We start from the raw sequence: 72,089 nt of genomic DNA on the forward strand, positions 1-72,089 counted from the left end.
TAGATGTGGTCGACTACACACCGATAAGAAGGACTCTACTAGACACGGCGCCGAGACATCCTAGGACACTTTAAAACCTTAGGCTCTGATACCAAGTTTGTCACGCCCCAAAATCCGAGAAGCGCGACCAGCGCTCAACCGAGTAAACCCGACTGAGCAAGCCTGTTAGGTTTCATTCTACCCAAACTAATTCATGAATAAATAAGAGATGGACTCCATTAATCATACTTAGTAAGTATTTCATTAACACCTTCTATTTCATTTCCATTAGCAGCTTAAATCATAATTATCAAAATATTACAAGTTTTATAAATCTTTGCCAAACATCAATATTTCTACTTTAATTCCAATACCCGACACTACCCACAACTTGTCTACACAGCCTCTAAACATAACGGAAGAGTAATGTAATATGGAAATGCCGGTAACAAGGCTCCAGCTATACCTCAAATACAAAGTACATGATAAACAAATGAAACAGGATCCCGAAACGAAGTGGGGCTCACCAAATCAGCTAAAAGGATGATGCGACACTAGCTGCAACCAACACTGCCTACTATAGAAACACCTACATCCAATTAAAGACGTAGCGCCCCCGACAAAAGGGATGTTAGTGCCATCGAATAGCACTAGTATGTATAACTAAACACCATCTAGTTAGAAAGAACTTTCATACAATAATAAGGAAATCACAAGTACAACTCAAACACTTTAAATGATCACAACGTTATCAAATAAAAGAATCATGTAATTTTCACATCATTTTACCATAGCTTTTAGTTTGGGGCATTTCATACTGTTCAACATTGTTCACAATACCACCGCTATCTTGAGCGGAGTCCGATCTCGACCCGATCGGCTAGGTTGCCTCATTTGAGACATATACTTCAATCACAATCTCATTTTCCATTTTTCCGGAATTCATTCACAATACCACCGCTACCTTGAGCGGAGTCCGATCTGGGCCCGATCGGCTAGGCTGCCTTTCCAAGGCATTGTTCCCATCGCATTAATCACTTCGTTTCACATATATCATTTCATAGGCACTTAGGGCCACAACTTATCACATTATCCTTGGCACTAGGCCACATTTTTACATCGTTCCCATATTCAACATTAGATTTGCCACTTAGGACAGTAGGTCACACAAGAGCAGTGTAAATCATAGGCATAGATAAGACTTCACGTCGATGGCACAACAATGCAACTTCAATCTAAATTTAAGGCCTAAGCATTTCAATACATGATTCATATTCCATAATTCACGTTTCACATTGTTCCTATTTTCAACATTTACTTTGCCAGTTAAGATCATAGGCACATACGAAGGCAATTTAAATCATAAGAATAGAGTGGAATTCGTCAAGTTTGGCATATTAGTCCCAAAGTAACCTTGGCATGACATTTAAGCATTAGCACATAGACCCTGTTCTCCACACATCCTCCATATACAAAGAATAACACGTTAAACACATGAAGAAGTACCTAGCACATACATTTTCACAATAATAATCAACTTAACATAACAAGTACTGTATCAATCACGTTTCGAACTTACAACATTTACACGGGCACCATGGAAGCTCAATTTCTAAGAGACGGGGTTTTAGCCATACATACCTTGTTTAAGCTTTCCTTAAGTTACTATAACATTCCAAAAATTCTAGCAATCCCAATCTACTTTGAGACATAACAAAATTGAACACAAATTAGAAAGGTATTCATGGTTTCAGCTCAGTTGAGCAATTTATCAAATACTAGTTGAGCATCTTGATTTCTCATCTCTTTTACAAGGTTTCCTTCATTCCCCAACCCAATCTTTACTTATTTATGTTCAATAATCTTCCCATAAACCTAATTTGTACATGCATGTATACATAATACTAATACAACCAAGAGTCATACCTCAATAACCCATCTTATATCCCAAACTCGAAATTAAAGTCTAATGTATAGAAACTTACCTCTTAGATGAAGAACATGTGATTGGGTTCTTTGATTCTTGAAGACTTGAGCAAGATTTGGATGATTATGAAGCTAGGACTCTCCTTCATCTCTCTATATGCTCTCATCTCTCTCTAAAATCAGTAAGAAATGACCCCAAAATGAACCCCAAAGCCTATATATTGAAATGGGGTCGGGTTATAAAAATAGGAAGATTAACCCTCCGAAGTCGGGTCTGCGATCGCATAATGGACCACAGAATGGGTATGCTAGCCGCAAACGTGTCGTAAAACTCGGTGTCCAAAACTGGGCTACACTGGTCCAGTTTGCGACCAGATTTGCGATCGCATATGGAGTATGCGGACCACATAATGGGTTTTGCAATCGCATATCTGACACAAGATCGTATTTTTCCAGTCTTTGGTAATTTGATCATAACTTTGTGTAGGAATGTCCAAATGATGAACGGTTTGAAGCGTTGGAAACTAGACTCGAATAACTTTCATATGATAGGTTGTTTATCACATAAAAGCTTATACATATTTAGATATTCTCGTTCAAAGTGGGGACTTGTGCGAACTCATTTGAAATCTTAGCCTATCATGAAGTTTTCCAATGTGACTTAGGCTTAGGCCTTTCCTTGGGCCCCAAATTACTTACCATAATACTTGTATAATTATTTACCAAATCTAATTGATGTCCACCATATTAATAGAACATAAAATATTATAATTAGCCTACGTGGCACCACGAAATCCTAGTTTACTTAGCGAATTTTTTTTCTGGGGCCTTACAAAGATATTATAAATGTGGTAATAATTCTCCTTGTGAGACATCCAGATGGTGCACTTTAAAATAGTACATCTAGATATGAGTACTACAAACATAGGCACTGGAAGTCTAGAATGGATAAATATTACCTTAGTATGGCTCCCGTCCCTAGTAAGGAGAGAATTTTAGGCAACCCAAAGAGCCCGGGGATGGAGCAAGGGGAGCTAAAATGCAAAAGAATGTCTTGTCGAAGTTTTCGGAATAAATTGATTTGACGAAAATGTTAGCAAGAAATAAGAAGAGAATTAATGGAGCATTATGAGTAAGATGTGATACATGGATAACAACGGTAGATAAAAAAAATGACAATTTTATAGAGTCTATAGTCAAGTGAAGGGAAATACGAGAGGTGACAGGCCTTGAGAAAACAAAAGAGTATAGGCCATGAAGTCATATCCTCATTTCAAGAAATAAGCTCGTGATTCCAATACAACTACTAGAAGAAAAAGTTAGACCCCAGAGTATTAGAACCAGTATGGATTGGTGAACAAGATAAACTAAACATGAATTGGGGACTGAGTGATTGATAATGGTCGACATCATGAGAATTTCAAATTACGTTCCAGCGATAATAGAATGAACAACAAAAGAAGATTCATGAGAAATTCAGAGAATGGTCATTCAGGAAGACTCTCCCCTAAAGCAAGCGATGCAAGCAAAGTTAAGCTTAAGGGACTGTATGTGCTAGTTACACTAAGTGTCACCCTCGTGAGTAAGGAATTTTGTCATCCTCGGTGCAGAAGGATTATCGCAAGGCGAGTAAGTATCATCAATGATGTGAAAAGATGATAAAGATTAAGAGATAAAACATCTATAGGTATATCGTCGTAGCGCTAAATCTCACTATTCCCCTAAAGGGGGGAATATGGAGTGATGTGGCATTAAGTCAGAATTAAGTAGTTCTAGTAATTATGGAATGGTAAAGAGGAATGCGATAAAAATGAGAAAGGAATGTGATTGCACTTATTCAAACCCTACAGATATGCTATGAGTTATGCAAGAACAAAACCAAGAAAAGGAAGTAAGGGTTCCTGCCCGGGATATTTTTAATAAATAAGGAGCTAGTGCGAGAGGTAAGTTAAGACAAAGGAAATAACCCAAGAAAGATTATGCGGAATATGGATATGAGAATTGGCCAACGAGTAGTTAGTAGTTGATTCAAGAAGAGCCTAGTCATGAATGGACAAGAGGTTACATGCAAATCAACAAATCATGCAAGATAAATATAGTAAACCCCAACATGGAGAATTCAGCCTCGCAGTAATTTCATTATAATATTGGAGATATATTCAAATAAGAGTCGGGGTAGTTAAAGGTACCGTATGAGTGTTACGAAAATAAAAGAGGATGCCACTGGGAAGACAATCAAAATATTAGTTCAGAAGCAACCCTACAAGCACAGAGGCATGGAGGTAGGTAACTAAAGATAATTATAGGCAAGGAAGGACATTAAAAAATATTCTATCGGATACGATATAGTAAGCTCGCATCTTTACGAGAGTCAAGAGTTCTCCCTAAGTACTATAACGAAAGACTAGCTGAGGAAATAAGGAAGAAGGCTTCAACCTAAGCACAATGACTTAAAAAGGAAATGGTCGTGTAACAACAGTCTTACAACAACATTGTAAGCACTTCGAAGGAAAGTGGCACCTACCGTGGCTCATGAATGAGAAGTAAAATTAAAAGTAATATTTGAGATCATATGAGTTACACAAAAACTCTGGCATGTGTGGGCACTAAGATAAGCTAAGTATGGATGCAACAAGGGGGCAGAAAGACCAGGAAAAGTAATAGCTTACATTAAAAGAAAGCTAAGATGGAACGAAAGAAATTATTCGATCAATGATCCAGAGTTGGTTACGTATGAACGCACTTAAGGGTTCAGAGTTTTATACATGTAGCATATACAGCCGTAGAAGATTCTGATATATGTTAAAACAAAGAATTGAGCCTAGGTCATAAACAAAGGATTAAATTGTTAAAGGATTGTATCAGGCATATTCCTCAGCGCCCATGAAAGACTAAACAAAATAACTAATACCATGAACCACAGATCGAGAGATAACTTAAGCTGACATAAAGGCCGATCCGAAGAAGGAGGAAACTAAAAAGTTACATCAACAAAGTAAATCAGGAATCCGATTATTGGACCCAAAAGTTATAGGAATCATAATTGAGAACATAGCAGAATCACTCTACATATTAGAAGTGCAAGAGAGATAGCACAACAACCATATTCTATAACGGCCCTATGATAAAGCAGTTAGAAAAATACCAGCCTCATAAGAATTCAGTATGGAGCTCCTACCGGATTGTACAGGTACCATAGGTGCAAGTATTATAATAGAGCTTCAAATGGTGGATGTGATTTAACGTGTGTGGGAGGGAGGTTATGAAAGAGAGATAGAAGAATGAGAGGCGATATTTTAAAGTAAGTAAGGTAAAGGTGAACAACGTATAAAATACTCAAGTATAGAAGGATGAAAGTGGTCCATACTTCAGGTAAAAGACTAAAAGCGCTGGGATTTAGTATCCAGGAATCATAGTAGCATCGTTAGTGGCATACCTCTCAGCCTATGGTTTCTAAGTACCGAAAGGTCTAATTGGAGAGTAAAAGAAGAGTTAGAGACGATGCAATGTCTCGCTTGATATTCCAGAAAAGTATAAGGGAATTGATCGCAAGCTAAAGTATGATAGAGTGACAAAGTTTTAGAAAGACAAGAGTAAGGATAAGAAGAAGGCAAGTGAGAAGGTGACAAAATGGATAAGTCCTCGGGACTAAGCCCGTGAAAACAAAGGAGCTGATAGTTCCTCTAAGTTATAGAAAGCTCAATATAGCCTAAATGAACTCAAAAGAGTCTAAGACTAGTAGCATTTGGAGGAGAGGGGATGCTGCCCTGGTAGTAGAATGAGGGTGTGGTTGTGATAGATAAAGGATAACGTTTGGGCCTTCGATTGAGTAATTACTAGAAGATGATTTCATGAATTGTAAGGGACTAAAATACCCATATAAGGTGAGTCACATTGGGATGATATAATGTAGGGTTATGGAAGTATAGTATCACCCCTAGGTGGATCAATCTAATTATTCCAGATGTCCCCGATGAGATGCGAGCCCTAACGGTGGTGTTACATAAAAGATTAAGTTATCAACGGTAGATGATGAATCAACATTAAGGAAAATCAACAATAGATGGATAAAAGTTCAACGGTATGAGATGAGATTAGACCATCAACTTAAGGATAAGCAACAAGAGTAACCTGGAGTTGGTTGTAAACCTCAATAACTATAAATCAAGTAAGAATTATGGTATAATATGACCTACCTAGATGCAGTAAAGTCATACGAATGGATAATCAGGTCTATAAAGAAAGATATAGCCATATTCACAAGTTCTACAAAGTACCGAGCGAAGAACTTTAGTACACCTACAGATGCCCAGAGAGGCATCCTATTAAGACTTGTATATGTTTACAAAGTAAGGCCTAGAGATTGGCTAAAAGCTGGAGGAAAAGGAGAGAAGAGTCGCATAGGCACACTTACTAGGTCAGTATTGTAGAGGTTGCATAATAGAAGGTAGCAACAATTACGAGATTGGAAGGAATTCGATCTCAAGTCATAGCGTGGGAAAGAGGCCTAAAGGGGGAAATGCCTGACCTTTGGATTTATTCCCAGAACAACTGCCTAAATGGCAAGGAGAGTATTAAGTTATTCACAAGAGCTATAAGTTATGAAAATGATAAGAGCATTAGTTAACATTCGAGGACGAATGTTCCAAAGGGGGGAATGATGTTAGCCCCACAATATTATGTCGATATTACGTCCCACAGTATTATATTACGATGATATTACGTCCTGCAGTATTATATTACGATGATGTTATGCCTTGCAGTATTATATTACGATGATGTTACGCTTCGCAGTATTAAATTACGACAATGTTGCACCTTGTGGTATTGTACGTTGAATTTGTCGTACGATAATTGACATCAGTCCAAGGAAAAGATTATTTGGAGACTATAAGGATTATGCTATTTTTAAACAAGTGATGAGTAGATTCGTGAAGGTGAGAGGGGAAGCAAGTAAAAAAAAATTCGTCCAAGTTTGGCATGTTGGGATAAAATACGGCCCAAACTAAAATACTCGATATTTATGTACTAGTGCCATACAAGGTGCCACATGACCATGATAGTAAGGTATATAAGGTATGTTAAAAGTGAGTAGTATTTTAAGTAATTTAAAATAGTTCTTAGTTATGTGGGTGATTGATTAATTATTGAATAATGGAATGTTACCCAATTAATTAAGAATTATGTTGGATAAGGATTAAAGGGGCATGAGATGGCAGCCCCCCATTCAAATTACATGACTCAAGACATAAAATGATGGGTGGACAACTAAAGTAAGACTTATTACAAGTCTACTTACGTGTAATAGTCATGAGTCTACTTACATGTAAGACATTTAAGTTGGTATCATTTCATTTTGGATATAGAATAATAAAGTAAAAAAATCATATACCTTTCTCCTACTTCAAACCATTTCAAGAACAGAAGTTAAATCTCAACCCATCAAGAACGATTCCAACAATTATGTTGGCTTCAACGAAAATTAATCTTGAAACAAAACAATTCCAACGAGATTTCTTAGCACCGTAGCAACGTAAGATTTTGCTATTCTAAAGGAGTACGGTGCAACCTTTTTCAAGAATATCATACAAGGTTTTCCCTACTCCAAGTATGTTAAGGCTACCCCTTCTTTCTTCTGGCATGATCTATACGACACAAACAAAACGAGCAAATGCACAATTTTCATAAATGACTCTATTCATAGAAATGCTAGAGATGCTTATGTTCTTGATTCTCCATGTGTCATATTATTCAATCATCTATTCATGGGTTTCAGAAATACATAAGTTGAAAAAGTTTACTTCATGATATTATTCAAAGACATAATGGTCTTATGACACTCCAAGAGGTTTTATTGACGTGCATTACATTCATGTACATTAACCCATGACCAGATGGCGTTATACACACACATACACACACACACACACACACATATATATATATATATATATATATATGTGTGTATGTGTGTGTGTGTGTGTGTGTGTGTGTATGGGATACGGGAAAAGGTGACGGCGTTATATACGCACCACCACCTGATCAGCTGGTATACGTTGATGATCTGCCCATAGTGGCCGAGATGATATAATGGGATTCCTCGGAGGCTTGATGATGTTATGCATACATATACCCATGCATGGTATGACATTTATATGCATATGCATGACATTATAAAAATGAAATGATTCACAGAGCGATGCAAACGTACATGTCGAATATTTTACTCCATGCTTCTCTCATTTCAATTATTTACTGATTTTCATTCCTTACATACTCGGTATTATTTGTACTGATGTCCTTTTTACCTGGGGATGCTGCATTTTATACCCGCAGGTCCCGATAGACAGGTTGAGAGCCCTCGAAGTAGGCTATCAACTCAACGGAAGATGTTGGTGCGCTCCATTTACTTCGGAGTTGCGTGTTTGGTTAGTATGATTTAGATGTTTATTGTTTGGTATGGCGGGACTCTGTCTCGACCGTTATGAAAATTATGTATTCTTAGAGACTTGTAGACATATGTCATGTACGTAAAAGATTGTATGGCCTTGTCGGCCTATGTTCAGTGTACGAGTGATTATTTTGGCCTTATATGCCCATATGTCTTATGTATAAGTTGGTATCACATGTTTTATAACGTCCCACAATATTATATTACAATGATCTTATGTCTTGAAGTATTATATTACGATGATGTTATGCCTTGCAGTATTAGATTACGATGATGTTATGCTTCGCAGTATTAAATTACGACGATGTTGCACCCTTTAGTATTGTACGTTGAATTTGTCGTAAGGTAATTGACATCAGTCCAAGAAAAAGATTATTTGGAGACTATAAGGATTATGCTTTTTCAAACAAGTGATGAGTAAATTCGTGAAGGCGAGAGGGGAAGCAAGTAAAAAAAATTCGTCCAAGTTGGCATGTTGGGATAAAATACAGTCTGAGCTAAAGTACTCAGTGTTTATGGATTAGTGCCATAAAAGGTACCACATGACCATGATAGTAAGGTGTATAAGGTATGTTAAAAGTGAGTAGTATTTTAAATAATTTGAGATAATTTTTAATTATGTGGGTGATTGATAAATTATTGGATAATGGGATATTACCCAATTAATTAAGAAATTATGTTGGATAAGGATTAAAGGGGCATGAGGTGGAATCCCCCTATTCAAATTACATGACTCATGACATAAAATGATAGGTGGCCAACTAAAGTAAGACTTATTACAAGTCTACTTACGTGTAATAGTCATGAGTCTACTTATATGTAAGACATTTAAGTTGGTTTCATTTCATTTTGGATACAGAATAATAAAATAAGAAAATCATATACCTTTCTCCTACTTCAAACCACTTCTAGAACAGAAGTTAAATCTCAACCCATAAAGAACAATTCCAACAATTATGTTGGCTTCAACGGAAATTAATCTTGAAACAAAACAATTCCAACGAGATTTCTTAGCACCGTAGAACGTGAGATTTTGCGATTTTAAAGGAGTACGGTACAAGCTTTTTCAAGAATATTATAAGGATTTTTTCCTACTCAAGGTATGTTAAGGCTATCCCTTCTTTCTTTTTGCATGATCTATACGACACAAACGAAACGAGCGAATGCGCAATTTTCATAAATGACTCTATTCATAGAAATCTTAGAGATGCTTATGTTCTTGATTCTCCATGTGTCATATTAATCTATTATCTGTTCATGGGTCTCAGAAAAATACATAAGTTGAAAAAGTTTACTTCATGTTTGTCACACCTCCTTTTTACCACCCGAGGGTAATATATAAGGGAGTTTTTTCAATTAAAGTAACATTAATCAAAATGAGATTATTAGTGTTTCAGAGTCGCCACTTGGAATAGTTTATTTGGTGTCCCAAGTCATCGGTTTATTTTAAAATCCCAGATCGAGGAAATTTCGACTTTATTTTAAAAGTTTGCAAACCAGAAATTCTAAGTAAGGAATTCTGTTAACCTGGGAGAAGGTGTTAGGCATTCTTAGGTTCCGTGGTTCGAGCACGATCACTTAAACTATTAATAATTGGTCTATTATCTAATTTACTACACGTTTTAAACCTATTGAGCATTTTTAGCTTTTATAACCACTTTTATTTACTTTATGGAATTATTCTGGAACAACTTAGGATTGTCGACACTTGTTTGTTTGATACTGTCATGACCCTAAACCAAGACCTAGTCGTGATGGCGCCTCTCGTGAAGACAAGGCCAGCCGACACAACACCAATTTTTTTTTAAGTAATTAAAATAACACAATTTAAGTCTTTAACATGATTAAATCCCAAATAAATAGTGAAACAATATAATTTGCGGAATAGACATAGCCCAACATCGGAGTGTCACTAATCATGAGCATCTAACATAAGTCTAGGAATACAGAAAAGGGACTACACAGGCTATTACAAAATCTAGTACAAGGGAAAGAAAAATGATAAGAGGGAGAAACACTGGGTTGCGAACGCCGAGCAACTACCTAGTGGACTCCGAAAATCTACTGGAAGCTATCAACCCTCGCTAGAAGGACCTGAAGTGCCTGAATCTGCACACAGGGTGCAGGGAGTAAAGTAAGTACTCCAAATCAATGAGTTATAATAATAAATGAAGACTGAGCGGTAAGAAATCACATAAAAACACAACAACATGCTATAAAGAAGCAGAGTAAAACCAAATAAACGCCATAAAATAGTGAAATCTTATAAGACACCTTGGTTTAAAATAAGCTTCTTAAAAACACTTTTTTAACAGTTAAACAAGCAAATGAAAAGTAGCTAGAAAAGATAAACACATAAAATTCGCCTCTCGGGTACAATGTCAACAGAACCAGTCTATCGGGAAATAACATGGAACAACACCAGCCCCTCGGGCTATATCTCATATCACAATGGGTACCCACGCTCACTAGGGGTGTACAGACTCCAGGAGGGCCCCCTTACGACCCAAGTGCAATATCAATCCATCTCGTGGCATAATCAATAGGCTCTCGGCCTCATATCAACGAGCCACCTCGTGGCGTACAATATCAGGCCCTCGACCTCATAATCATAAATCAATGTATTACTGCTGCGGCGTGCAGCCTAACCTAAAAGTATCCTCACAACACAGGCCCTCGGCCTTACTCAGTCAGAAATCTCTAAAAGCCACTCAGGTACAGTAAAATATGATGCTCAGCCCAAAATATCATTTAAAGTATTAAACCAGAGTAAACATGGCTGAGTTATGAAATAATATAGCATGACTGAGTACAGATATAAAATCAAATCAGTGAGGAAATAGCAGTAAAAATCCCCTAAGGGTTCAGATAGTTGGCACGAAGTCCAAATGTGGCATTCAGCCCAAAACATGATGATAACAAATAGTTTTCAATCAAATACGCGGTAAAATAGTCATTCGGGATGGACTAAGTCACAATCTCCAATGGTGCACGACCCCATGCTCATCATCTAGCGTGTGTGTCACCTTAATATAGCACAACGATGTGAAATCCGGGGTATCGTACCCTCAAGACAACATTTACAATCATTACTCACCTCAATCCGGTCCAAACTCTAGCCCGCAATGCCTTTGACCCTTGAATCGGCCTCAACTCGCGTCAAATCTATCCAAAATCAGAATCACGACGTCAAAATATGCTAAGGGAACGAAGCCCATGCAAAAATAATCAATTTTACAACATAAATCCCGAAATTAACCAAAACCCGGCCCCCAAGCCCACATCTCGGAATTTGATAAAATTTACATCAATAGATTTCTTATCTCCCCACGAGTTCATAGATATCAAAAGTCCCAAAATCCGACCACAAATGGGCCCTCAAATCCCCAAGTCAAGGTCTTTAATACCAAGCCCTAATTCCCAATTTTTAACCCTTAATTTCCATTAATCTTAGGCCAAATCAGTGAAATAATGCCTTAGGATCGATTATTATGTTCATACATCTTACCTCCAGATGATAACCCTTGAATCCCTCTTCAAAATCTCCCAAAAAGCTCCAAAACCGACTTGAAAGGTGAAGAACAACTCAAAAATTGTGAAGTAATTCTTTTATACCTTCTGGCCCAGGCTTCTCGCACCTGTGGTCCAAACCCCGCTCCTGTGGTCTAGAGGACCGCACCTGCGGTTTTCACTTAAGTCCTCAATTTCCGCATCTGCGATGCCCAATTCGCACCTGTGCCATCGCAGGTGCAGTTCCTGCCATCCTTGGCTCCTTCCGATTCTGCGACTGGTCTTCCGCATATACGGGGGTCGCAGCTACGGCCTCCCAACCACAGATGCAGTTATGACAGCAGTCCTACAACTTCAGCTGCTATTTTCAAATTCCTATCTTTCCAACAACCATCCGAAATCACCCCGAGGCCCCCGGGACCTCAACCAAAAGCACAAACAAGTCCTCCACCATCCAAACTTATACCAATCTTCAAAACACCTCAAACAATATCGAATCAACCAAAACACATCAGATTTAAGCCTAAGGTTCCAAAATCTTGTGAATTACGCTTTTGATCAAAAGTCTACCAAACCACGTCCAAATGACCTGAAATTTTGCACACACATCCCCAATGACACAATAGACCTACTGCAACTCCCAGAATTCCATTCCGACCCATGTATCAAAATCTTACCTATCAACAGGAAAATGCCAAAATTCTAATTTTACCAATTCAAGCCTTAATCTACTCCGGACCTCCAAATCACATTCCGATCATGCTCCTAAGTCCCAAATCATCTCCCGAAGCTATCCGAACCATCGAAATTCACATCCGAGCCCTCAAACACATAAGTCAACATCCGGTTGACTTTTCCAACTTAAGCTTCCTCAAAAGAGATTAAGTGTCGTTACACAACCCGATCACACATAGCACCGATAAACAAAGCAATAAGAAGCAAAAATAGGGGAAATAGAGCGGTAACTCATGAAACGACCAGCCGGGTCATTACATCCTCCCCCTCTTAAACAAATGTTCATCCTCAAACGTGTCAAGAAACATACTTGAAGCCTCAAACAGGTGAGCATATCTGCTTCGCATATCCCGCTCGGTCTCCCAGGTAGCCTCCTCCACGGGCCAACCTCTCCACTACACTTTCACTGAAGCTATATCCTTTGATCTCAACTTTCGATCCTGACGCTCTAAAATAGCTACTGGCTCAACATCATAAGTCAAATCACCATCTAACTGAACCGTGCTGAAATCCAAAACATGAGACGGATCCCCAATATACTTCCGGAGCATAGAAACATGAAATATCGAATGTACACTCGACAAGCTGGGTGGCAAAACAAGCTCATAAGCCTCCTCCCCAATCCTCCGAAGCACCTCAAAAGGCCTAATGAACCGAGGAGTCAATTTACCCTTCTTCCCAAATCTCATAACACCCTTCATGGGTGAAACCATCAATAGAACCTTCTTACCAACCATGTAGGACACATTCCGAACCTTTGTGTCAGCATACCTCTTTTGTCTTGACTGTGCTGTACGAAGCCTCTCCTGAATTACCTTCACCTTTTCTAAAGCATCCTGCACCAAGTCTGTCCCTAATAGCCTAGCCTTACCCGGCTCAAACCAACCAACTGGATAGCTACACCGCCTCTCATACAAAGCCTCATTTGGAACCATCTGAATACTCGACTGGTAGCCGTTGTTATAAGCAAACTCTGCGAGCGGTAGAAACTGATCCCATGACCCTCCGAAATCAATGACACAAGCACGCAACATGTCCTCCAAGATCTGAATAGTGCGCTCGGACTTTCCGTCTGTCTGAGGGTGAAAAGCTGTGCTCAACTCAACCTGAGTACCCAACTTTCGCTGCACAGACCTCCAAAGCTGCGAAGTAAATTGAGTGCCCCTATCTAAAATTATGGAAACTAGGACTCCATGCAAATGAACAATCTCCCGAACATAGATCTCTGCTAACCGCTCTGAAGAATAGGTAGTACACACAGGAATGAACTGCGCGGACTTGGTCAGCCGATCCACAATCATCCAAATAGCATTGAGCTTCTTCAAAGTCTGTGGGAGCCCAACTACAAGGTCCATGGTAATCCGCTCCCACTTCCACTCTGGAATATCTATCTGCTGAAGCAAGCCACCCGATCTCTGATGCTCATATTTTACCTGCTGACAATTGAGACACCGAGCTACAAATCCTACAATGTCCTTCTTCATTCTTCTCCACTAATAATGCTGTCTTAGATCCTGATATGTCTTCGTGGCACCCGAATGAATGGAATACTGCGAGCTATGGGCCTCCTCTAAAATCAACTTCCGAAGCCCATCTACATTGGGCACACATATCCGGCCTTGCATCCTTAACACCCCATCATCACTAATGGTCACGTCCATGGCATCATCGTGCTGAACTCTGTCCTTAAGGACAAGCAAATGAGGATCATCATACTGGCACTCTCTGATGCGATCATATAAGGAAGACCGACACCTTTCTAGGTCAATGGGACTGCAATGGATGAAAACCCCTCCATGAACCGGCGGTAATAACCCGCCAAACCGAGGAATCTCCGAATCTCTATAGATGCACTAGGTCTAGGTCAGTTCTGAACTGCCTCAATCTCCTTAGGATCCACTTTAATTCCCCCAGCCGATATACCATGCCCCAAAAAGGCAACCAAGTCTAACCAAAACTCACACTTTGCAAACTTGGTATATAATTAACTATCTCTTAGTGTCTGAAGTACAACCCAAAGATGTTGCTCATGCTCCTCTCAACTGCGGGAGTAGATTAAAATATCATCAATGAATACGATCACAAAAGAATCTAAATAGGGCTTAAATACCTGATTCATCAAATTCATAAATGTTGTTGGGGCATTTGGCAAGCCAAATGACATCACTAGAAACTCATAATGCCTATATCGAGTCCAAAAATCTATATTAGGGACATCTAACACCCTAATCTTCAATTGATGGCAGCCAGATCTCAAGTCAATCTTTGAGAACACTTTGGAACACTGAAGCTGATCAAATAATTCATCAATCCTCGGCAACGGATACTCGTTCTGGATAATGACTTTGTACAACTGCCGATAATCAATACGCATCCTCATCGTACCATCCTTCTTCTTCACAAACAACACCAGTACACCCTAAGGCGAGCCACTAGGTCTAATGAATCCTTCATCAAGCAAACCTTGCAAATGCTCCTTCAATTCCTTCAACTCAGGCGGGGCCTTATGGTATAGTGGAATAAAAATAGGCTGAGTGCCCAGATCTAAGTCAATACAGAAGTGTTGATATCTCTGTTGGGTGGCATCCTAGACAGATTTGCTGGAAACACCTCTAGAAACTCACGCACAATTGGTACTGAATCCATGGAGGAAACCTCCGCACTAGAATCCCGGATATATGCCAAATAAGCTAGACATCTCTTCTCGACCATACGCCTACCCTTCACATAAGAAATAACCCTGTTGGTAGAATGGCCAGGAGTCCATATTCACTCGAATCAAGGCAACCCCGGCATGGCTAAGGTCACCGTCTTGGTGTGACAATCCAATATAGCATTGAATCCATGCCCAAAATAACATCAAAGTCCACCATATCCAGAAGTAGGAGATCTACACTAGTCTTAAGACACCCAATAGTAATCACACACGAGCGATAAACATGATCTACAATAATAGAATCTCCCACAAGCATGGACACATATACAGGAGCACTCAAAGATTCACAAGGCATAACCAGATATGAAGCAAAATAGGATGACACGTAAGAATAAGTAGATCCCAGATAAAATAGAACTGAAGCATCTCTATGTAAACTGGAGCAATACCCATGATGATGGCGTCAGATGGATCAGCCTCAAGTCTAGCTAGGAATGCATAAAAACGAGGCTGGGCCTCACCACTCTGACCTCCGCATCTTGGACAGCCTCTAGCAGGTTGGACTCCACCTCTAATGGCCTGACCTCCACCTCTAATGGCCTGACCTCTACCTTTTGCAGCCCGATACCTGCCCCAAGCTGGCTGATTAGGCGGTGAAGAAACCAATGCCGGAACCATGGCACGAGAACTCTGTTGTGGCAGCCTCCCTATGATCTAGGATAAATCTCGAAAGGTGCCTCGGGTCTCCACAAGTTTAACAATCCCTCGGTTGTTGTGCTTGCTGACCCTGGAGCTGGCCTTGTTGACCTGGATAACCACTCTGATAACTTTGGATCGGAGGTGCACTAATAGGAGCTCATGGTGCACTGTAGGCTAGCTGCTCAAGATGAGATACATAAGGACCACGACTACCCGATGCACTGTGGGATAACTGAAGCACTGGCTGAAATAGCCTGGGAGGATGGCCCCTACTAAAAGTACCCCTGCCTCTAGATGAGACACCACTAAAACCTCCTAAATGACGAGGCGTCTTATCAGATACCACTCCCCCTCTTTAGACCATGAACCATCTCGATCCATCTAGCAATCTCTACAGCCCTCTAGAAAGAAATATCATCTCTGGTTTCCTTGGCCATCTGTAGGCTAATACTGAATATAAGTCCATCAATGAATCTCCTCACTCTCTCCCTCTTAGAAGGGAGTAAGATAACTGCATGGCGAACTAGGTCCACAAATCGAGTCTCATACTAGGCAACGGTCATGCTACTTTGTTAAAGGCGCCCAAACTACTTGTGATACTCCCCTCTCAGAGTGAAAGGAATGAACTTCTCTAGAAATTGCTGTGAAAACTGATTCCAAGTAAGTTAAAGTGAACTAGCTAGTTTGGTCAACACATAATCTCTCTACCATCTCTTGGCATAACCGGTCATCTTAAACGCTACAAAGTCGACCCTATAGGTCTCAACCATACCCATGTTGTGAAACACCTCGTGGCAATGGTCCAAGTAATCCTGTGGGTCCTTAGAAGGTGCACCACTAAAGTGAATAGGGAAGAGCTTTGTAAACTTTTCCAATCTCATCAACCCTCAGTAGACATCGTGAGCCTCTTACCAGCCTGTGCACCAGCAACCGGCTGAACTACTCTAACTAGCTAGATTGTTGGTGTCTAATATAAGGAAGACATATGCTCCGGAGTGTGATTAGTGGGAGTTCATGCTCCTCCCCCAGCCTAAGAGATGACTAGTGCCACAAGAAATGCACCGGTATGGACCATACTCTCCATAAGGCCCACTAAACAGACTAGAGTGTCCTAAAGCTCGGGAGTAGCTATAATTGCCTTCGGAACCTGAGCGGTCCGACTAGTGCAGTGTCAGCTGGAATCTCCTCCTCATGATCAATCTTAGGCTCCATTGTGGGTGCTCCAGCTCGAGCTCTACCTCTACCTCAACCTCTGGCTTGACCTCGGCCTCGGCCTCTACCCTTGGTAGTGACTGCAACAGGGGGCATAGACTCCTGCCCGGCTGCAGATGTTGTGCGTGTTCTCACCATCTACGCAAAAACAAGAATGGAATGATTCAAACATCAATGATAGAATAAAATAGCATGTTAGTGAAAGAAAGAAATGAAATTATTCCAAAAACTTCGTAGCCTCTAGAAGATAGGTACAAACATCTTTATACCGATCCTCCAGACTCTACTAAGCTTGCTCATGACTCGTGAGATCTAATCAACCTAGTGCTCTGATACCAACTTATCATGACTCGGAATCCCAACCTCGGGTTCGTGATAGCGCCTAACATCCACTTGCTAGGCAAGCTAACGTGAGATAGATAATTAACCAATTTTAACAGTTAAAAAACATAATAATGATATTCAATGAAAAATAAAAGCCAAGTCTAACATATGCTAATATATACCATGTGATAATATCTACTCCCAGAAATACTGGAGTCACGAGTACACAAGTAACTACAAGTCTACAAACAAATTCTGAAATAAATACAATAGTTCGATAGAGATAAACAGTAAAAATGGGAAAGGGAAGGGGACTTCAAGGTCTGCGGATGCCACCAGATCTACCTCGAGTCTTTGTATGTAATGATCCGAGATGACGTACCTCAAGCACCGCTGGGACCAATACAAGTATCTACACAAGAAGTATAGTATGAGTACAACCAATTCAATGTACTCTGTAAGTGTCGAGCCTAACCTCGACGAGGTAGTGACGAGGCTATGACAAGACACCTACTTAAATAAACTTATACAAGTATATATAAAGCAACCAAATAACATAAAGAATGATAAAATACTAACTATGAGCGGACATGCGAGAAGGGGAAGGTATAGTAAATACTTATGAAATCACGAAATAACCGAGGAAATCACCAAAACTGGAAATAATCAATCAATTATACAAAAATGGCAAGGAATCACCCTTTGTGCTTTTACTCTCATCCTCGCCATGCAATATAATGAATATAATGGCACGACATCACCCTTCGTGCTTTTAATCTCTTCACACAATAATATGAATGAAATGGACCGGCATCACCCTTCGTGCTTTTACTTTCATTCTCACCATGTAATAATATGAATGAAATGACACAGCATCACCCTTTGTGCATTACTCTCGGCCTCACCATGCAATAATATAAATCTGAACAATAAACATTGTGGGGTATTATTTACTTCAAATATGATTCCAAAATATTTAGAAATAAGCAATTAATACGAAAAATGAATAATTAAGAAAGTAATAATCTAATCTAAGCATGGATAACATAACTAACAAAACAATAAAATACAAAATAACAGGTTTCACCTGCATGCTTTAACCTGATGACAATGCATATATACTCCTCACCTCATATATATGTTGTCCCGATACATAAAACACGTAGCAAATAGACTAACAAGTCCTAATACCTCAAGTCAAGGTTAACCACGACACTTACCTCGCTCTGCTATCAAAGAAATCAATCAACCACGGCTTTGCCTTTTAAACAAGCCTCCAAACCAACCAAATCTATCAAATTATCGATCGAACGGTTCAAAATAAGCTTTAGAAACTACTCATCAATAAAAAAGGTCCAATATTGATCATTTTTTTAAAAAGTCAACAAAAGTCAATCCCGGGCTTGCTTGATCAAAATTCGAGGTTAGGACCAAAATGTGATTACCCATTCACCCCTGATCCCTGTTATGTGATTAGTTTCAAAATCTGACCTTAATTTGAGGTTTAAATCCCAATTTTACAAAATCTCCAATTTCAACCCAAATCCCTAATTTCTTCCAAGAAAATCCTAAATTTGATGTTGAAATCTCATGAAAAATAATAGGTAATTGAAAGAAAATAGATTAAAGTCACTTACCAATGAATTTGGGAAGAAAAGTCTCTTGAAAAATCGTCTCTAGAGTGTTTAGGGTTGAGAAATGGTGTAAAACAAGCTAAGTCTCATTTTTTCCCTCTTTTACCCAACTGCAGATGTCACAATTGCGATGTCTTGTTCGTAATTGCGAACATCGCAAATACGAGACAAGGATCATAAATGCAAACCATGCCTCAGAGCCGCAGTAGTCGCAAATGCGAAGATCCCACTTTCGTAAATGCGACCAACATCTTTGCAAATGTGAAGATTTCCCCTCAGAGAACTGAGTGGAAAATGAGACTCTGAGATCGCAATTGCGATATCTGACTATTCGCAAATGCGAGATCACACAGCCCAGGACCTTGCTCGAAAATGCAATATCTTGATCGAAAAGCGAGGCTATCATTTGGGAGCCAGAGGCGAATTCTAAAGAAAAAGCGGTGTTTGAGGCTTGAGTTAGCCGTGGAAGTTTAAGGTAAGTGTTTTGCCTAACCTTAGCTTGAGGGATAAGGAGTTGTGTTTTAATTGCTATGTATTTATTGTGGAGTATGACGTATAGGTATGGTGACGAGTATCTATATGTCGGTGTCAAGCATGCTCGTGAGTCTAGTATTGTAATTGTTATGACTCCATAGAGATTTATTCATACCTAATATGACGACTATCATTGTTGGTTCCCTTACCGGGATGTTATTATTTATGTTATTGTCTCCCTTGCTGGGGTGTTAATGTTTATGATATTGTTTCCCTTGCGGGGATGTTGTTGTTATACTCTTTTTCTCTTGTCGGGATTCTTTTTATGACTAATGTTGAATTGTATATGGGAGCAGGTGGCACGCTGCCACGGTAATGTATGAGAGCGGGTAGCACGCCACCACGGTAACATATGAAATGGTAGCGGGTGGTACGCCGCCACAGTAATATATGAAATGGGAGCGGGTGGCACACCGCCACAGTAATATATGAAATGGGAGCGGGTGGCACACCGCCATGGTAATAAATGAAATGGGATCGGGTTGCACGCCTGCAACAAGAAAGAAATGAAAGTGATTATTGTGTGTGTTTTCCCTGTTCTCGTTGGTAATTGAATTATGGTTTTCCTTACATTCATCTATTTGAATTCTGTAGTTATCTGATACTTTTTGCAGCACGCTTTCCCCCTCCCATCTTTACTAAGAATATCTGCTTTTATTTTCTGCTATATATGATTTAACTGCACAGGTTTATTTGGTAGTCTGGTCCTAGCCTCATCACTATTTCGCTGAGGTTAGGCTAGGCACTTACCAACACATGGGGTCAATTGTACTGATACTACACTCTGCACTATGTGCAGATACTGGTACCGGAGTGTTTGGACCACAGTAAGGTTGCTGCCTTCAGTCCAACAAGCGACCCGAGGTAGTCCTGCAGACGTCCGCGGGCCTTGGCGTCTCCTTATATCATTTACTTCTATTTTTACTTATTTAGAGACAAATTAATGTATTTCTATTTAGACTTATTTATAATATTCATTGATGGTCCGTGACTTTGTGACACCAAATTCTGGGTAGTGTTGTACTGCGGATTTATGTAACAATGTTTGGTTAAACTATTAAGTTTTCATCTTCCGTATTTCTGGTTATTTAATTTATTCTACTGTTTGATCACTTATTATATCAAACTGTTGAACATGCTTAATAAAAGGGGTAATGAATTTATAACACTCGGCTTGCCTAGCTTTCACGAGTATGCGCCATCACGACTCTTGAGGGTGGGAAATCCGGGTCGTGACAAGTTGGTATCAGAGCTCTAGGTTACTTAGGTCTCACAATTCATAGACAAGCTTAGTAGAGTTTGAGGGATCGGTACAGAGACGTCTGTGTTTATCCCCAGAGGCTACAGAGTTAGGAAAAACATCACATCTATTCTTTCTTGTCGTGCGGTTTGGTTTCTCAATGCTAATTGAATTTCTAATCTATTGTTTCGCAGATGGCAAGAACACGCGCTTTCTCATCACCTAATCAACAGCCCGAGCCCCGAGCAGTATCTCCCACGAGGGGCAGAGGGCGAGGCCGTGCTAGAGGCCGAGGTAGGGGAAGAGCTCAGCCTAGAGCAGCAGCACCAGCAGTGGAGCCTCAGGTTGAGTTTGATGATAAGGTTCCGGTCCAGGCAGTTTTGGTGGGCCCAACTCAGGTCCCAGAGGGGTTCATAGCTACCTCAGTACTCCAGGATGCTTTAGTCCATCTAGTGGGCCTTATGGAGAGTGTCACCCGGGAAGGCTTGCTTCCTGTAGTATCAGCCATCTCTCAGGCTGGAGGAGGAGCCCAGACTCATGCTACCCGCACTCCAGAGCAGATGGCTCCCTAGTTTCAGACTCCAACAGCTCAGCCAGTTGGAGTAGTTCAGCCGGGTGTGGTAGCTCAGACCGGTGATGGAGCAACTATGTCTCCTGATGCGTTGTGGAGATTGGATAGGTTTACCAAGCTCTTCACTACCACTTTCAGTGGTGCATCTTCTGAGGATCCCCAGGATTATTTAGACAGTTGTCATGAGGTTCTCAGGAACATGGGGATAGTGGAGACCAATAGGGTGCTGCTTTTCGTTTGTCTGGGTCCGCCATGACTTGGTGGAGAGATTATTGTTTGGCTAGACCATTTGGGTCACCAACTTTGACTTGGGATCAGTTTTCTCAGCTATTTCTGGAGAAGTTTCTTCCTATCACTCAGAGGGAGAACTATCGGAGACAATTTGAGCGTCTTCAGCATAGTTCTATGACTGTTACTTAGTACGAGACCAGGTTTATTAATCTGGCCCGTCATGTTCTTCTTATACTTCCCACTGAGAGAGAGAGAGAGAGGAGGCTCATTGAGGGACTCGTTTAGCCTATTTGACTTCAGATGGCTAAGGAGACAGGGAGCGAGATTTCCTTTCAGGATACAGCCAATGTGGCCAGGAGGGTTGAGATGGTTCTATCACAGGGGCTGGTTAGGGGTCTAATAAGAGACCTCGTAACTCTGGTAGGTTCAGTGGTGCCTCATCTGGAGGAAGAGATTCTTTTGGTAGGGTCCATCCTTCTAGGTCGTTTCATTTAGAAATACATGCTTCTCACGGTGCCCCAAGTGGTCGTGGTCCTCACATGAAGTACTCTGATCAGCAGTCTTATAGTGCATCGCCAACTCCTATCAGTACACATCCGCTTTAGAGTTTTTAGGGTCGTCAGTCCCAGCAGTCGAGGGCTTGTTTTACTTGTGGCGACACGAGTCATATTGCTAGATAGCCCTCAAGCACTGAGCAGTTCTTAGCACCAGGTTTTCCATGCCATGGTTCAGGCACCGAGTGTTCTACCACTCGCTCAGCCAGCTTGAGGTGGAGGTAGGGGTGCTAGAGGTGGAGATAGAGGTATTAGAGGTGGAGCTCAGGCCGCTATAGGTGGAGGCCAGCCAGCAGGAGGCCGTCCCAGAGATGTAGTTCAGAGTGGTGGGGCCCAACCCCGATGTTATGCTCTTCCAGCCAGGCCTGAGGCTGAGGCTTCTGATGCAGTCATCACAGGTATCGTTCTGGTTTGTAGTAGGGATGCTTCAGTGCTATTTGATCCGGTCTACATACTCCTATGTGTCATCTTATTTTGCACCATATTTGATCATGCCTAGTGATTCTTTGAGTGCTCCTGTATATGTGTCTACACCGGTGGATGATACTATTGTGGTAGATCGTGTTCATCGTTCTTGTATAGTTGTGATTGGGGTCTTGAGACCCGAATAGACTTATTATGTTTGGATATGTTTGATTTTGATGTCATATTGGGGATGGACTGGTTATCACCTTACCACGCTATCTTGGACTGTCATGCCAAGACTATGACCTTAGCCTTACTGGGGTTGCCTTGTTTAGAGATGAGAGGGAATCCTGGTCATTCTACGCCTAGTTTCATCTCATATATGAAGGCTCAGCGTATGGTCGAGAAGGAGTGTTTGGCCTATTTGGCCTATGTTCGTGATTCTAGTGCTGAGGTTCCTTCTATGGATTCTGTGCCTATTGTTTGTGGATTTCCTGAGGTATTTCCTTAAGACCTGTCGGGTATGCCACCCGACAGGGATATTGACTTGGTCCGGGCACTCAGCCCATTTCTATTCTGCCGTATCGTATGGCCCCGCTTGAGTTAAAAGAATTGAAGGAATAGTTGCAAAACTTGCTTGATAAGGGCTTTATTAGACCTAGTGTCTCGCCTTGGGGTGCGTCAGTGTTATTTTTTAAGAAGAAGGACGGATCGATGAGAATGTGTATAGATTACCGGTAGTTGAACAAGGTTACAATCAAGAATAAGTAGCCATTGCTAAGGATTGATGATTTGTTTGATCAGCTTCAGGGTGCCAAGGTATTTTTGAAGATTGACTTGAGATCTGGCTACTATCAGTTAAGGATTAGGGCATCCGATGTCCCTAAAATAGCTTTCTGCACTCGGTACGGGTATTATGAGTTCTTGGTGATGTCATTTCAGTTGACAAATTCCCCAGCAGCTTTTATGGATTTGATGAACCATGTGTTCGAGACTTACTTGGATTCGTTCGTGATAGTCTTCATTGATGATATTTTGGTTTATTCCTGCAACCGCGAGGAGCATGAGTAGCATCTGAGAGTTGTTCTTCAGACTTTGAGAGATAGTCAATTATACGCTAAGTTTTCGAAGTGCGAGCTTTGGATGGGATCAGTTGCTTTCTTAGGTCACGTTGTATCTGTAGAGGGTATTCAAGTAGATCTAAAGAAGATAGAGGCAGTCAAGGACTGGCCTAGACCTGCATCATCTACAGAGATCCGGAGTTTCTTGGGTTTGGCGGGCTATTACCGTCGGTTTATAGAGGGGTTTTCATCTATAGCATCCTCTATGACCAGGTTGACCCAGAAGGGTGCCCAATTCAGATGGTTAGATGAGTGTGAGGCGAGCTTTCATAAGCTCAAGTCATCTTTGACTATGGCACCGGTGTTGGTTTTGCCTATAGGATCAGGGACATATACAGTTTATTGTGATGCATCTCGTATTGGACTTGGTGCGGTGTTGATGCAGGATGGCAAGGTCATTGCTTATGCTTCACGTCTGTTGAAGATTCATGAGAAGAACTATACTGTTCATGATCTGGAGTTAGTATCCATTGTTCACGTGTTGAAGATTTGGAGGAATTATCTGTATAGCATGGCATGTGAGATGTTCACGGATCACAAAAGTCTGTAGTATTTGTTCAAGTAGAAGGAGCTAAATTTGAGGTAGAGAAGGTGGTTGGAGCTATTGAAAGACTGATATCACCATCTTATACCATCCGGGAAAGGCCAATGTGGTGGCCGATGCTTTGAGTAGGAAGTCAGTCAGTATGGGCAGTCTTGCGTATATTCTGATCGGTGAGAGACCGCTTTCTTTTGATGTTTAGGCTTTGGCCAATCAGTTCGTGAGGTTGGATGTTTTTTAGCCCAGCCGTGTATTAGCTTTCACAGTCGCTTGTTCTTCTTTCTTGGAGCGTATTCAAGATCGTGAGTATGATGATCCTCATTGGTGTGTCCTTAGAGACACGGTGCAGCACGGTGGTGCCAAGCAGGTTACATTAGGAGATGATAGGGTTTTGAGGCTGCAAGGTCGAGTTTGTGTGCCTAATGTGGATGGGCTCCGAGAGTTGATTTTAGAGGAGGCCCATAGTTCTCGGTACTCTATTCATCCGGACGCTGCTAAGATGTATTAGGACTTGTGGTAGCATTATTAGTGGAGGAGGATGAAGAAGGATATTGTTGCATATGTGGCTCGGTGTTTGAACTGTCAGCAGGTAAAGTACGAGCATCAGAGACCTGGTGGTTTGTTTCAGAGGATTAAGCTTCCCGAGTGGAAGTGGGAGAATATCATTACGGACTTTGTTGTTGGACTCCCATGGACTCAGAGGAAGTTCGATGCAGTGTGGGTTATTATTGATAGGCTGACCAAGTCAGGACATTTTATTCCTGTGGCAGTCTCCTATTCTTCTGAGAGATTAGCTGAGATCTATATCCGGGAGATTGTTCGTCTTCATGGTGTGCCCGTGTCTATCATTTCTGATCGAGGTACACAGTTTACCTCGTATTTCTGGAGGGCAGTTCAGCGTGAGTTGGGCACACAGGTCGAGTTGAGCACAACATTTCATCCTCAGACGGACGGGCATTCTGAGTGTACTATTCAGATTTTGGAGGATATGCTCCGAGCTTGTGTTATTGACTTTGGAGGCTCGTTGGATAAATTTTTGCCTTTAGCGGAGTTTGCCTACAACAACAGTTACCAGTCGAGCGTCCAGATGGCTCCTTATAAGGTTTTACATGATAGGCGGTGTCGGTCGCCGGTTGGGTGGTTTGAGCTAGAAGAGGCTCGGTTGTTGGTTACGAACGTAGTGCAGGATGCCTTGGACAAGGTGAAGATCATTCAGGATAGGCTTCGTATAGCCCAATCTAGGCAAAAGGGCTATGCCGATTGCAAGGTTCGTGATGTGGCATTCATGGTTGGAGAGAGGGTAATGCTTCAAGTGTTGCCTATGAAGGGCGTGATGAGATTTGGGAAGAAGGTCAAGCTAAGCCCTAGATTCATTGGTCTTTTCGATATTCTTGATCGAGTGGGAGAGGTGGCTTACAAACTTGCATTGCCGCCGAGCTTATCAGTCGTGTATCTAGTGTTTCATGTGTCCATGCTTCGGAAGTATCACGACGATCCATCCCACGTGTTAGACTTCAGCACTGTCCAGTTGGACAAGGACTTGTCATATGAGGAGGAGCCAGTAACTATTCTAGACCGGCAGGTTCGTTAGTTGAGATCGAAGAGTTTTCCTTCTGTTCGTATTTCGTGGAGAGGTCAGCCTGTTGAGGCATCGACCTGGGAGTCCGAGTCCAATATGTAGAGTCGTTATCCCTATCTTTTCTCCGACTTAGGTACTTCTTTCTTATGTCTGTTCGAGGACAAATGGTTGTTTTAGAGGTGGAGAATGTGATGACCTAAAAGGTCATTACTTGTTTTAGAAATAAATTTTGTGTTCTGAGGCCTTATAACCTCTTTTTGTCTCACCTCGATTTGCGTGCGCAGTCCGGACGTGTATCCGAAAAGCCATTATGTGAAAATCTATGAAAAATGATAAATTTTTCTTTTAAAATGAATTTAAGTTGACTCCGGTCAATATTTTGGGTAAACGGACCCGGACCCGTGATTTGACGGTCCCAGAGGGGTCGTAGGAAAATATGAGACTTGGGCGTATGCCCAGAATTAAATTTCGAGGTCCCAAGCCCGAGAAATGAATTTTCGAAGAAAATTGTTTAACTGAAATTTTAAGAGTTTTTGAAAATTTGAATGTATTTGTTGAATGTATCGGGCCCGTATCTTGGTTCTGTAGCCTGGTACAGGTCTTATATGGTGTTTGGATTGAGCCCATAAAATTTGGTAAGAAACGGACTTGAAATGACGTGAATCGGACCCTCGGTTGTGAAATTTGAAACTTAAGTGTTCTTGAGATTTTTCTTTAATTTTGATGCTAAATTCATTGTTAAAGATGTTAATTTGGCGATTTGATCACACGAGTAAGTCCATATGATGTTTTTGAGCTAGTATGCATGTTTGGTTTGGAGCCCCGATGGCTCGGGTCAGTTTTGTATAGGTTTCGGGATGTTTTTACACTTAGAAAAGTTGCAGGTTTTCTGTTTTTGGTATTCTAGAGTTTTGTTCTTCGCGTTCGCGGAAGAACTCTCGCGAATGCGAAGGGTAAGTTAGACTGAAGGACAGTTTCTTCTATATGAACACGAGAACCAGGTCGCGAACGCGAAACGTTGGGGTTGCTACCCTTCGCGGATGCGGACATGCTATCACGAACGCGAAGGCCTTTTGGCCGGGACAGGGGGAAAGGGATTTTTTCTCTATGCGAATGCGGCCACTGGCCCGCGAACGCAAAGGCTTGAGAGGAGCTAAAGCTCCACGAACGCGAGCCACTAAACGCGAACACGAAGGCAACTGGGCCTGAGCCTTCGCGAACGCGACATGCCCTTTGCGAACGCGAAGAAGGCCTGTCCAGTGAATTAAAAATAGTAGCAAAATCGGGATTGAGACCTTAATTTCATATTTTCAAAACTAGAGAGCATTGAGCCGATTTTCAAAGAACAAGTTCTTCCCCAAAGTATTGGTATATGATTTTAAACCTTTTTTTTCGATTTCCTATTGCATTTCATCAATCTTCATCCAAAAATCTAGGATTTTTATGGTAGAAATTAGGAATTTGGATAGAGTTAGGGCTTTTTGATCAATTGGGATTTAGACCTCGTTTTGGGGTCGGATTTCGAAACTAATTGCATATTTGGGCACGTGGGTGAATGAGTGATCGGGTTTTGGTCCGAACCTCGAGTTTTGACCAAGCGGGCCCGGGGTCAATTTTTGACTTTTGGGAAAAATGATAGAAAACCTATATTTAAGCATTGAGTATGAATTCTTTAGAATTTATTGATGTTGTTAAATTAATTTGGGCTAGATACAATTAATTTAGAGGCGAATTCTAAAGGAAAAGCGGTGTTTGAGGCTTGAGTTGGACGTGGAAGGTTGAAGTAAGTGTTTGGTCTAACCTTAGCTTGAGGGATTAGGAGTTGTGTCTTAATTGCTATGTGTTTATTGTGGAGTACGACGTATATGCATGGTGACAAATAACTATACGTCGGTGTCAAGCATGCATGTGAGTCTAGTATTGTAATTGTTATGACTCCGTAGAGATTTATTCATGCCTAATATGACGACTATCATTATTGGTTCCCTTGCCGGATGTTATTGTTTATGTTATTGTCTCCCTTGTCGGATGTTAATGTTTATGATATTGTCTCTCTTGCGGGGATGTTGTTGTTATACTCTTGTTCCCTTGCCGGGATTCTTTTTATGACTAATGTTGAATCTATATGGGAGTGGGTGGCAAGCCGCCACGGTAACATATGAAATGGTAGAGGGTGGCACACCGCCACGGTAATATATGAAATGGGAGCGGGTGGCATGCCGCCACGGTAATAAATGAAATGGGATCGGGTTGCACGCCCGCAACAAGAAAGAAATGAAAGTGATTATTGTGTTTGTTTTCCTTGTTCTCGTTAGTAATTGAATTATGGCTTTCTTTATATTCCTCTGTTTGTATTCTGTAGAAATCTGATATTCCCCGCATCATGCTTTCCCCCTCCTATTTTTATTGTGAATATCTGTTTTTATTTTTCACTGTATATGATTTAACTGCGCAAGTTTATTTGGTAGTCTGGTCCTAGTCTCGTCACTACTTCGCCGAGGTTAGGCTAGGAACTTACCAGCACATGGGATCGGTTGTGCTGATACTACACTCTGCACTGTGTGCAGATACTGGTACTGGAGCGTTTGGACCGTTAGTGAGGTTGCTGCCTTCAGTCCAACAGGCAATCCGAGGTAGTCCTGCAGACGTTCGCGGGCCTTGGCGTCTCCTTCTATTATTTCCTTCTGTTTTTACTTATTCAGAGACAGATTCATGTATTTCTATTTAGATTTTATTTGTAGTATTCATAGATGGTCTGTGACTTTGTAACACCAAATTCTTGTTAGTATTGTACTTTGGATTCGTGTAACAATATTTGGTTAAACTATTAAGTTTCCATCTTCCGCATTTCTAGTTATTTAATTTATTTCGTTGTTTGATCACTTATTATGACGAACTGTTGAACATACTTAATAAAAGGGGTAATGAATTTATAGCACTCGGCTTGCCTAGCTTTCACGAGTAGGCACCATTACGACTCCTGAGGGTGGAAAATCCGGGTGGTGACAGAAATAGATTTCACATTGGATAGAATTGTAATTTAAGTTATTCTCGTAATATTTAAGATTTCGAAACCATCTAAAATTTGACTTATTAAATCTTTTCCTATTTAAACTATGTAAATAATCTGAATATTTAGAATACTAATATCAATCAAAAACTTACCTTATATAGATTGGAAGAAGTATAACCAAAATTATTCAGACGATCAAAGAAAACTTTATCTAAGGACCAATTTTCTTCGAGGAGGTCCTTGTCATTATTAGTTTAGCTTTTAATTCTAATTAAATATTTGTAGTCTGACACAAATTTTTTAAAATATTTTTTTAGAGAGTTGAGTGAGGCTGAAACCAAATTTAAATGGAGCAGTATATTCTATACTACGTGCATATACATTACTACTAGGAGTAGGAGTGACAATTTGAGCCGAAACTCATCCAATCTGTCTAACCCGCTCAGGGATAAATGAATTGGGCTACAAACATTTTAGCTCATGGGTCTATTTGAGTTGAGACCAAATTAGTCTATCATTTTTTATAGCTTATTCTGACCCATGAAGTATCCCAAATACAGTACATGAAACTCACCCAAAATAAAGGGAACTCAACCCAACTTAAGAATTTTCTAGAAATTTATTTAGTTGCCCCATCATTAGTCATGTATCTAAGTTTAAAAATAAGAATCAAGGTTTTCAAAATTTGATATAAATATGAATGACTTTGTAACTGAGTTGCGTGAAATTTACTTATTTAGAAATAACATAAAAGATATTTTTCTAACTTACCAATTTTAAATACTAATTTGTTATTTAAAAATATATATTTTTATTCTCAAAATATTAATAATAATTTTTTTGGAAAGGGAGGAATACTTCTTAAGTGGGGAGTAGGGCTTCTTGTGTTACGTTGTAAAGAAAAAATAATAACAACATAAATATATATAAATCAAAGTTTGTACAGAAAATTATCTGGGTTGTTTTTCTCTAAAAGAAATCAACAAAGTTTTCTAAAAATTTCGTGGGGCCGGAAGGCTCTTTTCTAAATGAATTATGAACAATTCGAACATCAGGAAAAAAAAATAACTAGCCAAACCTTTATCTTGCACAAAAATTTTCTTCAAAAGATTTTCTGAAAGATTATCTTTTTTATTCAACTGCTATTTTCTTTGCTTTTTCTTCTTCTTGCTTTTATACTTTTAATAGTTATTTAGCTTTAGAAAGTTATAAAAGCTCATAAATAGTTGAGAATAAGATCAATTCATGTGTTTCTCGGCTAAAAATTTAAAATTAAATATATAGCAATTCATCGCCATGCATGGAATGAATAAATTATGAGGAAGCTAAGAAAGTAAGGAACATGCATCGTTGGATAAAAGGTAAAAAGCATTGTTTGTGCAAGATGGAACATGGTTCTTAAATATGGGTCAAGTTGGGTGGGTTGTGCTATGACCCATTATTTAGCTCATCCTAACCCAACCCATCTTAGCCCAAGTATACTTTAGATTGGATTGGGCAATCATTTATTTAACGATTCAGCCCATTTTAACCCGCCCAAATTCAACCCAACTCACTCATTTTGCTTTACTACGAAGAAATTAGGAGTGCCGTTGTTAGTTTCTCAATTTGGACATTTAATTATGAGCACACTTATAAACGTGACATACTAAAATTAGTGATGACGAAAAATTAGAAAAGTATACAAGAAAATTATTTTAGTAACAATTTTCTCAGGAAAATATTTAGAAAACAATTATAATTTTCTTTTTGAATCAAATCAGACTAACTATTAAAACGTTCCAATTAAAATATAAAAACTAATTACACACACAAAATAAAACTAACACACTAAATTCGTGAGAATTTATTGACAGAATCTTATTCGGATTTTTACATAAATTTCATATTTTTACTCCTTCTAGGATAGCATTAACGTCGTATGTGAGTTAGATGGCGTCATGTTTCTATCTTTTGGAATGAAAATAAAAATATATAGAATTTTAAAAACAAAAATACGATAATTCTAAATATTCAAAGTTATATGATCTTGTTGAAACTAAAAAGGATGCATAACTTGTAAAATTAAAGCAATAAAACTATAAAACTGAAATAAATTTTAAGTTAAATATATTGACTAAGATGACTGAGAACTCTTGTGGGACAAAGTTTCTTCTTTTATTGAGTTAGCAAAATAGAGTAAAAAATTATCATTTAGGAACTTAATTTTTTTTTTGACATATATTTTATGATTCAAGCACAATTTTAATATAATTTTAATTTGTTTTGCACTCATTGAGATAAAATACACCTGCACCATGCGTATCATGAGAGTAGTACAATATTTAAAGCACGAATCCCCTTAGTGAAATATCATTTACCTTTTTTTTTACTTTTTAAAAACAGATTTCACATTGGAAAAAAATTATAATTTAAGTTAATTTTCTAATATATAGGACTCTTAAATCAAAAAAAAATTTGGTTAATAAATCTCTTTTTGTTTGAACTATATATGAAATCCTAATATTTAGGACTTTCTTTTGTGTACTAAATCTTTCCTTATTTAGATTATATAATAAAACATATTCATAAAAGAAAAGGAACTATAAAAGAACGACCGTCCTACTTGGATATGTCAGAGTTCAGACTACCTAGAACTTGAAGCTTTCCATAGTTGTCACGGCCCCAAATTCCCACCATAGGATGTCGTGATGGAACCTAGTCTCTAAGACTAGGTAAGCCTAACAAACATCAAGATTTAGCATAACTAACGATTTAAATATCAACTTAAACGGGTAATCTATCATGATAGAACCAAACAGTACAACTGTCAGTACTCCCAAAACCTGGTGGAACCGGGTCATAAGTTCTACGGAGGGAGCACTTATAATATCTAAATACAATACCATTTTGAACTGAAAATAAATAGTAATACAACTAAAAGCAGAAGGTGACTCCGAAGCCTGCGAGCGTCAAGCAGGTATACCTTAAAGTCTCCGAGTAACTGATCAAATCACTGGTGTCCGCCTTAAGCGCATATAGCTGGATCTGCACAAAAATGTGCAGAAGCGTAGCATGAGTACACCACAATGGTACACCTAAGTATCAAGCCTAACCTCGGTAGAGTAGTGATGATTCCAGGTCAAGACACCTACTAGGACAAGAAAACTTAACATAGTATAATATAGACTAATAACGGAAAGCGAGGAAATGAACGATAACAAAGCAGTACAATAATGTAGGCTAACAACAAATTTAAGGCAATAAAGACAGCAAGGAGTGAACACATAATAAGAACAAAAATTAATCGAATACGGACAAATACAAGTAAGACAAATGAAGAATTAGCTAAAACTGTTCAACAAACAAGCCCTTTTAACAAAGAATGTACAATAATAATCACAACCGAGGCACCACACCTCATATCTATATTTTCACAATTTACAAATCATAATCTTCCTTATATTTCCGCGTGAGCCTTGTATTTGTATTTTTGAAAATGTTTTTCCGAAATAGGTACACATGCTTTAGCCCCCCTTATCTCACCGCGTGACTTCAAGTAATTCCCTTACTAGCAACACACACATAAATCCTATCTTATGTCACAACATGCATAACAAACCCTATTCTTAAATAGCCGCATACGTATTAATATCACAATACAATAACAACTCGTACCACACGTGCCCATATGCCACAACTTGCCAAAATCAACAATATCAATGTTATCATAACATATAGAACACGGCTCAACCACAATGTGTACAAGAGTCTCATAAACTATAATAAATGAGAAGCAACTCGACAAGGAAGGATATATCAATAGTCACAACGTTAACCTCAATATGCAAATAGCCTTCACAATAACAACTTCAATAACCCGTAATTTAGGTAATTCCCATGTAATGGCATCTTGCAAATTCAAGTGTAAAACATAAGCTTAACAATGAAGAGATAACATGAAATAGAAACTAAGTCTAATGCATGAAAACAATTCAATAATGGAAGAATGACATGTAACAACAACTACAATAAAATGAATGTGAGAGTAACTCTGACAATAAAAGCTAGAATATGTAATGACAACTTCAATTAAAGCATACAAGAATAAAGTTGACAATAAAAGATAGAACAATGAATAATAACTTCAATTAAGTGCTTATAAGAATCCTAAGAGTCTAATCCAGTCAAATAACACATATAAGCTCGTGTACACAATTATCACCTCATATATACGTCTTTCATATACTTTAATTAGCACAATCAACTCAAATCCTAAGGGGTAGTTCCCCCACACAAAGTTAGACAAGATAATTATCTCAACTAGGCCAAATCTACCCTCAAAAATAACTTTTTCCTTAAAACTCGCATCCACGCGGCTCAAATCTAACCAGAATGACTTAATATCATCAAACAATGCAAGAGAAACCAATTAAGATAGATAAAGCTATGATCTTTACAAAATTCTTCGAAAGTCAACCCCAGGCCCGCCTGGTCAAAACTCGAGTCTAAATATAGATCTTGACTGCCTATAACCCCACGAGTCTATATATGTATTTTAGTTTCAAATCCGAGTCCAATTCGACTCTTGTAACGACCCGACTGGTCGTTTCGCCTTTTAGAACCCTGTTTCCTTAAATAAGACTTCTCGCATTTGCTTTAGCTAATTTACGACTTGCGGGGATGGTTGGTTCGGGATTTGGAAGAGTTGGGTTAAAATATGCTCATTTGATTTCCTTAGGATTTTCTTAAAAGGTTAAGTTTGACTTTGGTCATCATTTTGAGCAGACATACCTGGATTCGTGATTTGATGGTCTCAGAGGGTTCGTAGGAAAATATGGGACCTGGGCGTATGCCCAGAATCGAATTCCGAGGTCCCTAGCCCGAGTAATAAATTTTTATTATAAATTGTTAAATTGAAATTTTAAGGAATTAAAGAAACTAATTAATGATTGATCACGTTGATATCAGGCTCGTATGTTGGTTTCGGAGCCCAGTACAGGTCCAAAATAACATTTAAGACTTGCCCGCAAAATTTGGTGTCAATCCGAGTAGTTTAAGGGCGTTTCAGCTTGTTAGAGGAAAATTAAGAACTTGAAGTTCATAAGTTTGATTCAATTGGTTTTAGGGAGTGATTCTTAGATTTAGCATTGTTTCGGGTGTTCCGAAGGTTCAAGTAGGTCCGTTTCATGATTTCAGACATGTCGGTATGTTCGGCCGGGGCCAGGGAGCCCCGAGCGTCAATCGGACGAGGCTCGAGTGAAGTTGGAATTTTTGAGAAGTGCTGAAGCATCTGCTTCTGTCATAACCGCACCTGCTGTTGGTCGACCGCAGGTGCGAGACCGCAGAAGCGGTCCTCCTATCGCAGATGCGGCCAAGGTAGGCCAGGCCCGGGACTGTAGAAGCGGCTTTAAGACCGCAGAAGCGGTCGCAGCCCGCTTGGCCGGTTCCGCAGATGCGTCTGATTCATGCAGAAGCGGGACCGCAGATGCGGTCCCCTGACCGTAGATGCCGAAATTGTTGAAGTAGTGAGCTTAATTTAATACGAATTCTAAGTTAATTTTTACCACTTTTCACTCCTCCATTGGGAATTATGGGAACTTTTGAGAGAAGACTTCCACATAGCATCTTAAGGTAAGTTTATCCCACCTATTCTTAGTTTAATACTTGTGTCTTGGGTTAATTTAACACTAGAATTTAGGTGAAATCAAGGGTTTAGAGCAAAACCTAGGGTTCTGACAAAAGTTAGATTTAACCACGAAATTTATTATGAAATGAATTAGAAATCATATATTATTGATCCTTATGTTATAGAGAACAACTTCCTTCGAAAAATTTCCGAATCCGGGCACGTGGGCCCGGGGTCGGATTTTTGGAAACTTGTGTTGAGGGTTGGAAAATTGCTTAAATAGCTAGAATGCGATCTTGTGAGATTATATTGACTAATTCCCACCTTGTTTAACTAGTTTTGGATCGTTCGGCTCCAAATTGAGAGTTTGGGTTCGTTCTTGGCATTTGGAAGTATACTTGGAGCGAGGTATGCCTCCTTTCTAACCTTGTAAGAGGGAATTGTCCTCATATGTGTAATAATTGAATAGATTGCTACTATATGCGGGGGCTACGTACGCACTAGGTGATGAGAGTCCGTGCGTAGCTACTATTATACTAAGTCCGGGTAGTCTAGGACCCAAAAGCATGCCCTATGTGATATTCTTGTAACTTGATGTTTAATTCAGATTCGTATAAATCATGTTGATCAAGGTAAATGAGACTAATAAGAGGAACCTTATCTTCCTTGGCCTTTTAAAGAGAAATTGAATATTTCTGGAATAACTGCTTCTCAGGTATACACTATTGTCTGCTTGTTGTTGAGTTTATTTATATTTGACCACATCGCACGTGTGATTCGCGAGCGGGGTAATAGATGCATCTATGGTTCATGCCATTCGACCATCGGTAGTGCACAATTTACTTTTCAGTTGGATCGGGCCATACGACCCTCGGCATTACTTGCGCATGCTCTACTTAGTATTTTCCTGTGGACTTAACTTTGTATAAGCCTTGAAATGTAAATGGTTAACTATGATATTATCTGGGAAAAAAAAGGAACTGTTATTTTTGGCCATGAAATGCTAATTAATTGTTCTATCCATGGTTAGTGTAAATTCTTTACCATATTATTTGACCCTAGTAAGTATCAAGTCAACCTCCCGTCTCTACTTCTTCGAGATTAGACGGGTTACTTACTGGATACATATTGTTTACTCATACTACACTTCTGTGCTTAATTGTACAGGATCTGAGGCAGGTACCTCTGGCTATCAGTCTGGGGCACATCCCTGAGCAGATTTTGGGACTTCTACGGTGAGTTGCTTCCCTTCCTGTGCCGTTCAGCAGTTTGATGGAGTCTCTCTTATTTATTTTTGCTGTCTATTCTATTTCAAATAGTAGGATAGATTGATTCTTTTGTATATTCTACTAGTTGCCCACAACTTTTGACACCAGGTCTTGGCACACACATTAGTAGACTATTCTTTTGGAGATTGTATAATTATTTTTGGTACATTACTGGTTTTACCCACTCTAATCTTAACTTAAGGAATTATTACATTTATTTTGGTAAAAGTAAAATGAGAACTTATTTGGTATTTTTTCGAGTTGGCTTACCCGTCAATGGTGTTGGGCGCCATCATGATCTATCATGGAAATGGGTCTTAACAACATGGTATCAAAGCACTAGGTTCACGTAGATCTCACAAGTCATGGGCAAACCTAATAGAGTCTTGCGGATCGGTACAGAGATGTTTGTATTTATCTTCGAGAGGCTATAGGGTGTTAGGAAAACTACTCTTTATTCATTTCCTATTGTGCAGTGGTTGGTATACTAAATTTCCCTCTTCTATTCTCTCACAGATGGTGAGGACACGCATAACTGATGTTCCAAACTAAGGAGGAGCTGCTCCCCCCATTGCTAGAGGTCGAGGCAGAGGCCGGGGGAGGGCACCGGCCCGAGGTAGGGTACGAGGGCATCCCAGAGTTATCCCAGTAGTACCACCAGCAGATCCTGCGGGAGATCCTATCATCGAGGAGCAGGGCGAGGTGCCCGTAGCTGAGCCTACCCCGACGGACTTTACGACAACACCGGGCTTCCAGGAGGTCATGGGCCGTATGCTGCGGTTCATGGATTCCATGACTCAGGCTGGTTTATTCCAAACGGATCCAGCTACATCACAAGTAGGAGGGGGAGCAAAGACCCCTACTGCTCAGGCTCCTGGATATGCAGCTGCAGTGTATCAGACTCCGGGTGCGCTACCCCCAGATGGGGCTCAGCCAGTTGCTGCAGTGGCGCCCCAGCCCAGACCAGCTGCGGACGTTGACCCGCAGAAGTTATTGGATAGATGGACTAGACTTCACCCTCCTATCTTCGGGGGTGAGCATCATGAGGATGCCCAGGATTTCATTGATAGGTACAGGGACAGACTGAACAACATGAGGATATTGGAGTCGCATGGAGTTGACTTCACTAATTTTCAATTGGAGGGCATGGCCCGTAGATGGTGGCAGTCCTATGTTCTTGGCAGGCCAGCAGGTTCTCCTCCCTTCACTTGGGGTCAGTTCACCCAGTTATTCTTGGATAGATATATTCCACCATCTGAGAAGAAAGAGCTACGATATCAGTTTGAGCATCTTGAGCAGGGTCAGATGTTTGTGACCAATTATGAGGTGAGGTTCTCTAAGTTGTCTCGCCATGCACTCATGATACTTCCCACATATGTAGAGAGAGTGCAGAGATTTGTTGCGGGGTTACACCCCGGTATTCGAGCTAGCATGGCCCGAGAGGTGGAGATGGGTACTGAGTATTAGCTAGTGGTAAAGAATGCTCGTAGGATTGAGGGGTATCGCCAGAGGGGTAGAGAGCAGATTCAACAGGACAAAAGGGCCCAGTTTTCGGGAGAGTTTAGAGGTGCCCCAGCTAGGGGTAGAGGTCACTTCGGGAGGGGTCAGCCCAGCAGACCCCCGTATTTAGCACCACCACCCCCTCCCCGAGGTGCTCCAGTGAGACCTTATTTCAGTGCTATACTGGAGAGTTCTTACCGCCCACCAGCTATTCAGGGTTCCTCCGGTGGGTATTCTGGTCATCAAGATTCTTCCAGTGCTTATTTCAGTGCCATGCCAAAGAGTTCATATCGCCCACTAGCCATCCATGGCTCTTCCAGTGGGTATTTGGGTCAGCAGGCTCAGACATCAGGGCAGCAAGCTATGGTACCGAGAGTGTGCTACGAGTGTGGAGATCCGGGTCACATGAAGAGGACCTGCCCCAGACTTCGGGGCAAGGTAGTGCAACAGGGTCAACAACCTATGATTTCAGCACCGGCTGCCCCACCACCTAGAGGTAGAGGGCAGGCTGGTAGGGGCCATCCTAGAGGTGAAGGCCAGGCAGGGAGATGTCATCCAGCTACTACTCAGTCAGGTGGAGGCCTGCCAGCCGGCACTCCAGCCATATTCTATGCCCGTCCGGCCAGGCCAGATGCATTGGCCACAGATATCATCATCACAGGTATTATTTCTGTCGGCGGTAGATATGCTTCGGTATTATTTGATCCAAGGTCTACTTATTCATATGTATCATCTATGTTTGCTCGTTTCCTGGTTATTTCTCCTGAGCCTTTGGGCACTCCTGTTCATGTCTCTACTCCTATGGGTGATTCTGTGGTTGTGGATCGGATCTACCTGTCCTATATGGTCACATTCTGTGGTTTTGAGACTAGAGAGGATCTCCTATTGCTTGACATGATCGACTTTGAGGTCATCCTGGGCATGGATTGGTTATCTCCATATCACTCCATCTTAGATTGCCATGCCAAGACTATTTCATTAGCGATGCCAGGGTTACCAAGGTTGGAGTGGAAGTTGTTTCATTAGCTTATGTTCGGGACACCACTGCAGAGTCTTTGACGATTGATTCAGTTCCAGTAGTTCGAGAGTTCACCGATGTGTTTCCTTCTGATCTTCCTGGCATGCCACCAGATCGTGATATTGATTTCTGTATTGATTTGGCTCCATGCACCTAACCTATATCTATTCCACCATACCGTATGACTCCTAAAGAGTTGAAGGAATTGAAGGAGCAGCTTGAGGAGTTGTTGGCGAAGGTGTTTGTTAGGCCCAGTATATCACCTTCGGGTGCACTAGTGTTATTTGTGAAGAATAAGGATGGGACTATGCGGATGTGCATTGATTACCGCTGGTTGAACAAAGTCACCATCAAGAACAAGTATCCGTATGGCTAGGGTGTTCTCTAAGATCGACTTGAGGTCGGGTTACCATCAATTGAAGATTCGGGACTTGGATGTTCCGAAGACTGCATTTCGGACTAGATATGGCCATTATGAGTTTTTGGTGATGTCCTTTGGCTTGACTAATGCCCTAGCAGCATTTATGGACTTGATGAACATGGTATTCAGGCCTTATATTGATTCATTTGTCATCGTCTTCATTGATGACATCTTGATATACTCTCATAGCCTGTGGGAGCACGAACAACATTTGGGAGTAGTGCTTCAGACCTTGCGAAAGCAGAAGCTATATGCTAACTTCTCCAAGTGTGAGTTTTGGATGGAGTCAGTGGCATTCTTGGGGCATGTTGTGTCAGGAGAGGGTATTAAGGAGGATCACAAGAAGATTGAGGAAGTTCAGAGTTGGCCACGTCCTACCTCAGTGACCGAGATTAGGAGTTTCTTAGGGCTAGCAGGTTATTACAGGCGATTCGTGCAGGGCTTTTCATCTATTGCATCACCTATGACTAGATTGACCCAGAAGGGTGCTCCTTTCCATTGGTCTGATGATTATGAAAAGAGCCTTCAAAAGCTCAAGACAGCTTTGACCACGACACCAGTTCTTGTATTGCCTTCTAGCTCAGGGATGTATACGGTATATTGTGATGCTTCAAGAGTTGGCTTGGGATGTTTATTGATGCAGGGGGGTGAGTTATTGCATATGCTTCGCGTCAGCTGAAGGTTCATTAGAAGAATTATCATGTGCACGATCTAGAGTTGGCCGCGATTGTTCATGCTCTTAAGATATAGAGGCATTATCTGTATAGGGTGTCATGTGAGGTTTATACTGATCATCGGAGCTTACAGCATTTGTTCAAGAAAAGGGATCTTAATTTGAGGCAGCGCAGGTGGCTTGAGTTACTGAAGGATTGTGACATCACCATTCTGTATCATCCGGGCAAGGCAAATGTGGTCGCGGATGCGCGGATGCCTTAAGCAGGAAGGCAAAAAGTATGGGTAGCTTGTCATTCATTCCAGCAGAGGAAAGGCCACTAGCTTTAGACATTCAATCCTTGGCTAACAAACTTGTGAGGTTGGATATTTTAGAGCCCAGCCGAGTTCTTGTGTGTGTGGTTGCTCAGTCTTCACTATTGGGGCAGATCAAGGCCTGACAGTTCGATGATCCACATTTGGCAATTCTCAGAGAGACGGTGCTTCAGGGAGGTGCCAAGGAGGTTCTATTGGCGAGGATGGTGTTTTGCGACTGCAGGGTCGTCTATGTGTTCCTAATGTTGGTGGTCTAAGGGAGAGGATTCTAGAGGAGGCACGCAGTTCGCGGTATTCCATTTATCCGGGAGCTACGAAGATGTATCGTGACTTGAGGCAGCATTATTGGTTGCAGAGGATGAAGAAAAACATAGTGGAGTATGTGGCTAGGTGTTTGAATTGCCAGCAGATCACGTATGAACACTAGAGGTCGAGTGGCCTACTTCAGCAGATCCCTATACCAGAGTGGAAGTAGGAGCGCATTACCATGGATTTCGTAGTTGGGTTGCCACGAACTTTGCGGAAGTTCGATTTAGTATGGGTCATTGTGGACAGGTTGACCAAGTCGGCCCACTTTATTCCAGTGGCGACTACTTATACAAGAGAGAGGTATGCTCAGATTTACATTCGGGAGATAGTCCGATTGCACGATGTGCATGTTTCCATCATATCAGACAGAGGCCCTTAGTTCACTTCCCATTTCTGGAGAGCTGTTCAGAGTGAGTTAGGGACCCATGTAGAGCTTAGCACAACATTCCATCCTCAGGCCGACGGGCAGTCCGAGAGAATAGTTCAGATTTTGGAGGACATGCTCAGAGCATGTGTGATTGACTTTGGAGGGAAGTGGGATCAGTTCTTGGCCTTGGCGGAGTTTGCATACAACAGCAGTTATCAGTCCAGCTTAGAGATGGCTCCATAAAAGGCTTTATATGGTCGACATCGTCGTTCTCCTATCAGGTGGTTTGAGTCTAGTGAGGCTAAGTTATACGGTACAGATTTGGTACAGGATGCCTTGGACAAGGTAAAGTTGATCCAGGAAACGCTTCGCACAGCTCAGTCCAGATAAAAGAGTTACGCAAATCAGAAGGCGCGTGATGTATCATTTATGGTTGGTAAGAAGGTCCTCTTGAAAGTCTCTCCAATGAAGGGTGTTATGAGATTCGGGAATAAGGGCAAGCTGAGCCCGAGGTTTATTGGCCCATTTGAGGTATTGAGGCGAGTTGGGGAGGTTGCTTATGAGCTTTCTTTGCCACCCAACTTATCGGGAGTTCATCCAGTTTTTCATGTATCGATGCTTTGGAAGTATCATGCCAACTTGTCCCATATGTTAGACTTCAGTACTATTCAGCTGGATGAGAGTTTGGGTTATGAGGAGGAGCCAAATGCCATTATTGATAGATAGGATCGCTAGTAGAGGTCCAAGAGAATTTCTACGGTGATGGTCCAGTGTAGGGGCCAACCAGTCGAGGAGACGACTTGGGATCCGAGGAGGACATGCGAAGTAGATATCCACATTTATTCAGTAGTTCAGGTACTTTTCTATGTTGTTCGAGGACGAACATTTATTTAAGAGGTAGAGAATGTAGCACCCTCAAAAGATGCCATTCTTTTTGTTCCCCAGGGTCACAAGAAAGAACAAATGCCATTGAGCTCTCCAAGAAGGTTTGAGATAAACACGGGATCTAAAATGTATATGCCTAAAGGGACCTATGTGGTACGGGGGCTAGTAATTTCACCAAGGCTGAATGAGCCCGTGGTTATTGGCTGCGCACTGCAGAGGCCCATGACAGATCCTACTGCCGTCCCATGGAATTATAAAAAGGCAGTAGTAACCTACAAATGAAAAGAAGTCCTGGGAGAAGCAAATGAAACTAACCAGGTTGAGAAATACCTCAATCTGGAGGAAGTGAATTACACCATGAAGAAGCGTTTCCCACTCAAGAAGCCAGTTAGTGCCGAAGAAACATAAGAGTTCTTCAGGAAAATGAAACTGCGGACTATGAGAAAATTGACCAACTCCGAAAGTCTCCTGCTCAGGTCTCTTTATTGTCTCTATTAATAAATTCAACCGAGCATCAGAAGGTGTTGATAAAAACCCTCAATGAAGCTTTGTCCCAATTGAAACCACTCTTGATCAATCGGAAAGGATGGCAGAAGGATTCTTCACAATCAATCATATCTCCTTCAGCAAAAATGTTTTGCCCCCAGAAGGGGTCGCCCACAACAAAGCTCTCTATCTGACAGTTAAATGTGAGGGGTACTATGTAAAGAGAGTCATGCTAGATGGAGGGTCCGGAGTTGATATCTGCCCTCTCTCAACCTTGCAAAGAATGGATATTGGGACTGAGAGAATCAGACCTAACAACGTCTATGTGCGTGCCTTTGATGGCATCAAGAAAGATACCATAGGAGAGATCGATTTGATTTTGACTATTGGTCTTGTGGATTTCAGGTGACCTTTCAGGTCTTAGACATAGATACTTCCTACAATTTCCTCTTGGGAAGACCTTGGATTCACGCAGCGGGGGTTGTACCTTCCACTCTCCACCAGATGGTGAAATTTGAATATGAACATCAGGAGATTGTAGTCCATGGAGAGGACGAGTAGTCAATTTACCGGGACCCATCAGTCCCATGTCTCGAAGCTAGGGAAGGAAGTGAACATATAGTCTATCAAGCTTTTGAGGTTGTGGTCGCGGACCAATATGAAGAAGGAAGCCCTTGTTCTCAACCCTTTCTCTCAAATGCGTCAATTATGGTTGCCAAGGAAATGATCAGGCATGGTTATAAACCCGGGAAGGGGCTCGGGACGTCATTGCAAGGAATCACGGAACCTATCACTCTGGATGCTAGCGAGAAGTTCTTTGGTGTGGGTTTCAAAGCCACGCCAACTGATGAAACATAGGCAAAGGAGCGAAAGAACAACGGTTGGGTCTTGCCTCAGCCGATCCCGCATCTGTTCGAAACCTTCGGCAGGCCCAAGTACAATGAAGAAGAAGAAGATGAGTCATTCACGACCAAAGAAATTGAATAAATCTATGGGGTTATGAGGTAGATGTTGTATGAAACCCACATGGTTCAGCCGGGAGAAGGCTCAAGAACCGCTGAGGTGCTGTACATGTGGCCTGATGCCAAGTTGCAAAATTGGAAGGCTACTCCGTTTCTAGTCAGGTGGGAATCCCGGTAGTCCAGTCTTGCCACCTTTTCTGCATCATGAGTTATTTCAGGGTGTAACTCGGATGTTTCTTTTAGTTTCCTATCTTTAAATTCCAATGTAAACCCTGTTATCTTCAAAATTCAATGAAATGAAATCAATATTTCATCATTCATCTCTCTTTATTCTTTCTGATTTATGTTACTTTTTCTTATTTCTTTTTTCAGTTCTAATAATGCAGCTTTAAATAACATGACATGCTTGCGGACTTCATTCCCAGATCCAAACACGCTGTCTAATTGTGAAATAATAAACCAAGAACTGGAATATGATGAAGAAGAGGCTCTTAGGGAAATAAATCGAGATTTGGAACAATTTGAGAATAAGCCTAAGCCAAATCTAAATGAAACCGAGCCGGTAAATTAGGGTAATTCAGAAGAGGTTCAAGAGACCATGATAAGCATTCACACAGATGAAAGAACTAGGGATGGCTTGATCGAACTTTTGTTTGAATTCAAAGATGTGTTTGCTTGGTCCTACGATGACATGCCAGGATTGAGTATTGATATGGTGGTCCACAAGTTGCCGACTTACCCTGATTATCCCCCTGTCCAGCAAAAGCAAAGAAAGTTCAAAACTGATATCGGTGACAAAATCAAGGAAGAAGTCACAAAACAGTTGAAGGCAGGGGTGATCCGAGTGGTCCGATACACCACCTGGTTAGCCAATGTGGTTCCCATGCCAAAGAAAGATGGGAAGACTCGAGTGTGTGTCGACTACCGAGATCTGAACAAAGCAAGTCCCAAGGACAATTTCCTTTGCCAAACATCCACATCCTTATTGACAACTATGCCAAACACGAGATACAATCTTTTGTGGATTGCTATGCAGGATATCATCAGGTGTTGATGGATGAAGAGGATGCGGAAAAGACAACCTTCACCATACCCTGGGGCACTTATTGCTACAGGGTCATGCCTTTTATTTTGAAGAATGCCGGGGCAACTTATATAAGGGCTATGACTGCCATTTTTCATGACATGATGCACCAAGAGATCGAGGTGTATGTAGATGATATGATCATCAAATCCAGAACATAGGACGACCATGTTCGGGACTTGAGAAAGTTTTTTGAGCGGCTGCGTAAGTATGATTTGAAGTTGAATCCGGCTAACTGTGCATTTGGGGTTCCGTCTAGCAAACTCTTGGGATTTATAGCTAGTCGGAGGGGCATCAAGTTAGATCCAATGAAAATAAAGTCTATTCGGGATTTTCCTCCTCCGAAAACCAAGAAAGAGGTTATGAGCCTGATGGGAAGGTTGAATTACATCAGTCGATTCATTGCTCAGTTGACTTTCCCATCTTCAAGCTATTGAAGAAAAATGCATCAATTAAATGGACAGGTGAGTGTCAAGAGGCCTTTGACAAAATCAAAGAATATCTGTCGAATCCGCCGGTCTCAGTCCCACCCGAACCTGGAAGACCTTTGTTTTTGTATTTGACAGTCTTGGAGAATTCTTTCGGCTGTATCCTCGGGCAACATGATGTGACCGGGAAGAAAGAGCAGGCAATCTACTATTTGAGTAAAAAGTTCACAAGCTATGAAGTTAAATATACCTTGTTGGAAAGGACTTGCTGCGCCTTAACTTGGGTGGCTCAAAAGCTTAGGCATTACCTGTTGGCCTACACCACTTACCTCATCACCAGGCTGGATCCTTTAAAGTACATATTTTAGAAGTCGATGCCCATAGGGATGTTAGCAAAATGGCAGATCTTGCTCACTGAATTTGACATAGTCTATGTCACCCGCACGATAATGAAAGCCCAGGCTCTAGCAGATCACCAAGCTGAAAACCCTGTTGATGACGAATATCAGCCCTTGAATACTTACTTCCCGGACGAGGAGGTGAATTCAGTCGAGGTAATATCAGAAGACACCAATGCTTGGAAAATGTTCTTCGATGGAGCTTTGAACGTAAAAGGTGTCGGGATTGGGGCAATTTTGATATCACCCACTGGTCAACACTATCCAGCCACAGCCCGACTTTGATATTTCTACACAAACATCATTGCCGAGTATGAAGCCTACATTATGGGTATGAATATGGTAATCAACCAATATATTGAAGAGCTATTGATCATGGGAGATTCGGACTTGATTATCCGACAAGCTCAGGGTGAATGGGAAACCCGGGATGTCAAGCTTATTCCATTTAGGCAACATGTGGAGGATCTTAGTAAACGGTTCAAGTCAGTCGAGTTCAGGTACATTCCTCATTTTCACAATGAGTTGGCGGATGCACTCGCTACTTTGGCTTCGATGTTGCCATATCCAGGCAATCTCCACATTGACCCGTTGGAAATCCAAATCCGAGAAAGGCATGGTTACTGCAATACGGTTGAGGCAGAACCGGATGTTCAGCCATGGTATCATGATATCAAGAGATTTCTGAAAACTAAAGAATATCCTGATCAAGCCAGTGGAGACCAAAAGAGAACTATTAGACGACTTGTAAGCGGTTTCTTCTCGAGCGGCGAGGTCTTGTACAAAAGGACTCCAGATCTCAACTTGTTAAGATGTGTTGATGCTGAAGAGGCCAGAAAAATCATGTCTGAAGTGCACGCAGGAGTGTGTGGACCCCACATGAATGGGTATGTTTTGGCAAAGAAGATCCTTCGAGCAGACTATTATTGGATGACTATGGAAAAGGATTGCTTCAGTTTTGTCCGGAAATGTCATCAGTTTCAAGTGCACATTGATCTGATTCATGCACCACCTACAGAACTGCATCCTATGTCAGCACCTTGGCCATTTGTTTCCTGGGGGATATATGTCATTGGGTAGATCGAGCCAAAAGCTTCAAATGGACATAGGTTCATATTGGTCGCCATCGACTACTTCACAAAGTGGGTTGAACCAATTATACTCAAATCTGTCACTAAGAAAGCAGTGGTAGACTTCGTGTACTCCAATATCATCTGCCATTTTGGTATCGCTGCAACTATCATTACGGATAATGCTACAAACTTGAATAGTCATTTGATGAGGGAGATATGCAAACAAATCAAGATAACGCATCGGAACTCTATCCCTTATCGGCCTAAAGCTAATGGTACTGTTGAGGCAACAAACAAGAACATCAAAAAGATTTTGAAAAAGATGATCCAAAGTTCCAGGCAATGGCATGAGAAGTTGCCGTTTGCATTATTGGGATACTGCACTACTGTGCGCACATCAGTCGGAGCAACCCCATATCTTTTGGTTTATGGCACTAAAGCCGTGATACCCGCAGAAGTTGAAATCCCTTCTCTTCGGATCATTGTTGAAGCTGAATTGAGGACAGTGAGTGGGTTAAAACCTGTCTAGAACAGTTAACCCTAATTGATGAAAAGTGAATGACCGCAGTCTGCCACGGGCAGTTGTATCAACAAAGAATGGCTCGTGCCTACAACAAGAAGGTGCGGCCTAGGAACTTTGAAGTGGGGCAACTCGTTTTGAGACGTATTCTCCCCTACCATCAGGAAGCAAAAGGAAAGTTCGCTCCTAACTGGAAGGGCCCATACATTATCAAAAAATTATTGCTAAAAGGGACGTTATAGCTGGGAGACATCGAAGGAAATGACCCCGAAACAGCTGTAAATGCAGACGTAGTCAAAAGGTATTATGTCTAGTCTTACTGCAGCAACAACATTATCCGATTGGGATGACGAAGGCTTTCATTCTCGCTACCCCAAACACTCCAATCCTTTGCTAACCCTTTGAGCCGGTTACCTTTCTTTCATTACCCTCTTTGAAACCTGAAGACGTTTGTAAAAAATATCATCATCAAAACAAAAGAAAAAGAAAAAAACAACAAAAACAACAAACAAAATGTATTTTCCTGAACTATGTTCAACTTGATTCCGAAATGATACATAGGCAGCCTCTCTTTGGGGTTCAGTCACACCAAAACAAAAATCCAATTTCCCCCAAAAATGAAACTAGGGCAGATATTATAATGGTTCGACGATAATCCCGCCTGAACGGTTCCAAAGTTGTAATTTGATCCAAATTCTTTTTATCCAAACCCTATTCAAGTCCTTCTGATCAATCGGCAAAGAGGTTCAAAATGGGAGGATATAATTACTTGGATCTGATACAACCAAATGAGAGAAATAAAATAAGAGAGTCTTATTGGTGAAAACCTACGGGCACCATAAGGCGATGATGAGCAGAGAAATTGAAAAAGAGAGAGTCTTGTTAGTGAAAAATCGCAAAGAGCACTATAAGGCGATGATGAGAAAAGAAATGAGAGAGGTCGATTGGCAAAAACCCGCAAAGGGTGCCGTTGATCAAAAAGAAGAAATCCCTTACAACCGTTTTCACTGAAAGAGTCCTGGCAAGGTTTCTCGATCTTAAAACACGGGTCATAATGGGTTTATAAGAAGTTGGATAGTTGGGCAGATTGGGTAGCCAGTCCAAGAAGCATGTCATGTCTATTGAAGTCTGCATGCACTCCAGATAAGTCCTTCTGTCCTCCCCGAAAGGGACACTTCTCTTTAAATTCACTTTCTTGTCATTTATTTGCTTTTCTTTGAATCCCTTTCGGTCTAACTCTGGCCATGATGGCAGATGCTCTGAAGTAAAAGTTATTGAAAATGAAAGAAATCCATAGTCAAATGCCCATAGAGGTAGAATAAGATGAAAGGGCCAAAGCCCCACATGGGTGAACCATCATGTGAAATTTTGGAAAGTTGAGTTCCTCGGTTGTAGAAGAAAGATCTATCTTGAGAAAGCCAACAAGCAACAGAGGTTCTCGCCAAAGAGTTGGGCCGAGATCAAGTGATCAAAATAATCAAGGCCACAAAACCAACCACCCTTCAAACTAACAATTGTTCTTTGTTTGAAAACTTGAAACAGGTGCAATCTAAAACAACCGTGCAAGAAGCAGGTGCAACCAAAAAAGAAATGCGCAAGTGTTAGAAATAGCTTTGCAGCAACAATCCATAAAGAGGGAAGTTCCCTCCGAAATTCTTTCCTGCATTCATTAATTTCATTAAAAAAAAAAAAAGAGGAAAGGAGAAAACAAAACAAAACAAAAAAAAGAGATAAGAAGAAAAATTCCAAAAAAAATGGTAGCTTAGGATGCCCAATCTCAATTTTTATGCTTTACCAACATAGGGTCTCCACTCCCTAGTTGAGATTATTTTAGACATAGGGTCTCCACTCCCTAGTCGCTTTTCCAACATAGGGTCTCCACTCCCTAGTTGAGTTTATTTTTAGACATAGGGTCCTCACTCCCTAGTCGCCTTTCCAACGTAGGGTCTCCACTCCCTAGTTGAGTTTATTTTTCGACATAGGGGCTCCGCTCCCTAGTCGCCTTTCCAACATAGCGTCTATACTCCCTAGTTGAGTTTATTTTTAGACATAGGGTCTCCATTCCCTAGTCGTTTTTGCCAACATAGGGCTCTACTCCCTAGTTAAGTTTATTTTAGAGATAGGGTCTCCACTCCCTAGTCGTCTTTTGCCAACATAGGGTCTCCACTCCCTAGTTGAGTTTATTTTAGACATAGGATCTCCACTCCCTAGTCGCCTTTCCAACATAGGGTCTCCACTCCCTAGTTGTGATTATTTTAGACATAGGGTCTCCACTCCCTAGTCGCCTTTTGCCAACATAGGGTCTCCACTCCCTAGTTGACTTTATTTTTAGATATAGGGTCTCCACTCCCTAGTCGCTTTTTGCCAACATAGGGTCTCCACTCCCTAGTTGAGTTATTTTAGACATTGGGTCTCCACTCCCTAGTCGCCTTTTGCCAACATAGGGTCTCCACTCCCTAGTTGAGTTTATTTTAGACATAGGATCTCCACTCCTTAGTCGCCTTTTGCCAACATAGGGTCTCCACTCCCTAGTTAAGATTATTTTTAGACATATGGTCTCCACTCCCTAGTTGCCCTTTGCCAACGTAGGGTCTCCACTCCCTAGTCGCCTTTTGTCAACATAGGGTCTCCACTCCCTAGTTGAGGTTATTTTTAGACATAGGGTCTCCACTCCATAGTCGTCTTTTGCCAACATAGGGTCTCCACTTCCTCGTTGAGATTATTTTAGACCTAGGGTCTCCACTCCCTAGTCGTCTTTTGCCAACATAGGGTCTCCACTCTCTAGTTGAGGTTATTTTTAGACATAGGGTCTCCACTCCCTAGTCGCCTTTTGCCAACATAGGGTCTCCACCCCCTAGTTGAGATTATTTTAGACATAGGGTCTCCACTCCCAAGTTGATTTTAAGTATAGATATAGGGTTCCACTCCCTAATATCTTTCCCCTAAAGATATAAAATACTGATTTTATTGCTTTCAATAAAGAAATAATTTAGATTTTTGTTGCAATAACTCACGAAATTTTCCCAGTGAAAATTGGGGCAGAAAAATTTCGTTTGTTTGTTTGTTTTGATGCCTGAACAGGTTTTACCATAAGGCACGACGTTTGAGATGATCAAAAGATGAAGTCCAACCCAAATAAAAGAAAAGAAAGACCAAGAAAAGAAGTGGGCTTCAAGTACAGAAGCGGAAAAAAGATGCGGACTACTCGAGATATGACTGAAGTTGCAAGCTTCGCATGTCCCGCCTTGATCCGAAAAGCTGAAGAAAAATGAACCAGTAGTTCCAACTAACGAGTATCAAGATTCAGATCAAAGTCTGCAGGAAGAAACAGCCAAGACTCAAGATCAAGCTTTAGAAGGTTTATAGATAGGAATCTTGTAACTCGTAGTTGATAGAATTATCTAGTTTAGCTTTTTATCTTTTATTTCGGTGTAATAAGGAGTTCAGCAAGCAGTAGCAGTAGTAGCAACAATGAAATCACAGCTTCCTGGTAGTCCCAGCTACCAAAACTTCCAGAACTGCACTGACCTGATTCCTTTATAGCCAAGGATATGTAGGCAACCTCTGAAGCAAGGTTCGGTCAGGCTCTTTCAAAAAATGCTTCTCATGGAGTTTCAAATGGGCAAAAATCCCTCATAATTTCTTATTTTATCTTTGTTTGAAAACCCTTCGCGTCTCCGAGCAAAGAGGGGCAGCTGTGAGCACGTGATTATTTTCCCACATGAATTACTCCTAAAGAATTAGATTTTTCTTTAAATTGTTTGCCATTTTAGGAATTACTGTAGAATATTTTTAATTGTTCGCATTTTTCTGTGCATGTTTAATGTTATTTAATTCATGAAAATATAAAAATATATTTCATTTGCATTTAGAATTTATTTTTTTTTACATTTTTTAGGTTAATTAGTAAATTAGTTGTTTTATAAAAGCGAAAATCACAAAAAATGATTTACTTTGCATTTTTAACTTTTTAATTTTAAATTTTGTAGTGTTTCATTTAATTTGGGAATTAATTAATTGTTGTAAATACTATGTTAAGTAATTAATCTAATTTCGTAGGTTAATTTAGTTTAAGAATTAATTAAGGTTTTTATTTTTAATTTGAAAAGAAAAAGAAAATCGAAAATTAAAAGAAAAGAAAAGAACAACAAAAGGCTGCTTGATCTGGGCCAATTTGGAATAGGCCCAAGCCAATTTCCCCCAAACCCGCTCAAAGTCCAGTCCCAAATCACCCCTAACCTGGTCCAAGTCTTCAGCCTAACCAAACAACTTCGTTCTCACTCCTCTTCATTAGAGCCGTCGATTTTATTTGATCAAACAACCCGGAACTAGCCTTTAGTTCCCCATATAAGTGTCCGAACAGCCTACCCCACCGCCCCCGTTCCATCTCTCTTCACTTCATCTCCTCTATTAGAGACTCACCTTAACCCTAACGCCGCCCTAATAATCCTCACCTTCTCCGGTGGCGGCGCCACCCCAAACCGCCTCCAAAATCCCACCCCGAAATCCTTTCCATCCCCTCATCTCAAATCTTAACTCATCTCTTTCAAATCATCACCAAGACTTTCGAATCTCAGATCTAAGGTCCAATCCGGCCAGAACCCTAAAACCTCAAATCTCTCAAATCGTCGAGTTTTCAGTGAAATATTGGGGTTGAAATTGATTTTATTAGTGTGTTCTCAACAAGAACACACGATTAATGTCAATCTCGGCTAAAAATTGAAGGTTTTGAAGATTTTTTCAAAGTCCACTATCAACCCGCCTATTTCTAGATATTTTTTCCTACTATTTTCCTTTCTTTCATTTTTCGTTTTATTCTCTCATCTCCTTCTGTTTCTTTCCTTGTCTTTTTCATTTTTTATTTTTCTATTTTTTTTCAAATCACTTCTGTATGCATGCTAAGCTTAAGGTCATCTTTAGTTAGCATCTTTTCTGATTTATTTGATTCTGATTGTTTGATTTTGCCTAAGTTCCCTCCTATTTTATTTTTCTTTGAAATTCCTGGATTCAAGAGTTCATGTAAGTCCGATTGGCCTTATTCTTGATTTTTTTGTTAGGTTTTTGATTTGTTAATTAGGCTCTATAGATAGAGGCCCAAAGAGGGGGGGTCAGTCCGGGTTATAAGCCCACGTTTTGATTTTGATTTGTTGGGTCAATTTGACCCATATCTGTTTCTGAGCGTAAATAGTAGAAGCCTAAAGGGTAGTTTAGGATTTTTAATCAAGGGGAATCTTGTATAACTGATTTGGAAATTTCTTGGAAGGTGGGGTTTGGGTGTAGTTTGACAAACAAGTTAGAAAATTGGGGTTTGAAGTAAAAAGAATGAAAATCAAAAAGGGCTAATGTGCAAAATCTGAAACCCATTCTGCTGCCCTAGAAGTCCTCTATAAGAGGCATGTTTCCTTCTCTTTCAAGTCAAAATTCAGAGGATACCACACTGAAAAATTTAGAAAAACGGTTGAGCTTCTTTATACTCCAAAAGACTGAAAATTGTTTTGAAAAAATTGATTTGGTTTTGTTCTTTAAGTTCCCTGATAGTCAGGCTTTCTAAAATCTCCAAAAACTTGTTCTCATCTGGGTTTTGGACTGTTGAAAGAAGTTGTTTTTTGCTGAATTGTTGAGCTGACTCTGCTGCTGCTGCTAATTCTTCATTCTCTCTATTTTTCTCTTTGAATTTCAGGTATCTTTCAAACCATGGACAACATGTGAAGTGTATTCATGCAATCCGAATGTGAAATATGATTGAATACAAGTTGTTATTAAGTTTTATTGTCCTTGTTTCTTCCATTTATTTAGTATTTTGTAATAGGTTAATCTTATGCATGTTATATTAGCTTTCTCATGTTGTGGATATGGTATAAGTTGAATTACTGCTGGTTGTTTTTCTTGTTTGATTCTGCTGAGAGTCTGATGTAGTTCTTAGACTCAAATTAGTTGCATGTTAATCTTGTGGGATGTTTTGCTACTGTCTTATATTAGAGAAGAGTTTAATCAAGGTTTAAATTCCATAGTCCTAAGTTAAATGAAAAACTCTCTTTATTAGGATTTGATCGTATTGGTTCAAGCTGTTATTGATTAAAAAGCTACAGTTTATTAGTTTGTGGTTTTTAATGCTTTCATATGTTTGGTTTGGGTATCTAAACAAATTCAGTAACATGTCAATGTGTTTTGATCTTCAGTTTGAATGTTTAGAGTATTTACTTTAAAAATTACTATGTAGGTAATCATGGTAGTAGTTTAAGTTACTTTAACGAGCAGTATTTCGATTTTTTCTGCATAATTGCATATTAATTAGATAAATGCATTTCATGCCTTACTTTGCTGAAATTGTTCAAGTCCAAAGGAGTTTGAGCCACTGAAGGGGAAATTTAGAGCCAAAGGCTCTTATAATCCCAAATATCCATTTGTGCAGTAGGGATTCGATCCTGAGTCCCGTTCTCTTCCGCGTTCTTCTCTTCACCATGTTTGGGCTCATTTTGGGCATGGACTTGAGGCCATTTGTAAATAGGAATTGCATGCCCTATGGTATTTGGGCCAGTTTCTTGGGCTCAATATCTCATTTAACTGCTGTCAACCCAGGCCGCTTTCAGCCAAAATACTTGATTTCTTATTAGGTTAATTTGAACATTAGTTTAAAATAAATTCAAAATCCTTTAAGCCTTCTTTAATTAGCTAGACTCTTTTAAAATAGGTTGAGGTGTGCCGTATTAGCCAAACATACAAATTATGGCCCTCAAGAGCTAAGTTAAGAAACCCTTTTAATAGAAGTAATTTGTGGCGTGCCATGCCGAATAAAATCTCAAAACTCATGGCCCTCATTTAATTAATTATAACTATTTTAAAATCGAGGTGTGCCATTATTAAATTTTCGAGGGCCCTCGCAAACCTTGTTATTAACTTGAACTATCGTAGTTTGTTTTAGGCCCGATTTAGATTAGTATTACGATTATCTATACGTTCGTGTAACATAATTGTAATTTTAACTCTAAAAAAGACTCGAGGGATGCGTTCACGCAACTTCAATCAAATTTTCTTAAATAAAAAAACAAAGCGTTATTAATTGTGGACATGTTCACGTGACATGATTTTTGACGCGCCAAAGGAAAAGAGTATACGTACGCGTAACTCAATTCTTTAATTATGAATAATCAAGTGATTTAAAAGCGGTAAAAAGATAATTGCACATAGGTCTTAAAAATGAGTAGTTAAACAATTAAGCAAAGTATAAATTGCTAAGCGGCCGTGCTAGAACCATGGAACCCGGGAATGCCTAACACCTTCTCACGGGTTAACAGAATTCCTTATCCAAATTTTCTGGTTCACAAACTTCAAAAGGAAAGTCGAAATTTCCTCGATTTGGGATTTAATATAAACCGGTGACTTGGGACACCAATTAAAATATTCCAAGTGGCGACTCTAAGAATTAAATAAATAATCCCATTTCGAATAATGCCACTTAAATTGGAAAAACTCCCTTATATATCCTCGGGGTGTAAAAAGGAGGTGTGACAAATAGTGTTGTCTCAAATCCTGATACATTTAGCGGCACCTGAATGAATGGAGTGCCGCAAATTGTAGGCCTCCTCAAGGATCAACCCATTCACATTGGGCACACAAATCCGGCCCTACATCCGCAATACCTTGTCATCACAAATAGAAACCTCCTTGGCATCACCATGTTGTAATGTGTCCTTAAGGACAAGCAAGTGGGGTCGTCATACTGACGTGCTATGATGCACTTATACAAAGAAAAGCAAGAAGCCACGCAAGAAAAAACCTGGCTAGGCTTCGAAACATCTAATCTCACAAACTGATTGGCCAAGGCATGAACATCCATTGCTAGTGGCCTCTTAACCATATGTAAAATATGCCAAACTGCCCATACTCTTCACCTTCCTACTCAATGCATCGACAACCACATTGGCCTTTCTATAATGGTATAATATGGTGATATCATAGTCTTTCTGCTAATCTAACCATCTCCGTTGCCGCAAATTAAGGTCCTTCTACTTGAACAGATGCTGGAGACTCCGATGATCGATATAGACATCACATGGAACATCGTACAAATAGGACCTCCAAATCTTCAATGCGTGAACAATGGCCGCCAACTCTAAGTCATGCACATGGTAGTTGTTCTCATGAACCTTTAACTGTCGGTACGCATAGGAAATCACCCTACTGTTTTGCATCACCACCACGCCAAGACCAATATGTGACGCATCACAATACATAGTGTAAGACCCCAAACAAGTAGGCAACACCAACACTGGAGTTGTAGTTAATGCATTCATGAGCTTCTAAAAGCTCTCCTCACACTCCTCAGACCATCTGAAAGTGGCACCCTTCTAGGTCAATCTAGTCAAAGGTGTAGCAATGAATGAGAAACCCTCTACAAAATGGCGATAATATTCAGCCAAATCAAAAAAACTTTGAATCTCAGTAGCTGAAGATGATTTGGGTCAACTCTGAAAGGCCTCAATTCTTCAAATCTACCTTGATCCCCCCACGCTACTGAATCAAGCCAAAACTCACACTTGGAGAATTTTGCATGTAACTTCTTCTCCGTCAAGGCCTGGAGCACGATCCTCAAATTCTGCTCATGATCCTTCTGGCTGCGAGAATACACCAAGATGTCATTAATGAATATGATGACGAAAGAATCATAGTAGCTCATTCAACTCTACTGGTTCCATACGATATGGTGGAATAGAAATGGGATGAGTGCTCGGTACCAAGTCAATACCAAAATCGATATCCCTATCGGGCGGTATGACCAATAGGTCTGCTGAGAACACATCTAGGAAATCTCTCACTACTTGAACTAACTCAACGGTTGAAGTATCATCACTAACATACCTCACAAAGGTTGTATATGCCTTACACCCCTTCTCAACAATGCGGTGCGCCTTTAGTAATGAGACAAATTTGCTAAGAATATAATCCAATGTACCCCTACACTCCAACCGCGGTCAAACCTGGCATATCCAGTGTTATAGTCTTGGCATGACAATCTCGAATAGCGTGATAGAGAGACAACCAATCTATGCCCAAGATCACATCATAGTCCACCATACTAAGTAGAAATATATCAATTCTGGCTTCAAAACCATCGATAACGACTAAACACGATCGATAAACATAATCTACAATAATAGAATCACCCATAGGTGTGGACACATATACTAGAGCACTCAAAGAATCACGAGATATATCCAAGTACGGAGCAAAGTAAGATGACACATATGAATAAGTGGAGCCCAAATCAAATAAAATCGATGCATCTCTATGACATACTTGAACCATACCAGTGATAACAATGTCCGATGCAACTGCCTCCTTCCTACCAGGATAGAAACGAGCATGGCCTCCCCCTCTAGGGCGACCTCCTTCCGCCTGACCTCTACCTCTAGCTCATGGTGCAAGTGGAATGGCAACTACAGAAGCAACCATGGCCTATGAGCCCTGTGGAATCCATGGAGCTGGTGTAGTATGTGGAGGTGCACCCCTCATGAGTCTGGGGCATCCCCTCACCATATGTCTAATATCACCACACTCGAAGCAAGCTCTCGGTGGGTGTGGCTGCTGAAATTTACTCTGGCCTGGTCGGCTAGACTGGCCGTTGAAGGCACCCCATGCAGGAGGTACTCTGGACAGTGGCTGAGCAAAATGGGCAACCTGAGACCTTGGAATAGTAGGAGCACCACTAGTAGCTGGAAGTGATGAATGAACTGGGTGACTCACATATCCCATGCCATTTCGGGCTAAAATTGCAGTGTGGCCAGCACTAATTCCTTTAGTACCTCGTAGCCTCTTGGCCTCCCTGTCCTTTCTCCCTCGGTCCCGCATACCCTCCAATCTCTGAGCGATCTCTACCACCTAATGAAACAGAGTATCCGTCTCTAACTCTCAAGCCATGCTGAATCTAAGACCATAACTAAACCCCTTGATGAATCTGCGGACTCTTTATCTGACTGTAGAAACCAAGGCAAGTGCATGTCGGGATAACTCACTGAATCTTATAGAATACTCTAACACTGACATAGTCCCCTGATGCAACTACTTAAACTCTATGCGCTATGCATCCCGAAGAGTCTAGGGAACAAACTCTCTTAAAAACATCTCTAGAAATTGAGCCCAAGTGAGTAGGGCTGCATCAGCTGGCCTACCCCCCTCGTAATCATTCCACTACCAATATGCTGCTCCTGATGGCTGAAATATAGTAAAAGGAACTCCGCTAACCTACAACATACCCATGGTGCGGAGAATACAGTTGCCCTTCTCTAGAAAATCCTGAGCATCATCGGTAATTGTGCCACTAAAAGTGGGAGGATCATACTTCTTGAATATATCAAGTCTCCTTTTCTCCTTGTTAGATGCCTCTGGCCTAACCTGAGGCTGAAGCGGAATAATGTGTTGTGCTGGCATGACACCCGAAACCTGATCAATATGGTCCCACTGCTCTGGATTACGGGCTGTGTGAGTCTGAGCTCCTCCCCAAGCCTGAGATGTAGCTAGTGCAAGGAAATTAACCCTACCTAAGCCAGAGTGCCGAACATGCTCAAAAACTATGCTAGGGTCTCCTGAAGTCCAGGGCCAACAACAAGCGCATCTGGTGCCTGTCCCCCAACCAGAGCTACGGGTGGCTCCTCAGCCGCTACTCGGATAGGTGCTCTAGCCGCAACACGTGCCCCTCATCGGCCTCTGCCCCGCCCTCAACCTCTCACAGCTCTAGAGGGGGCGTAGGTGTTTGATCATATGATCCATCAGTGTGTGTCCTTAGCATCTATGATAGAATATAAAGACAAAGACTCAGATTTCAAATCAACAAATTCGCACGATAGGAATCAAAGAAGTGGATTTTCCTAATAGTTTTGTAGCCTCTCGAAGATAAGTACAGACACCTCTGTACCAATCCGCTAGACTCTACTTAACTTGCTTATGACTCATAACATCTAAGAACAAAGTGTTCTAATACCAACTTGTAACAACTCCAAAGTCACACCTTAAGATATTGTGATGACACCTACTCTCTAAGACTAGGTAAGCCTAATATACGTAAAGATTTAGCGAAAATAATGATTTAAATATCAACTTAAATGGGTAATGTATCATGATAGAACCAAAAAGTACAGCTGTCAATATTCCTAAAACCTGGTAGAACCGAGTCATAAACTCTACAAAGGGTACACTAATAATATCTAAATACAATACTGTTTTGAACTAGAAATAACAGTAATACAATTAAAAGCAGAAGGTGACTCCGAGGCCTACAAGTGTCAAGCAGGTATACCTTGAAGTCTCCGAGTAACTGATAAAATCACTAACGTCCGGCTCGAACGGATGTACCTATATCGGCACAACAATGTGCAGAAGTATAACATGAGTACAACATAATGGTACCCATTAAGTATCAAACCTAACCTCGGTAGAGTAGTGATGAGTCCTAGTCAAGACACCTAATAGGACAAAAAATTGAACAGAGTATAATATAGACTAATAACAGAAGGCGAGTAAATGAACGATAACAAAGTTGTACAATAATGTAGGCTAACAATGGAATTTAAGGCAATAAAGATAGCAAGGAGTGAACACATGATAAGAACAACAAATAATTGAATACAGACAAATACAAGTAAGATAAATGAGGAAATAACAAAAACTGTTCAACCAACAAGCCCTTTTAACAAAGAATGTACAACAAGAATCACAACCGAGGCACCACACCTTATATCCACATTTTCACAATTTACAAATCACAATCTTCCTCATGTCGCTGCGTGAGCCTTGCATTTGTATTTTGAAAACGTTTCCTGACATGTCTACATGTGCTTTAGCCCCCTTATCTCGCCGTGTTTCTTCAACTAATTCCCTTATTAGCAACATGCGCATAAATCCCACCTTATGTTGCCGCATGCACATCAAACCCTATTCTTATGCCTCCGCATACACATTAATATCACAACACAGTAACAAATCGCACCACACGTGCTCATATGCCACAATTTGCTAAAATCAACAATATAAACATTACCATAACACATTGCACACGACTCAATCACAATATGTACAAGAGTCTTAATAACAATAATAAATGAGAAGCAACTCGACAAGAAATGATATATCAATAACCACAACTTTAACCTCAATGTGCAAATAGCCTTCACAACAACTTCAATAACCCACAATTTAGGTAATTCCCATGTAATGGCATCTTGCAAATTCAAGTGCAAAACATAAACTTATATATGAAGAGATATCATGGAATAGAAACTAAGTCTAATGCACGAGAACAACTTAACAATGGAAGAATGGCATGTAACAACAACTACAATAAAATGCATGTGAGAGTAACTTTGACAATAGAAGCTAGAACATATAATGACAACTTCAATTAAAGCACGCAAGAATAAAATTGACAACAAAAGATAGAACAATAAATGATAACCTCAATTAAGTGCTTATAACAACCCTAAGATTCAAATCTGGTCAAATAACACATATAAGCCTGTGTACACACCGATCACCTCATGTACACGTCTGTCACATACTTCAATTAGCACAATAAGCCTAAATCCTAAGGCGTAGCTCCCCCACACAAAGTTATGCAAGATATTTACCGCAACTAGGCCAAATCAATACTCAAAAATAACTTCTCCCTTAAAAATCGCATCCACGCGGCTCAAAATCTAACAAAAAATGACTTAATATTATCACACAATGCAAGGAAAATCAATTACGATAGATAAAGTTACAATCTTTACAAAATTCTCCAAAAATCGATAAAAGTCAACCCCAGGCTTGTCCGGTCAAACCCAAGTCTAAAGGTTGATCTTGACTACTCATAAACCCATGAGTCTATATATGTGTTTTATTTTTAAATCCGAGTCCAATTCGACTCTCGAAACCCAAATTTTTATTTTTCAAAACTTAGACAAATATCCCCATAATTTCTCTATGATTCTCATAAATTTAATGTTAAATCTCATATATAATCATGAAATATAGTTAGAAGTTGATTAAAACTACATACCCAATGATTGTAGATGAAAATCCCCTCTCAAAATTGCCTCCTACCGAGTCTAGGGTTCTAAAATGAGAGAAATGAGATGAAATCTCAACTTTCTAGCCTTTTGTTCAGTTGCAGATATCGTAATTGCGACATTAGGTTCGCAATTGTCAATAAAATATCGAAATTGTGGCTACTGACAGCCTAAGGGGTAAGTCGCACATGCGACATTGGCTTCGTATTTGCGAAGCCTACCCCCATCGCAAATGTGACATAATTAACGCAAATGCGATACTACCTAGTCTAGCCTATTTTTCGCAAATGCGATCTAGGCATCGAAAATGCGATACGTGAGGCCCCTCTACTATGATCACAATTACGATGCTAGTGTTCTCAATTGCGACATCAGAGACACCAGCACACTAGTAACCTGATTCAGTTCAAACCTATTTTGAAATACATCCGAAACTCACCCGAGCCCTCGCGGCTCCAAACCAAATATCCACACAAGTCTAAAAATATCATACGAATTTCTCACGCGTTCAAAACACAAATATAATGTTTAGAACTATGATACCAAATAATACCAATTTTGCAGACAAGTCCCAAATAGAAAAACGGACCTATTACAAGTCCCAAAACAAATTTCGATCCCGATAGCCAAATGTCAACCTACGGCCAAACTTGGAAATACTTCTAAACCTCAAATTGCCAACTTTCTGCAAAACAAGTCAAATCAACCTAGGGACATCCAAATTTAAATCCGGGCATACGCTCGAGTCCAAAATCACGATACAAACATATCGGACCCATCAAAACACCGTTCTGTGGTCATTTTCACAAAAGTCAAACTTTGGCCAATATTTTCAACTTAGGTTTCTAAATAAGGAAATAAAGGATCTAAATCAACCCAAAACCTTCCCGGAACGAAACTAACCAACCCCGCAAGTCGTAAAACTACAAATACACATGTGTGAAGCATCAAAAGAGAAACGGGGCTCAAATACATAAAATGGTCGGTCGAGTCGTTACTGTCACACCTCTTTTTTGCCATGCAACCCTATTACGAGGTTGAGTTAGAAAAGTTTTTCCAATTGAAGTGACATTTTGAAAATGGATTATTTATTATTTAGAGTCTGTTGACACCCAATTTTTTCCTATATATTTTCAATATGAAAAATAACTTAAAAATAGCACATATATGCATATATAAGCATGTCCAAGTGTTTTATTATTTTTCCATAATTTTAAAGGTTTTTTAATTGATTTATTTTCCCCTTTTTATCCATAAAATCCCCAACAACTATTTCTAAAATTATTATTTTGAGGATTCATCTATTGGATATTATTATTTATGCCAAAATATGGCTAAAGTAATTTTTACATATTTTTACAATTTTATTTAGTATTTTTAAAGCTAAATTGCAAATAATTGCAATATTAGCCATTTTAAGGTTTAATTATGTTTATACGCATAAAGTTGGCTCCTATATTTTTAAATTGTTAATTATGTATTATAAATCACATTAGTACTTTAAATTAGTTTTCAGAAATTATTTACTATTTTTTATAAATTAAATAAGGGAAAAGTGGCTATTTAAAATATAACCACATTGGCTTGCAATTATAGCCCAAATCAAACCCCAATCCCAATTTTTAATTAAAACCCGACCCTAACCCAATTAAATCCCACCCAAACCCGAATCCCTACCTACTCCATTCAATCTAGATCGTTGATCATTCAAATCAACAGTCTCCATTCCCCCTTCCAAAATTAAACCAAACGACCCCCCTTCTCCCAAACCCTCTCATCTCTCTCTCTATCTCTGGTTCTCTCTAGAACCTTCCCCCTTCCCTCCTCTCTGATGAACTTCATCCACCTTCTCCGGCCATCTCCTTGCCTAAATCCATGGTGGTCTCACCACCTACCAGCCTTATGGCTCCCTATTGAGCATGTGTCAATGTTTTGAGGCCCTCAAGTGAACCAGAGGTGGTTCACTTGCCTCCCATGGTTTCTCATGCCATTCTCCAGCCATCCGTGGTTGTTCGAGTAAGATCTATGACTTTTTCGGCTAGATCGATAACTTTTCGAAGTTTTTCTCACTTTTCTGGGTTCTCCGAAACCCTAACTTTAAAGATTTTCCCATCTTCTTGCAGATCTGCCTTAGATCTGCATATATTATGAACCTCTTGGTGTTTTTCTCAAAGGTTTCCCCGATGTTTTCAAAGTGACTCTCCGTCATCAAGATTAGGATTTCTTAACTTCTTTTAAAAAAACTTCTCCTTTGATTTTCAGTGTTGTCATATGATTTGTTTATGTTTTCTTCTACCTGATTCATCATGCTGAAAACCCTAAATATTTTTTGGTTTTATCCGGGGTTTTGGAACTATCTTTGTTCACTTGATTTATATGTATACCTGTTTGGATTGGGTTCTCTATGGTTAGATCCTTTTCTTTGTTCGTCTTAGCTGATTCTGAGTTCTCACCGCTTTTTAACTCTGTTAAAATCCTAATTTCCTAAAGATTTCTTCACTTGTTACTGTGAGTTTTAAATACTCTCTTTACTTGTTTCTGTGTGTTGACCTGATCTTCTTTACCTGTTAGGTTGGTTTTTACCCTGGTTCTATGTGATAGCCATGACTACTTGACTTTGTTAATTACCATGCTTCAAGTAGTCCTTAGTCATGTCACTTCTGTATGTTTGTGTTCATCTAGTTTGTTTCTTTTGTCAATATGATTGACCTTGCATGTCTGATACATCTGTTCTTTCTTCCCTATTTATATGTCAAAGTGCAGAATCATGAATCCCCTTTTGATTGATCCTGATTTCCTTAAGATACGGTTTAATTGCAAGGTTTTCTTATAAACCCCTAAATTTTACTCGTTTGTTTAAAGTTGATTGATTCTATTCCCTTATTTACTCTAGTGCTTCATTCTTGCTGAATCCTTTCCCCAAATTAGTGTATTCTGTACATAGACTCAATTATATGCCTTATACTTTTACTACCGCTTATATCGTAAAAATCAATCTTTCTAAAATTGATTTTCTTTCCTTAATTATCCCTGTTAGTATCCGTTTGAGCTGTAAATCCTTGATCAAGGGAGGTACTTATATTAATGGGATTCTAATTGTGATTACTTTCATATTTGTATTAAACCTTTACTTGTTACCTTATTTTCACTTATTTTTAGAACTATAAATACCTTAAATCTTTCATTAACAAGACACGAACTTTTAGTTCAGAACACATATATATACACTCAAACTCTCTCTTCTTTCTCTACTATTTGTGCTACTGCTTTGTCTATCCGGCTGAAAGCCAAGGCTCCACTGTGGAACTCTAATTGCTTTACTTTTTCTGCATTTTGCTTCTTCAACTGGTATGTTCCTAGTTCAAATTCTGAAACTCAACTCTATGTGTTCCCTTGTTTGTCAATCCATGTCTCTTTTTGCACTTATTTAATGGCTCATGTTAAATTGCACTTCTTGTTTACTGATTTACTCAGCATGCCTAAAATTCTGCCCTCCCTTGTTCAAATGTAATCAGCATGTTTACTTGTTCCTGTTTATGCCCCTCAACTAGTATGTCTCCTAATGTACTTGATTAACACTAATTCATGACTAATTATGGGTTTCTGATTTGGGTCCTCTATGTCCCCAACCCCTACTTCCCTGTTTGTAACTGCTGAAGCTGTAATTCTCTGAACTTGTTCTGTGTGTGTTGCTATTGCCCCTATCCCCTTTTCCTTTCAAAAACTATTTTCCTTAAGCAACTGTTCTGTTGTCTTTTGCAAACTCACTTCAAACATGCTATTTTCAAAACTGTTTTCCTACTCAACTCCATTGAGTCTATGTCAAGCAGTCCCACATGCACTCTTAGACCATTAGGTTCTGCCCCTTTTTGTGTGAGCCTTACCTTGGGACCCTTGACCTCCCTCTGAATTTGGACACATAAGAGCTGGCCCTTTCACACTACACTTACTCTTGGTTATGCAATCTGGGTGTGAGCATTGCCCGGGATCCCTTGAGGTCCTTAGGGAACTCTGACACACCCCAGATATGAGAAAGGCTATGGAACAATATTGGCATTTGAGGTGGTTTATTACATAACTCAGAGAGGTACTCCTAATCAGGCTTCCTATAGTGTAGCTTCTTATTTTTCATTTCCACTTATGTAATTCAATCACATGGTCTATAATAACTTGTAAACAAGTATGGGGCTAGCTAGTAAAAAGGGATGGGGAAATATGCATGCTATAGTTGTTAGAGGGTAGAAAAACATGTTACTGGGGTTATATTCCTAATTATGCTTTAGAAATGATGCTCTTAGGACCTTTTTTTCCTGCTTCAACATCTCATCCATCACTAATCCATGTTTTGATCACTTAGAAATCATGCTCCTAGGACAATAACAACATTGGCATAAAAACTGTTACTCATGATGTCGTATTTCAACAATTCTGAAACTATTGTGTACATTTAGAAATCATGCCTTAGGGACTCTACCATTTGCATGTGCATATTAGATATCATGTTCTAATATCCTGTTTGTATTTTTGTTTAAAACGCCTAGTTAATTACTGATTCATGAAAAGGTAGTAAAGTAATAATTTTCACATTGTGATGTTTTTGAATCAAATTGGTAACAATCTCTGCAACTAGAACATCATGCTCTTAGGGTAAAATAATCTCGAACTGTCTTAATAATTCTGAATAACTGCTGTATACTGATTATGCCTAGGCAAGCCTTAGGTAATTACTTAAATAAAACTGGAACTTTCTTTGTCTAATTATCAACTGTTAAAGTCAGTAGTCAAACCTGACTCGAAATTCTTTTCTGAGTCATGTAATAAATCTGGTCCTGATGTTATCACTTAGACACCCTGCTTTAGGATTCTGAATTTAGATTTAGTTGTGCGTGCGTCATGCTACCTCTATGCATTATTTGTGGAGGTATACATGAGCCTTCTACTTGATTATATGTTCCCCCCCAAGTGCAGTCTTATATGTTTTGTATGTCCCTTTAGTATTTTTTCCTTTAAACCTGAGAGTTTGCCTTGAACCTCCTTATTATAGGAATAGGAATCCTAAATTTCTCCGAGACTGATAGGAAGGGATGGGTAACAACATGCAATCGGGGTCGAGACCAACCTTCGCTCTAATTACCTTCATAGGGTGGGAAAGGGTAGATATGGACATAATAACCGGTGCGCTAATACCACGTGTAGCCCCTCTTTTGAGGAGTGTCATACCGGGTATTGCATTGATGTGATCCATATTACAAACAAACCTAGGACACCCTCTTTACATTCACAAGTATGCTTAAATTGTAACTCTTTTCAAAACCTTGCTTTCATTAATCGTTTTCAAACACTTGTGTATTTAAATCCCCTATTATTTGAGCCCTACTTGTTTATTTACTAATTGCACAAATTCATAAAAACTGTCTGGCCGGGAACAACACTAGTGGATCCTGAGGGGTGCCTAACACCTTCCCCTTAGGATAATTTCAAGACCTTACCCTATCTTTGGTTATTCAAACGTAGTTGTAGATAAACCTTATGGGTGTCCTAACGCACCTAAAAATTGTTAGGTGGCGACTCTTCAAAAAATGCAAACCTTGTTCCCAAAAGGAATGAGTTGCCCAATACCCAAATGTCATGAACCCGATTTCGCGGAAGGAAAAAAAGGGGGGGCGCGACAACATGGAGACTCTGCTGAGGATTTTTAGGATTTTACCATTTCAGATTGTTCTTGTGAATTTGTACCTCCCTATGTGCAATTATTTGTTCAATTTCTTTAAGCATTTAATTTCTTCTTCAAAAGCAAAACTGACATATCTTTCTTGTTTCCCTCATTTACTGTTGCTTTAAATTATAAAACTGCTGTCTTTATCGCTTTCTTAAACGTGCAAATACATGTAAACATGCTTTTAATTATTGCATAATCATGCTCAACATTATACTCCACTTGTGCCAAACAAATACTATAGCAACGCTTGATGAGTGGTTGCACTTCCTATATCATTACCCCCTAAATTTGGAAAGGCATATTTTCGGTAAAATTAGTCGATCAACGGCGCAGTCAACAGTTCTGTGCCTTCCCCCTTGAGTTGTCCGCTCAAGGGTACCAGTCTAAAACCCTATAGAAACCTCGCTCTGTTTAAATTGTGCATGCATCATGGTCAAACCTAACCGGGTTAGTTATGTTGTCCACATAATGATTCTTTAAGATAGCCTTGTCCAAAGTCCATTGGGTTCCCTAAAACCCAAACGGACATCATCACGTTTTGTGCATTTATTTGGAGAACTAAAAGCTGCATGCTAATTGTTGATATTAAATAGTCGAGTCTGGTGGGGGTAAGAGCCTAACCTTATTTGTCTTGTAGAAATATAAGGCACGAAGTCCCCAAATTCAGCATGGTCACCAACATCCACCCAAGATTGCTAGCTGGTGGAGAGATTTACACTCTAGTGACCAAACCCTCGTCAGAAAATGTCTGGGCAATCTACCATCCCTCCTAGAGGTCCAACCTAACAACATGATAATAGAAGCTGCTACCTTATTTTGGGATAGCGAAAGGGCCGTGTTCCGCTTTGGGGACGTCGAAATGACACCTTTGCTAGAGGAGATAGGAGGACTGGCCGGTCTAGTGTAGGAAACTCCAGGTTTGTTAATGCCTGAGAACCGCAAAGGCAAGGGTTTCCTTAAAATGATGGGTTTGAAGAAGAATGCAGAATTGGTATGCCTAAAGGAATCATACATCCCTTTTGACTACCTGTATGAAAGGTACGGTCACAGCAAACCATACCGTACCTACCCTGACGAGTTTTCCATTACGTCCTTGGGACACATCCATCGTAGGGTTTTCGTCTTCATGTTCTGCTTCCTGGGTCTGATCGTGTTTCCGGTGAAGAAAAGGAGAATCCATACCAAGTTGGCTATGGTAACCAAGGCCCTAATGGAGGGGATTGGTGGGCAGGCATTCAGCATTGTACCCATGATCATTGCAGACATATACCGAGCCTTAGAGAAGTGTCAACGACCAGCAAAACACTTCGAAGGCTAAAATTACTACTTCAACTCTAGCTCGTAGAACATCTCCAAAAGGGCAAATACCGACAAGAAATTTAGCGGAGGGACTGGGATGACCACATCGCTTTCCATCATCCAAAGCGAATGAATTACATCCCTGACATGTTCGCTCAGCCTGAGAATGCAAAAGGATGGGTTGAGCTTTTTGATAATATGATTGATGAATAGGTTCAATGGATGTTTGAGTGGTTCCCGACAGAAGAGTTCATCGCCCTATCCAGAGATGCACCTTTCCTGATACTGATTGGTCTAAGAGGAACATACCCTTACGTCCCTCTTAGAGTGATGAGGCAAGCTGGTAGGAAGAAAGTTATACCCAGGGTCGACAAGATGAGCCATTTCAGAGATGACTTCCAAAATGATGATAGTCCCTACAAGTGCCAAGCCCAACACATGTGGCATTGCAAGATCGTAATGGGTAAAGACACCATCGATCCAGACAGATATCATGCTGGTTGTACTCCTTTCTATTCAGGTTGGTTGGAAGACAATCATGATGGTCTGGGCCAGCCAAGGTTCGTTCGAGGTCACAGAATTATAGATGAAAAGGCCGAGGCGCAAGTCAAGTACAACCAGCTGCGCAAAAGGATCCGCGAGTACGAGAGCGAACATCACGAGATACAAGAGTCCAACTAGAAGCTGATTAAGGAATGGAAGGACATGGCTATTAGTGCCAACAAAAGGCTAGGATACTTGGAGCGAGGCATAGTAGAACTGGAGAGAAAGTTTCTCAAAAGGGTTGAAGATTGTCAAAAAGCTGAAGGGACCGAAGGTGGACATCTAGCCAGAGCATACCTGTTGTTGGGACTTCGCGAGTTGGGCAAGCTATTCGACGGAGCCAAGGATGCCGAATCTAGGGAAGGTCCTTCTGGGACCAAATAGATGGGAACTTACTTTTTTGCTCTATGAATGTAATAAGGACCATGGCCATTAGTGACTTTATTTCTTGTTTATTGTTTTGGGATTCGTCTATTTTTATCAATAAAATGAGGCATTTAGCATCCTAAGTTCTCCAAGTCAATTCGTCGCTAAGCCTACCTCAGGCACAAAGAGGTTCCTAAATTAGGACATGCTTTACATTCCCACACTATGTTTTTAAATATTGCAATACTTTTTATACTCCCCACTGACTTGATTACCTTTTGTTTTATTTTTGTTTTATTATTCTCCTCCCCAAAGGTTAGTTCGTGCACTCTGGCATCATCATCTTATTCCAGGAGATCCAGGGGCCCTCCACCCACTCCTCTTAGTCCTGTTAAAAGCAAGAACAAAGGCAAGATGGAAGATTTGAACAATATCAGGAAGGAGAATCACACTGAATGTGTTGAGGCCACTAATGGCCATGGTATTCGGGTTCCTAACAAGAATGTGTCACACCTTGAATAGAAACTGGTGAAATTTCAGGAAGAGCTCGATCAGGTTCAGAATCTGACAAGCTTGTAATTTTCCCTCAGCACCCTAGATGTCATCTTCCCCAACACTCAAAACCCTACACCTCCTCAAAATATCCCAAAACAACAGAATCATCCCGCTCCTCAACATCATGTTGCTCCACCAAAGAACCAATGTAACACCTGTCATACCCCAAACAATACTCCACTACTCATCCTAGAACCTCAAAACTCCACCAACGACCATTTCCACACCCATACACCAGGTCACCATAACACTCCTATCTATGTAGAGACCATGCCACACTCTACCCAGCCTATCTCAGGCACACCTAAGTCTGATGAAAAGGATCTACTTATCAGGAACTTGGTTGAGGAGCTTAAGAAATTGACCAGCCGGATTCAGGGTGTTGAGGGAAGCAAAGGAATCGAGGAGCTAAACTATGAGGATCTTTGCATACAACCTGATGTCGAACTGCCTGAGGGGTACAAACCTCCTAAGTTCAAAATATTTGATGGTACGGTTGATCCAAGGGTCCATCTGAGGACATATTGCGACAAGCTGGTTGGAGTAAGGAAGGCTGAAAGAATCTGCATGAAGCTGTTCATGAGGAGTTTGAAAGGAGATGAATTATCTTGGTACATCAGCCAAGATCCCAAGAAGTGGTCAAGCTGGGTAGGCATGGCATGCGACTTTATGGATAGATTCAGTTTTAATAGAGAGAATGCACCATACGTATTCTATATACAGAATTTGAAGAAGAAGCCCACAGAGACATTTCGCGAGTATGCTACTTGCTGGAGGTCCGAAGCTGCTAAGGTCCGATCTGCCTTAGAAGAGGAGCAAATGAACAAGTTCTTCGTCCGGGCTTAGGACCTACAGTACAATGAGCAGCTGATGATGATTGAGAACCACAAGTTTTCCGACATTATCAAATTGGGTGAAAGAATTGAAGAAGGTATCAAAAATGGTATGGTTACAAATTTCGAAGCCTTGCAATCTACGAATAAGGCTTTACAGTCTGGTGGTGTGTCCAAGAAAAGGGACGTAGGGGCCGTGATGGTTGCACAAAGGACCAAATCTTCTCTCAAATACCAAACTTACCCAACACCTCCCCTCACATACCAGCCAACCCCAAATTACCAAGCACCCTCACCATCATACCAAGCTCTGCCACCAACTTATCAGTCATCTTCACCTCCTACATATCAACCTACTTCACCCAGATACTCCCAACCCGCTCATGTCTACCAAACATATAATGCTCAAACATCCTACTATCAATCACCCTCTGCACGCCAAAACTTCCCTAGACCTCGACCTAATTTTGATCACAAACCTCCAAAACAATATACAAACATCGCTGAACCCATTGACTAGATGTATGAGAGACTCAAAATTGCTGGTTATGTCACCCCCATCCCCGCTGCAACCCCTGAGAATCCTTCCCAATGTGTTAACCAAAACAAATCCTGTGCATACCACTCCGGCATGAAAGGGCACGCCATCGATGAATGTCGTTCCTTGAAAGACAAGATCCAGTCTTTGATTGACAACAAGATCATTATGGCAAAAGAACCCGCTCCAAATGTCCGCAACAACCCTATGCCAGACTATAAGGGTGGAGGTATCCACATGATTGAAATAGAAGATGACTGTGATCCCGAGGGATCAATCGGGTTGATCACATAAGGTGATGACCCAAAGAAACCAACAATTACTCTCAATCCAATCATAGTCCAGATCCAACAGTCTGAGGACGCTGAGGTGAATATGTCTGTACCACTTGAGTTTGAATCAGCACCATCCGCAAAGACACCGACACCAGTTGAGGTTGAATTTGTGTCTCCGGCAAATGCACCCGTACCATTTGAGGTTGCAATTTTGCCACCCAAGGCACATGTTCCATTCGGAGTAAGGATAGCCGCGCCGATCCCAGTGGCGATGTCAACCATGACACCAATATATACAAATGTTGTACCTTGGGACTATACAGCCGAGGCAAGAAGGAATGGCAAGGTCAGGATTGAAGAAACTGTCACAGCACAAGGTATTACAAGAACTGGTAGAGTCTATACCCCTGAACATTTAGGTGAATCAAGCAAGCAGGCCTCCAATCGGCCACCCCTCATTGAGACAGGTCCAGACTATATTTGGAAGAAGATACAGGCCAAGGAATATTCGGTCATCAACCAGTTAAACAAGACGCCAGCACAAATCTCCATTCTCTCTTTGCTACAAAATTCTGAGGCGCACAAGAATGCTATGTTAAAAGTGCTAAGTGAGGCATATGTACCAAGTAACATCACTGGCTGGGAAATGGCTAACATTGTAGGACAAGTGCTGGAAAGCCATAAGATTACCTTTTATGAGGACGAGCTGCCACCTGAAGGGTTGGGCACAACAAGGCATTGCACATTACTGTGTAATGCGAAGATTATTTCATCACCAAAATCCTGATCGATGGAGGCTCCAGTCTCAACATTTGTCCACTGGTAACACTTAAGAAGCTGGGTAAAGGATTGCACGAGATAAAAGATGGAGCAATCAATGTGAAAGCCTTCGATGGTTCTCAGAGGTCCACCATTGGTAAGATTATTCTATGCTTGCAGATGGGGCCAACCTGGTTCGAGGTCGATTTCCAGGTGATAGATGTACCAGTATCCTACAACCTGCTGCTGGGGCGGCCATAGATTCATGCTACTGGGGCCGTAGCATCAATGCTGCATTAGACAGTAAAGTTCGAATGGAATCACTAGGAAGTGATCATTCACGGTGACGGTAGTAACCCTATATACAGTCGCCAGACCATTCCGACGATTGAGGGAAGAAGGAAGCTGGGTGGAGAAACTTACCACCACATTGAACGGGTCAATGCTATCGACAAAGACAAATGGTGGGATAGCAAAATCGAGAGTATACTAAGTTGGAGTGGGTACAAACCTAGCAAAGGGCTCGGCAAGAACCTCCAAGGAATCTCTAAACCCATAAAACTCAAGAAACATGGCACTACCTTCGATCTGGGATATGATTACACCTGGGAAGAATTCAACAACTGGTTGCCACCATGGCGCGGTCCTTACTACCTACTGGAGCAGCCAATACCGCATCTGGGTCAGACCTTCCAAGCGGCTGACATTATTTATGGTTCAGACGAAGAAGAAGCACTTGCAGCAGTGAAGAACTTATTTCTAGAGGATAGTGATATGGACTGTTGTGTTATTCTCTAGGAGGAGGGGGAGGAAGGACCTTCCATACAGGCTGTGAGCAGAGGGGCACATCTCAATAATTAGACCATCAAGACAACCAAAGCCCGACGAGCCTCGGGGTAGCAAGGCTAAAACAAGCATTATTCACTGTTTTATTTACTAAAAGATTTTCTTTCCGTATTTTTCAATTCCCGCAATAAGACCTTCAATGTTCAAAGTAGTTATTCAATTTATCAAAAGTATTTTTGATTTTTCTTATGAATTAATATTTATTATCATTTTCTCTCATTACTTTACCCATACAACATTACTATTACTTATCTTGATGAACTAATGACTGTGACATGCAATGAGACAATGCAACAAACAGATATTGATTCAAAGGAAGATGACATACCTGACGAGATTGTCAAAGAAGTTGAGAACATTGATAACAGACCTAAGTCCAACCTGAATGAGACTGAAGTTTTCAACCTGGGCGATGCGGAAAACATCAAGGAAACACGAATCAACATTCACCTATCGCCATCAGAGAAGAAAGAATATACAAAATTTCTAAAAGAGTATGAGGACATATTCGCCTGGTCGTATGATGACATGATTGGTCTAAGTACGTCTAGTGTGGCTCACAAACTGCCAACCGATCCAATGTGTCCACTGGTAAAGCAAAAGCTCAAAAAGTTCAAGCCTGATATGAGTTTGAAAATCAAGGAAGAAGTCAACAAGCAGATCAAAGCTAAGGTTCTCAGGGTAGTGGAATACCTGACATGGTTAGCCAATATTATGCCAGTGCCGAAGAAGGATACGAAGGTCAGAGTCTGTGTCGACTACCGGGATCTCAACCGGGCTAGTCCGAAAGATGACTTCCCTTTTCTAAATATACACATCCTGATTGACAATTGCGCTAAGCATGAGCTATAGTCATTCAAGGATTGCTTCGCTGGTTATCATCAGATCTGGATGGATGAGGAGGATGCTGAGAAAACAGCTTTCATTACACCGTAGGGAGTGTACTGTTACAAGATGATGCCATTCGGCCTTAAGTATGCATGGGCCACCTACATGAGAGCCATGACTACCATTTTCCATGATATGATACACAAGGAGATAGATGTATATGTGGATGATGCTATTATCAAATCCAAGAAGGCCA

General features: G+C 40.5%; 3 protein-coding genes across 3 annotated transcripts; all 3 read left to right on the forward strand.

Moving 5' to 3' along the window:
- Positions 1–36,553: 36,553 nt before the first annotated feature.
- Positions 36,554–38,317, forward strand: LOC138875252 (uncharacterized). Its single transcript, XM_070154076.1, has 2 exons — positions 36,554–37,122; positions 37,282–38,317. The coding sequence occupies exons 1-2, from the start codon at positions 36,554–36,556 to the stop codon at positions 38,315–38,317; spliced, it is 1,605 nt and encodes a 534-aa protein (XP_070010177.1).
- A 531-nt stretch (positions 38,318–38,848) lies between these two features.
- On the forward strand, positions 38,849–42,325 carry LOC138875253 (uncharacterized mitochondrial protein AtMg00860-like). Its single transcript, XM_070154077.1, has 2 exons — positions 38,849–39,325; positions 42,170–42,325. The coding sequence occupies exons 1-2, from the start codon at positions 38,849–38,851 to the stop codon at positions 42,323–42,325; spliced, it is 633 nt and encodes a 210-aa protein (XP_070010178.1).
- Positions 42,326–44,975: 2,650 nt separating this feature from the next.
- LOC138875255 (uncharacterized) lies at positions 44,976–45,716 on the forward strand. The gene has a single exon (XM_070154078.1). It carries the CDS (start codon positions 44,976–44,978, stop codon positions 45,714–45,716), a length of 741 nt encoding a protein of 246 aa, XP_070010179.1.
- The last annotated feature ends 26,373 nt before the right edge of the window (positions 45,717–72,089 follow it).

This window comes from Nicotiana sylvestris, chromosome 8, assembly GCF_000393655.2.
Source record: "Nicotiana sylvestris chromosome 8, ASM39365v2, whole genome shotgun sequence".
NCBI lineage: Eukaryota > Viridiplantae > Streptophyta > Magnoliopsida > Solanales > Solanaceae > Nicotiana > Nicotiana sylvestris.

What these genes read in the sequence shown, in the direction of transcription:
- LOC138875255 (XM_070154078.1), top strand. Translation starts at nt 44,976, where the DNA reads ATGGTAATCAACCAATATATTGAAGAGCTATTGATCATGGGAGATTCG.
- LOC138875252 (XM_070154076.1), top strand. Translation starts at nt 36,554, where the DNA reads ATGGGCCGTATGCTGCGGTTCATGGATTCCATGACTCAGGCTGGTTTA. An exon ending in GTGACCAATTATGAGGTGAG is followed by an intron (nt 37,123 to 37,281) that starts GTTCTCTAAGTT and finishes GAATGCTCGTAG; the next exon opens with GATTGAGGGGTATCGCCAGA.
- LOC138875253 (XM_070154077.1), top strand. Translation starts at nt 38,849, where the DNA reads ATGGTATTCAGGCCTTATATTGATTCATTTGTCATCGTCTTCATTGAT. An exon ending in CTAGCTCAGGGATGTATACG is followed by an intron (nt 39,326 to 42,169) that starts GTATATTGTGAT and finishes TGTGGATTTCAG; the next exon opens with GTGACCTTTCAGGTCTTAGA.